This window comes from Schistocerca piceifrons, chromosome 1, assembly GCF_021461385.2.
Source record: "Schistocerca piceifrons isolate TAMUIC-IGC-003096 chromosome 1, iqSchPice1.1, whole genome shotgun sequence".
Lineage (NCBI taxonomy): Eukaryota > Metazoa > Arthropoda > Insecta > Orthoptera > Acrididae > Schistocerca > Schistocerca piceifrons.
The window spans coordinates 561,551,895-561,623,983 of record NC_060138.1 but is presented as its reverse complement, the minus strand read 5'-3'; positions in this window follow the sequence as shown (position 1 = coordinate 561,623,983).

Genomic DNA, 72,089 nt, shown 5'->3' with positions numbered 1-72,089 from the left:
TGAAAATTTTTAAATGTTTAACTTTTTAATTGAAAGTTGTCAGTTTTTATATTCTCTGTCTTTGTGCAAATAATTCAAAAGTAAATATAAACATAGAGGTAACACTTGCATAACTTTTTTGAAATTATTTAGTCATTTACATAATTAAAAACTTTCAAATATAAATTCTATGTAGGAAACATATGTTAAAATCTTTATATCACAAATAATATAATTCAGTTGTGTCATTTGGTAAATTTTCATTAAAACGCATATAATATAATTGTTGCCATTTTAGTACTTAAAACATTTATTTGTCTTGACAAATTTATTACATAAATAGGAAAATTATGAATAAAGTAGGACAGATTTACATTTACATCGTTATGTAATTGTGTTACGCTTTCAAAATCTCTATTAGCATTGTAATGCTTTGAAAACATATTCGGTGGATCAAAATTCTGTAATCCTTGTTGAGAAATTTCATTTCTTCCAATCTGTTAGTAGTCATTCTGTAATTTAACATGATAGAACAAACAAGACTCATTTAACAGGGTATTTTTTCGATTAATTTGGGAAACAACAAAAACAATATAAGGCACATCTAATTCAGCAGAAATATAGTATTAAACAATGTTTTTGTTATTGTTGTGGTCTTCATTCCTGAGACTGGTTTGATGCAGCTCTCCATGCTACTATATTCAGTGCAAGCTTCTTCATCTCCCAGTACCTACTGCAACCTACATCCTTCTGAATCTGCTTAGTGTATTCATCCCTTGGTCTCCCTCTACGATTTTTACCCTCCTCGCTACCCTCAAATACTTATTTGGTGATCCCCTGATGCCTAAGAACATGTCATACAAACCGATCCCTTCTTCTAGTCAAGATGTGCCCTAATTATATTCAATACCACCTCATTAATTATGTGATCTGCCCATCTAATCTTCAGCATTATTCTGTAGCACCACATTTCTCTTCTTGTTCAAACTATTTACCATCCATGTTTCACTTCCATACATGGCTGCACATCATACAAATACTTTCAGAAAAGAATTTCTGACACTTAAATCTATACATGATGATAACAAATTTCTTTTCTTAAGAAACGCTTTCCTTGCCATGGCGAGTCTACATTTTATATCCTGTCTACTTCGACCATCATCAGTTATTTTGCTCCCCAAATAGCAAAACTGCTTTCCTACTTTATATGTCTCATTTCCTAATCTAATACCCTCATCATCACCCAGTTTAATTCGACTACATTCAATTATCCTCGTTATGATTTTGTTGATGTTCATCTTATATCTTCCTTTCAAGACACTGTCCATTCCGTTCAGCTGCTCTTCCAGATCCTTTGCTGTCTTTGACTGAATTAGAATGTCATCGGCAAATGTCAATGTTTTTATTTATTCTCCATGGATTTTAAAACCTACTCCGAATTTTTATTTTGTTTCCCTTACTGCTTGGTCAATTTACAGATTCAATAACGTTGGGGAGAGGCTACAACCCTGTCTCACTCCCATCCCAACCACTGTGTCCCTTTCATGACTCTTGACTCTTATAACTGCCATCTGGTTTCTGTACAAATTGTAGATAACCGTTCGCTCCTTGTATTTGACCCCTGCCACGTTCAGAATTTGAAAGAGAGTATTCCAGTCAACATTGTCAAAAGGTTTCTCAATGTCTACATATGCTAGAAACGTAGGTTAGCCTTTCCTTAGTATATTTTCTAAGATAAGTCGTAGGGTCAGTATTGCCTCACGTTTTCCAATATTTCTATGGAATCCAAACTGATCCTCTCCAAGGTCGGCTTCTACCAGTTTTTCCATTCGCCTGTAGAGAATTTACGTAAGTATTTTGCAGCTGTGACTTATTGAACTGATAGTTCAGTTATTTTCGCATCTGCCAACACCTGCCTTTTTGGGATTGGTATTACTATATTCTTCTTGAAATCTGAGAGTATTTCGCTTGTCTCATACATCTAGCTCACCATATAGTAGAGTTTTGTCAGGACTGGCTGTCCCAAGGCTGTCAGTAGTTCAATTGGAACATTGTCTACTCCCGGGGCCTTGTTTCGACTTAGGTCTTTCAGTGCTCAGTCAAACTCTTCAAGCAGTATCATATCTCCCATTTCATCTTCATCTACATTCTCATCCATTTGCCCTCAAGTGCATCGCCCAAGTATAGACGCTCTGTATACTCCTTCTACCTTTCCACCTGCCCTTCCTTGCTTACTACTGGGTTTCCATCTGAGCTTTTGATATTCATGCAAGTGGTTCTCTTTTCTCGAAATATCTCTTTAATTTTCCTGTAGGCAGTATCTATCTTACCCCTAGTGATATATGCCTCTACATCCTTATGTTTGTCCTCCAGCCATCCCTGCTTAGTCATTTTGGACTTACTGTCGATCTAATTTTTGAGATATTTGTATTCCTTCTCGCCTGCTTCATTTACTGCTGTTTCACTTAAACTTAAAAAAGTTAAAACACAGTCAATTCTTTTAAAAAAATAAACAAGTAATGTAAATTAAGAAAAATTCACAAACCAATAATGGTGTAGAATTTTATAATAAAGAATTTCAAAAATTAATTAAAAAGATAATGTTAATCATTACTGAACTTTAGTGAATTAAAAGCCTCTGTTTTTGAAAGATTTAATAGAAAATGAAATGAAAGAATGTGGAAAAAATTTTATTTACTAGGATATTATAAATGTGATGATGCTATTGGATATTCTGAATCAACTTCTAAAATCTAACCACACTTATTATCACCTCATATTTTAAGTACTTTTTCAGATTTAAATTATTTTTGGTCTAACCAAATTGAAATTTTTAAATGGTAAAAATTGAGACATTACAAAACCATATAAATTATTCGCATTCATATATGTATCGAATTATTATAATTTTCAAATTTCATTTTCTCATCTACAGGCAAATCTATCTTCACTTCTATATGTTATTTCCAATCGTTTCTGTAGTTGTGTAATTTATCTTGAGAATAAAAATATCTCAGATATCTAGCTGAAAGATAAATTTTTCCATTGTATACACTTGTTTGTGAACTAATTAATCTAGAGAGACTATTTATCTAGCAACAATGAGAATTATTTGGGAAGGAGATATAACAGCAGTTTTAACTTGGAGTTCAAGAAAAGAGCAAGTAAATTTTATTTTTCGATGGACTATTAAGAATGACAGTAGAAATACAAAAGAACGTAAAAGTATATAAAATGTCAGGAAATTCATGTTCCCATTGTTAAATAGGAACTAGGATATTCACTTGAACTAGAACAAGAAAGACGGACAAAATCCTAAAATTTCCAATTTAGAGACATAAGGCCAACAAATACATTTTTAAACACACATAACCACACAACATTATTGAAGGACTCATTCACATTCTGGGTTTTATTACATAAACACATCTTTGGTAACCCAGGATTTGCCAGATCTCTGTAAATCGGTCTGATTGCCTCCATTACTGCCAAAGGAAGAGATTGTTTGTGTGTAAATTCATGCAGGGTGCCAGAAAATTCAGCTCGCCTGTATTTACACCAAGTGTTTGGTGTAGGTGGACACAAAACATGACTTGGCTTTTCATCGGTTAATATTTGATGAAAGAAAGTGCTCCACACACCTCTTTTCGCCTTCCCTAACTTTTACATTTATCTCTAATGGCATTCCCACATTATTCCTGTAATTTTATCAATTACTTTGTCCGTTAGTCTTCCAGCACATTTTGTTGTCTTGAGATCAAACAGTTTGCCGGCCGAATTGGCCGTGCGGTTAAAGGCGCTGCAGTCTGGAACCGCCAGACTGCTACGGTCGCAGGTTCGAATCCTGCCTCGGGCATGGATGTTTGTGATGTCCTTAGGTTAGTTAGGTTTAACTAGTTCTAAGTTCTAGGGGACTAATGACCTCAGCAGTTGAGTCCCATAGTGCTCAGAGCCATTTGAACCATTTTTTTTCAGACAGTTTTGTGTTACCCAGCTTGGCTTTTAGATTATGCAGGCGTGTTCCCATCCCTTTCTTGACGTATCCTACACACTCAAGTTTTAGAAAAGGGAACATCTTATGGCTTACTGTTTCATACTGCAATGAAAGCCTTGATGTCTCCATCACCTACATAATTCGCATATCTGGTACCTCTCTCCTTCTGCAAATTCTGGAAAATGTTAACTGCTCCTTTTACCACCATTCCTCCACTGCTGCCATTACAATTTTTATACACTGCTGGTTATGAAGTAATCTGTTCTTCTGGTTCACTGTACAACTTTGGGAGTACTTACTGAGAAGTTCACAATCCAAAACTTTTCCAGTGCCAATACTTATTGCAGAAGTAAAATCATTTCCAATAACTAAACCCATGCTTTTGCCAGGATCCATCCACAGCATTGCTGATGTCTGTGTCACCCTCACTTCGTTCAACAGCTTCTGATGTAGCAGCCACCACTGAATTTTCAGCCACAGCATTTACAGAGTCCCTAATTGCTTTTACATATTTCATATACCTAGAAGTTGGTTTTGGCAAATTCAACACAGCGCAGAGAACATTAGCAGCCCTTGCACTTTTACCAGTGGATCTAAGGCTACAGAACAGTCTCACATTAGTTTCATAAAATTCATTACCTCAACACTTTGATGAAGTATGAAATGCTTTTTCGTTTTTGCACTTCTGACTTTTCATGATTAATTTAGACACAACACCTATTCTAGCCTCAAGATCATAAAGTTTAACTTCACCACCACAAAGACGGCAAGAGGCAGTTTCAGAAAGAACGTATGCAAGGATTTGTAGATCCATAATGACATTATCCATAATATCATTATTTTAACCAGTGTCACCCATTTGTAAAGTTACTTTCCATTTCGATGAACTAGGGGTCGTGGTCACTTGAGAAACATTATCATGCTTTCCTACACTGCCAGTACACGTGTCTTCAAGTACTTCAGAAGAAAATGGTGGTCTCACATATCTGTTACCCGGAAATTGGCGTTTCTAGAAGTTACTTTTACGCTTAGTCATTTCATTTACGTATAAAAAGCAATAGAAGTTAACTTACTACAAAAATAGCAGTTAATTACACTACTTTCAACGAAAACCACTATCAGAAACAAAGGATTGATTTGTTCATTCGTAATGCCAACTTCTGAGACGTAGCAGTAGGCACAAAACAAAGCAATTCACAGCCTTCTAGACTGTGTAGTTCCCAAGATATGACTGCTCAACTGTGGCAGTATATGCGTAGTGCGACAGTCACACATCAACATTCATAATATTATTTGAAGGTCTCACAATTGTCTGATTTTAATGTATTATATGCCAAAATGTACAGGAAAGTCTGAAGTACATTAAGCAGTAGAAAAAAGAAAATGTCAAAGTTCAACGAATTTCACATACAATGTCCCCTTAAGGCTTGGGACACAGACTTGAATGTGCTCAAAGCACAACGACAGTATGAGGGGAGACCCACTCGGGTCACGCCACCAGAATAGCTGAGATCACACCAAGAAGACGCGCCTCCGTGGCATTAGCGGCGCTCCGACCCCCACAGTGCTGGCACACTAAGGAGTACCACTCATGTCCCTGCAGCGCAATTTCTCCTCCAACTCACCACCGAACCCGCCCTCAGTTACAACGTAAGTCAGGCGTAAATGATTGTCTTCAGCAGAAGGCAAATCAGTCATCAGAAAAGCCTGATGCCCAAACATGGAAACTTTTGGACGACACAACCTGGCTAAATACCTGAAATCTATTCAAACATGGTTCTTAGTCCAATATTTTTAAAGTACTATAAAAATTACGATCAAATGCGTTTGTAACGTATTCTTAGCACAGATAACAATAATTTATTGGCATGTCACCAGAATCTTGCTAGGATATATGCAGAATGGTCAGAAAGAAACTTCCTGGCAGATTAAAACTGTGTGCCCGACCGAGACTCGAACTCGGGACCTTTGCCTTTCGCGGACAAGCGTTCTACCATCTGAGCTACCGAAGCACGACTCACGACCGGTACCCACAACTTTACTTCTGCCAGCTCGTCTCCTACCTTCCAAACTTTCCAGAAGCTCTCCTGCTGGCAGAAGTAAAGTTGTGGGTACCGGTCGTGAGTCGTGCTTCGGTAGCTCAGATGGTAGAGCGCTTGCCCGCGAAAGGCAAAGGTCCCGAGTTCGAGTCTCGGTCGGGCACACAGTTTTAATCTGCCAGGAAGTTTCATATCAGCGCACACTCCGCTGCAGAGTGAAAATCTCATTCTGGTCAGAAAGAGTCAGAAAAGCATATGAGGGTATTGCAGGGAAGGTCGTATTGAGAGATAATTGTCAAAATAACTCGATACGTTGCTCCATTTCCGAGTTAATTACGATTGCACGTTAACTCATCTAATCATTGTGAAAGCAATGCCAAAATGAGATTGCGTTGGCAAACGCGTTCTTCATTTGGTTCCCTAAAACCGAACAAGAGAGCTATTCAATTCAAACTTAATTCAATTCAGTTTCTTGTTACGAATGTTAGAACTTATCAGGAAACTTTAAACAGGTCGTCCATATTCGTTAATCATGGTGACATACAGTACTTTATATAATGTATGTAGTGGTAAATCATTTTAACAGCAATCATTGTTAATATTGATGTAAAAATAAAACAGAAAATTTGAAAAACAAGAAACATAAGGAATTAACCGGTGATCTAGGTGACTAACTCCCATCTTACGTTACGAAATACGCTCCTGGAAATTGAAATAAGAACACCGTGAATTCATTGTCCCAGGAAGGGGAAACTTTATTGACACATTCCTGGGGTCAGATACATCACATGATCACACTGACAGAACCACAGGCACATAGACACAGGCAACAGAGCATGCACAATGTCGGCACTAGTACAGTGTATATCCACCTTTCGCAGCAATGCAGGCTGCTATTCTCCCATGGAGACGATCGTAGAGATGCTGGATGTAGTCCTGTGGAACGGCTTGCCATGCCATTTCCACCTGGCGCCTCAGTTGGACCAGCTTTCGTGCTGGACGTGCAGACCGCGTGAGACGACGCTTCATCCAGTCCCAAACATGCTCAATGGGGGACAGATCCGGAGATCTTGCTGGCCAGGGTAGTTGACTTACACCTTCTAGAGCACGTTGGGTGGCACGGGATACATGCGGACGTGCATTGTCCTGTTGGAACAGCAAGTTCCCTTGCCGGTCTAGGAATGGTAGAACGATGGGTTCGATGACGGTTTGGATGTACCGTGCACTATTCAGTGTCCCCTCGACGATCACCAGTGGTGTACGGCCAGTGTAGGAGATCGCTCCCCACACCATGATGCCAGGTGTTGGCCCTGTGTGCCTCGGTAGTATGCAGTCCTGATTGTGGCGCTCACCTGCACGGCGCCAAACACGCATACGACCATCATTGGCACCAAGGCAGAAGCGACTCTCATCGCTGAAGACGACACGTCTCCATTCGTCCCTCCATTCACGCCTGTCGCGACACCACTGGAGGCGGGCTGCACGATGTTGGGGCGTGAGCGGAAGACGGCCTAACGGTGTGCGGGACCGTAGCCCAGCTTCATGGAGACGGTTGCGAATGGTCCTCGCCGATACCCCAGGAGCAACAGTGTCCCTAATTTGCTGGGAAGTGGCGGTGCGGTCCCCTACGGCACTGCGTAGGATCCTACGGTCTTGGCGTGCATCCGTGCGTCGCTGCGGTCCGGTCCCAGGTCGACGGGCACGTGCACCTTCCGCCGAGCACTGGCGACAACATCGATGTACTGTGGAGACCTCACGCCCCACGTGTTGAGCAAGTCGGCGGTACGTCCACCCGGCCACCCGCATGCCCACTATATGCCCTCGCTCAAAGTCCGTCAACTGCACATACGGTTCACGTCCACGCTGTCGCGGCATGCTACCAGTGTTAAAGACTGCGATGGAGCTCCGTATGCCACGGCAAACTGGCTGACACTGACGGCGGCGGTGCACAAATGCTGCGCAGCTAGCACCATTCGACGGCCAACACCGCGGTTCCTGGTGTGTCCGCTGTGCCGTGCGTGTGATCATTGCTTGTACAGCCCTCTCGCAGTGTCCGGAGCAAGTATGGTGGGTCTGACACACCGGTGTCAATGTGTTCTATTTTCCATTTCCAGGAGTGTATATTACTGGCACCCTCAGAAGAACTCGAGGTTTGCCGGCTACCTACAACTACACCTACATCAACAGCTACTGTTGCTACACTATTGTACACCACCCACACTGGTTATGTGCGTGCTTCGGCGATCCTCGAGTCTACGCATATGAGGAAAGGCTCCTTGTGGCCTTTGACATTAATTTGCGATTCAGAATGTCCATTTGATATTATAAGCTGAAGGTTAAGCAGTTACACAATGTGATCAAAAGCATCCGGTCCATTGGCTGAAAATGACTAACAAGTTCGTGGCACCCTCCATTGGTAATGCTGGAATTCTATATGGTGTTCAAATGTTCAAATGTGTGTGAAATCTTATGGGACTTAACTGCTAAGGTCATCAGTCCCTAAGCTTACACACTACTTAACCTAAATTATCCTAAGGACAAACACACACACCCATGCCCGAGGGAGGACTCGAACCTCAGGCGGGACTCAATATGGTGTTGGCCCACCCTTAGCCTTGATGACATCTTCCACTCTCGCAGGCATATGTTCAAACCGGTGCAGGTAGGTTTCTTGGGGAATAGCAGCCCATTATTCAGGGAATACTCCATTGAGAAAGAGGTATCGATGTCGGTCGGTGAGGGCTGGCAGGAAAACGGCGTTCCAAAACACCCATTACAGCGATGTTATTGTCGAGCAACCACTCCGTCACAGGCCGTGCATTATGAACAGGTGCTCGAACGTGTTGAAAGACGCTGTCGCCATCCCCGAATTGCTCTTCAAGAGTGGGAAGCACGAAGGTGCTTAAAACACCAATGTAGGCCTGTGCTGTGGTAGTGTCACGCAAAACTACATGGGGTGCAAGCCCTCTCCATGCAAAACGCGAGCACACGATGACACCACCGCCTCCAAATTGCACTGCTGGCCCTACACGCGCTGCAAGATGACGTTCACCGGGCATTTGCCGTACCCACACCCTGCCATCGGATCGCCACATTGTGTACCGTGATTCGTCACTTCGCTCAACGTTTTTCCACCTTTCAGTCGTCCAGTGTTAACGCTCTTTACTCCAAGCGAGGCGTCGTTCGGCATTTACCGGCGTGATGTGTAGCTTGTGAGCAACTGCTTGACCATGAAATCCTAGTTTTCTCACTTCCTGCCTAACTGTCATAGTACTTACAGTGGATCCTGATGCAGTCTGGAATTCCTGTGTAATGGTCGGAATAGATGTCTGCCTATTACACAGTACGACCCTCTTTAACTGTCCGTGATGTCAGTCAACAGGCAAGGTCGACCTATACGCTTTTGTGCTGTACGTGTCCCTTCATGTTTCCACTTCACTACCACATCTGAAACAGCGGACATAGGTATTTTCAGGAATGTGGAAATCTCGCGTGCAGATGTATGACACAGGTGACACACAATCACCTGACGACGTTCGAAGCCCGTGAGTTCCACGGAACGATCCATTCTGCTCTCTTACGGTGTCTAATGACTGCTGAGGTCGCTCATATGGAGTACCTGACAGTAGGTGGCATCACAGTGCACGTAATATGGAAAACGTATGTTTTGGGGGGTGTCCAGATACTTTTGATCACATAGTATACCTATTACATATACGATGTGCTACCATACTGATTTTAGTCAACAAGTTTTGGCTACGTACGGTTGTTTGCAAATTGCAAGCTGTCATCAGTTTCTCTCTGCCTCCAAAAGGGGGCATCTGACAACGACATGGTCAGTGGAACCTTTCTCTCCACAATCACAGATCACTACATCCCACTCGATACAGATGTTTGGTCACCAGCGCCAGTACTGGAAGCGTTATGGATAATTTTGGCAGCTTTCTGAGTAATAAATTTTACGTATTACAGGAAGTTTCTTTTCTTGTCTAGATGGATGCTTAAATATCTACGAAGAGTGGTGCGTTTTACAGGTATCCCGACAAGCCTCAGGGAAAGATTTCTGGTAAGAGAAATTCTTGCCTTCAGAAGTAAGTATGGTTTTATGGGCAGCTAGAGTCAGGAGCTCGAATATTGTAGGGAAGCTAAAATATGTGAAAAGGGAAATGGAAACGCTCTATCTAGATATAGAGGGGGTCAGTGAAGTGAAATTAAAAGAAGGCATAGATATCTGATAAGTTAAGTATACGGTAATATCAACAGAGGTAGAAGATGGTATAACGACAATAGGATTCATTATGAACAGAAACGGAGGGAAAAAGAGTGTGTTACAGTGAACAGCTCAGTAACCGGTTAGTTCTTGTCAGAATCGACATCAAACAAACATCGGCGACGCTAGTTCAGGTGTACGTGACGACGTCGCAAGTAGAAGATGAAGAGACAGAGAAAGTGTATGAGGATGTTGAAAGGGTAATACAGCACATAAATCTAATAGTCATGGGGGACTAGAAGGCAGTTGTAGGGGAAGTAGTAGAAGAAAACGTTACAGGAGAATATGGGTTTGGGACAAGGAATGAGAGAGAAGGAAGACTAATTGAGTTCTGTAATAAATTTCAGCTAGTAATAGCGACTACTCTGTTCAAGAATCACAAGAGGAGGAGGTATACTTGGAAAAGACCGAGTGGTAGATGAATATTTCATCTACATTACTTTATTTTCGGACAGAGAGTCCGAAATCTGATTTGTAAGGCGTAACAAGGAGCAAACATAGACTCACATCATAATTTAGTAGAGATGAGAGTGAGCTGAAGTTGAAAAAATTAGACAGACTCAAAGAAGTGGGATGCGGAAGTACCAAGGAATGATGATGTACACTTGAATTTGTCTAAGGCACAAATATAGTGGAATGGACATCTATAAAACGGACAATCACAGAAGCAGGAAAGAAAAACCTAGGTACAGAGGAGGTAACTGATAAATAGTTCACTTGATAGATGAAAGAAGGAAGTACAAAAACGTTCAGGGAAATTCTGGAATGCAGAAATACTAACCGCAGAGCAATGAAATAAATATGAAGTGCAGGGAAGCTAAGACGAAATGACGTTATGAAAAATATGAGGAATTCGGAAATGAAATGATTGTTGGAAAAACTGATTCGCCATACAGGAAAGTCAAAACAGCCTTTGGTGACATTAAAAGCAAGTGTGGTAACATTAAGAGTGCAACTGGAATTAAATTTTTAAGTGCAGAGATTAAAGACGACAGGCGGAAAGAGTACGTATATTGTAGGCCTCTATGAGGGGGAAGATATGTCTGATGTGATAGAAGAAGAAACTAGAGTTGATTTAGAAGAGATAGTGGATCCAGTATTAGAAACAGATTTTAAGAGAGTTTCGGAAGGTTTTAGATCAAATCAGTCAGAAGGGATAGATAACATTCCATCAGAATTTCTAAAATCATTCCGGGAAGTCGCGAAAACACTACTATTCTCGTTGTCGTGTAGAACGTGTGAGTCTCGCAGCATTCCATCTCACTTTCGGAAGAATACCATCCACTCAAATCCAATTACTGCAACAGATGACAACTGAGAGAATAATCCCACTATCAGCTGAACAGCTCATGCATCCAGGTTGCTGAGAACAATAATATACAGAAGATTGCAAAAGGAAATTGAGGATGTGTTAGATGACAATCTTCAGGAAAGGTAAAGGCAGGAGAGAGTCAATGCTGAAGTTGCGGAAGCAAGACTAAACAAGAACGCATTCAAAAGATATGTCGACCTGGAGAAGGCGTTCGGCAATGTAAGATAGTCAAGATGTTCCAAATTCTGAGAAAAATTTGGCTAAGCCACAGGGAGAGACGGGTAATATACAACATGTGTCATAACCGAGAGGGAATAATGAGACTGGACGACCACGAATGAAATACTCGAATTAAAATGTGTGTAAGACAGGGATGTAGTATTTCGCCCCTAATGTTCAATCTGTACATAGAAGAAGCAGTGACGGAAATAAAAGAAACGTTCAGAGGTGGAATTAAAATTCAAGGTGAAAAGATATCAATTGTACGAATCTCTGATGACATTGCTATCCTGAAGAAGAATTACACGCTTTGCTGAGTGAAATAAACAGTATAATGAGTACAGAATATGCATTAACAGTAAATCGAAGAAAGGCTAAAGTAATGGGAAGTAGAAGAAATGAGAACAGTGAGAAACTTAACATCAGGATAGATGGTCACGAAGTAGATGAAGTTAAGGAATTCTGCTACCTAGGCAGTAAAATAACCCCAGGGACGGAGCAAGGAGGACATCAAAAGCAGACTAGCACTGTCAAAAAGGGCATTCCTGGCCAATAGAATTTACTAGTATCAAACATAGGCCTTAATTTGGGGAGCAAATTTCTGAGAATATACGTCTGGAGCAGAGAATTGTATGTTGGCGAAACACGGTGGGAAAACCGGAAGAGAATCGAAGCATTTGACATGTGATACTACAGGCGAATTGTTGAAAATTGACTGATAAAGTAAGGTATGAGGAGGTTTCTTGCAGATTCGGAGGGGTAAAGACTACGTGGAAGACACTAACAAGGAGATGGGACAGGATGGTAGGACATCTGTTACGACATCAGGGAATTTCTTCCACGGTACTAGAGGGAGCTGTAGAGGGCAAAAACAGTAGAGGAAGGCACAGATTAAAATACATGTTTCAAGTGTTATTCTAAGATTAAGAGATTGCCATAGGAGAGGAATTCGTGGCGGGTCGTATCAAACAAGTTAGAAGACTGATGACCCAAAACGTCAGCTTGTTGCTACAAGAGAGTAACAAGCTGTATCTTGCGGGCCGTTTGAATTTGCGCGTACAACAGCGTGGTGGCTAACTCCAATGCTAACTAATTCGGTAACTTTGCGTAGTTCCGAATCTTTTCTTGAGAATTATTGTGTTATATCCTAGCCAGTAATGCCACCCGAGCCCGCTGCCAAAAGGTTGGCAGCATCAAAGTCCGGACGCCGTCCGCATAAGCTGCGCCAGCGAGACAGGATATCGCCGCAAGTCTGCGCGCGCCACCGCTGGCTTCTGGGTTCTTAAGCACTGGAGTCGCGAGCGCTAGGGCAGTTCTGTATTCGCCGCTCAGTTGTATACTCGCCACCGAATTGTGTACTTGCTAGTCAGTTGTGTGTTCATCGCAGCAGAGTTGTTGTTTGTCGTCAGCCGACGCTGACCTAGCCGCTCCGACTCGAACTAGACAGATCTCTGTAGACACGGAGTTCACTATTGTGTTTCTGTATCTTCGACAATAAAGATAAGTACCGACTTTTATTTAACCAGAGTGTTTGGGTTTTCATCTTTCTGTTCACTGTTCCAGACGACCGGTCGGCCCGCTATTAAAAGTGTGGCGGTGACTTCGTAAGCCGTTTCTACCGCGAATTGTTTGTCGCTACGAACACCGCCACAAAATATTGCTCATTATTACGTGCCCTGCGACACCCTTGAAAGCTTTCCAGCAGATTGTTTATGATCACTCTGTGTGCAATGCTATATCTTTATTGAGCGTTGCCAAGAACAGGCAGCATGCTGGTGGGGGGGACAGATTACGCAGTCTCATCGATGTTCGAGTCTCATTCGTACCCGGAATTTCTTTTTTTCTTTTATCTGAAGCATCACATTTTATCCATTGTATACGTCCACAATGCCGTATCTTCTCTATTTCTTTCTCCTATTTTTACCTTTATTTAAACATTAAAACATGACAGACATAATCGACCTCTTTGTTACGTCCATGTCACAAATAAAGCCAACAAACAATAATGTAAGCAGTGACCTACTGGAATACTTTCTTTCTAATTCTGAAGGTGGCAGGGGTAAAATACAGGGAGCGAAAGGCTATTTACAATTTGTACAGAAAGCAGATGACAGTTATAAGAGTCGAGGGACATGAAAGGGAAGCAGTGGTTGCGAAGGGAGTGAGACAGGGTTGTAGCCTCTCCCCGATGCTATTCAATCTGTATATTGAGCAAGCAGTAAAGGAAACAAAAGAATAGTTCGGAGCAGGCATTAATATCCATGGAGAAGAAATAATAACTTTGAGGTTCGCTGATGACATTGTAATTCTGTCAGAGACAGGGAACGACTTGGAAGAGCAGTTGAACGGAAAGGACAGTGTCTTGAAAGGAGGATATGATGAACATCAACAAAATCAAAACGAGGATAATTGAATGTAGTCGAACTAAGTCGGGTGATGCTGAGGGAATTGGATTAGGAAATGAGACACTTAAAGCAGTAAAGGTGTTTTGCTATTTGGGGAGCAAAATAACTGATGATGGTCGAAGTAGAGAGGATGTAAAATGTAGACTGGTAATGGCAAGGAAAGCGTTTCTGGAGAAGAGAAATTTGTTAACATCGAGTATTGATTTAAGTGTCAGTAAGTCGTTTCTGAAAGTATTTGTATGGAGTGTAGCCTTGTATGGAAGTGAAACATGGACCATAAATAGTTTAGACAAGAGGAGAATACAAGTTTTCGAAATGTGGTGCTACAGAAGAATGCTGAAGATTAGATGGGTAGATCACATAACTAATGAGGAGGTATTGAATAGAATTGGGGAGGATTTTGTGGCACAACTTGACTAGAAGAAGGGATCGGCTGGTAGGACCTGTTCTGAGGCATCAAGGGATCACCAATTTAGTACTGGAGGGCAGCGTGGAGGGTGAAAATCGTATAGGGAGACCCAGGGATGAATACACTAAGCAGATTCAGAAGGATGTAGGTTGCAGTAGGTACTGGAAGATGAAGAAGCTTGCACAGGATAGAGTAGCATGAAGGGCTGCATCAAACCAGTCTCAGGATTGAAGACCACAACAACAACAACGCAGTGACCTTGTCTGTATCCATTGTGGTGCAATAATCAGAGTAGTTAGGCTAGATTGCACATTATGCTACACGCGGTAATTCTGTTCTACACGTTTGACATCCAGACTTATCTTCACAGAGCCGAGACGTACACGTACGAGCAACGATCACTTTAAAGAAGATGTTTAAAGCGACCACTTTGCATTTGAAAATAATTCGTCACGTGGTGGATCATATTTTTCTGTGTCCTTTGCGACCCACCTGCATCCAATACTGCCGAATCGGCGGGCATGCGAACTATCAGATCGTGTTCGTCCATCGGTGGTGACTATGAACCTGTTTGCTGAAGTAGATTAATGTCCGAGGAACATGGAGGCTAGAACATGGGCCTTCGGAACCAATCCATTTCCCTGGAAGTACTTTATTTAAGTAGTTACGCACATCCATTCCGAAGTGTGAAGGTGCACCATCGTACTGAATCCTTACCTATCGCGGAACACCAAATACAACGTTTTCTAATGTGCTAGGCAAATTATTGCAAAGAAATGTACAATACAGGGACGCATTCACTTTTTCGGCATTAGACAAGGGCTCAAATGCATTGATTACACGATGAAAGTCCAGACGTTTTTGCCAGAGCGTGCCTGGGGGCTACGCTCACAGTCGTCTTGTGGGTAGTGTAGCGACCAATAATGGCTCCTGTGGAGATTGAAAATAGCGTCACGAGTGAAGCTAAGTTGGTTTTCCCATAACACGTTATTAATAAAATGTTCATCATCGTCCATTTGCTGCTTAAGGCATTCATAAAACTGCATTCGTCGTATGTAGTCATCTGGCCTCTGGTGATGTGTTAACGTGTTCTTCATCGTTCAGTGATTCAACAAACCGCCTTTAAGATACCTGGAACTACCTTGCAGTATTACGTGTACCTCGTCTGATTGACTGGTTAATGGTTTCAAGAATCGCATTCTCTGTTGTTGACTACTTCTAGTCCTTCGACGAGCTCTGTCCATTCGTTACGGCGGAATATTACCAGTTTCCCGAAGGCGTTGCTCCAGGCGAGAGAAAACATTCTTGACAGGATGGCGTCTTTGAGGTTACCGTGCAACATACACACAAGCAGCAGCAGCAATGTGGTTATAAGATGCAACATGCAACCAGCATAAAAATCATATCGACGTATTGATTGATTGTGCACTCCATTGGGAAGCTGACCTAAATGGGTTTGACATGATCAGTTACGATTGTGCACAGGTTGCAATGGGTATATGTGAAGATACTTCTGTTGGTGACAGAAGAACATTACATGACTTTTTACTTCATTTACAGACTAATAATTATAGCCAGTAAGACTACTATGTCTTTAGGTTAGTACACGCTAGTACATGTGGTAAGAAAAAGGTATTAGTGCCTATATTCTCCAGGCAGTAGGTCAAGTGTTGAAATGCGGCAAGTGGAAGAAGAGTGGTTAGTCTATACTGACAGGCGCAGTCCACATAGTGACGCAGTTTCGACCGTGCAGAGAAAAATTAGGTCTCAAAGTCTGTGACGTTTCCGAAGAAAGAGTGTTCGATGCACAGCAAAGCGCAGTGACAGAGCTCGATTAAACTTGGTCCGTTTGTAGAAATAATTGATACAGTACAATATGGCACAAAAGGTAAGTGAAAGACGTACACAATGAGACGAACGGGATTGGCAGTTTCATTCAAAGACAATCATTAATGAATTCATGGTCTTCAGGGTCACGCCATGGACACTTTAAGCGGCAGTACGTGGTTCTTAGTAGGGTGTGTGATCAACACTGCCGACAAAGAATGCTTTGCAACATGCCAGCCACAAGTGATGGGACCAGTAGACTACTTGCCCATAGTAAATAGAGATTAAGCACATCATTGATTGTTATTAACTCGAATTGACACCCCACGAGATCACATACGTAATACAAGAATTACACACTGTGTATTTTACTGAGTGGCTTTGTTTGTGTGTATTTATCAGAGGAACAACAAATAGATTACGTATATGACCGTTTTATTTCAACTGACATTACCTAGATTGCTTCTATTTTGAGCGTTGCCGTGTACCTGATCGTACTTTTGACCATGTAAACTTACGGGAATTGATTATTTTAGACCCTGGTCATATCCTTCGATGAGACACCGACATAGAAATTATTTCAGCAACGTGTTAACTTTTACTTTTATTGGAATGAATAGTTTTTTGAATTGATTAGCATATATTTTACACTATTGACTACCTTGTATGAACCGGATTTCACACCATTTTTTCGGTCCCTTACCGTTTCTTTCGTGGTGTTAGGAACGAAGTTGTGTAAGTAAATTACGCCACTGTTACTTTAATACGATGACAGTACAGAATTTTGCAAACGTAATTCTAGTCTACCTTGCCCACCGTTTACTATTAGAAAACAATGAAGTTTACCTAACATATGTCTGATTTGCAATGCGTATGTTCTCCATTTTACAGTTCAGTATTTAATAAATAAATAATTACATTGTTCCACGCCTATATTATTACCCATTAGAATAAAGGCTTTTCGCTGAAGTTTAATATACTCCCATTTTTTAATACCTGATATTAACCTATCAAACGATTGTGCATATACAGCTTCATTGGTATTTAGTGATACTACATAAATGGTTAATGTCAGAGTGATGGAATTTTAACGGAAATGACCAAAAATATAATTAGTTCGTTAAAATTACCCACTATGTAGTATGGCAATAATAGAATTCTCTTGCATCATAAATCATAAATTACTGTTGTTGCATTGGTTGTTTATGTATGGTATGTTGTATTCAGGGACTGAAGATGGCGTTGAAACAACATCGAAACTAGTCGCCAATAAAACCAACACCTTAATACAGCTGGAGGAATTTCGTAATGTTTTAACATAGGTTACTAAGGAGTTGTGGGAGAAAGTTTCATGTAGCAGAAACTGCTGAATGGTTGTTGATGCCTGTTGCCATGCAGTAGTGGGTTCCCTCAATACGTCCCACACTCGTCCGACAGGATGTAAGCCTGGGACTGCGCACGACATTCCATTCGCCAAGAATCCTCTGACTCCAAAAGTTCCTCCACCTGCGCTGTTCGATACGGTCGGACACTGTCATCCATAAAAATGAAGTCAAGCCCGAATTCATCCATGAAAAGTTGCACATGAGGAAGGATCACAGTGTCACAATAACGTTGACCGGTGAGTGTACCAAGGTGCCTTCCTACACAATAAAACGTGGAAGACGAAAATGATAATTTTCGACAGTTCTGAACGTATTCACACGTGGCAAGAGTTGGGAACATCTAATGGAACCAAGAACGTTGTCGAACACAAGAGATTTGATGGATCATGTGTTATGCAGTGGGGAGGCATAATGTTGCAGGGGCATACTGTCCTCCAAATCTTTGGACACCGTACACTGTGGGATGCGTTGGGGAAACGTGCTGTAGCATGACCACATGGATCAACGTCCAGCCAGCAGCCGTCAGCCGAACGAATGGAGGAATGGAACACTCGACATCTCTTTACCAACCTTCTGGCTAGCATTGTAGCATGCATTGCCGTCTATTGTAGTCACACACTCTGCACCTCTTGCCTTTTGAAGTGATTAGGGGGCCGTTATAAAAAGCGGCAACTTTAGTGTAATTACTTGACTGGAGTAGTCTCTTTCAAATTCTAAAGGTGGCAGGGGTAAAATACAGGGAGCGAAAGGCTATTTACAATTTGTGGAGAAACCAGATGGTTGTTATAAGAGTCGAGAGACATGAAAGGGAAGCAGTGGTTGGGAAGGGAGTGAGACAGGGTAGTAGCCCCTCCCCGATGTTATTCAATCTGTATATTGAGCAAGCAGCAAAGGAAACAAAAGATAAATTCGGAGTAGGTATCAAAATCCATGGAGAAGAAATAAAAACTTTGAGGTTAACCTATGACATTGTAATTCTGTCAGAGACAGCAAACGACTTGGAAGAGCAGTTTAACGGAAAGGACAGTGTCTTGAAAGGAGGATATGATGAACATCAACAAAATCAAAACGAGGATAATCGAATATAGTCGAATTAAGTTGGGTGGTGCTGAGGGAATTAGATTAGTAAATGAGACACTTAATGTAGTATAGGAGTTTTGCCATTTGGGGAGCAAAATAACTGATGATGGCCGAAGTAGAGAGGATATAAAATGTAGACTGGTAATGGCAAGGCAAACGTTTCTGAAGAAGAGAAATTTGTTAACATCGAGTATAGATTTAAGTGTCAGGAAGTCGTTTCTGAAAGTATTTGTATCGAGTGTAGCCATGTATGGAAGTGAAAAGTGGACAATAAATAGGACAAGAAGAGAGTAGAAGTTTTCGAAATGTGGTGCTACAGAAGAATGCTGACGATTAGATGGGTAGATCACGTAACTAATGAGGAGGTATTGAATATAATTGGGAAGAAGTGAAGTTTGTGGCACAACTTGACAAGAAGAAGAGACTGGTTGATAGGACATGTTCTGAGGCATCAAGGGATCACAAATTTAGCATTGGAGGGCAGCGTGGAGGGTAAAAATTGTAGAGGGAGACCAAGAGATGAATACACTAAGCAGATTCAGAAGGATGTAGGTTGCAGTAAGTACTAAAAGATGAAGAAGCTTGCATAGGATAGAGTAGCTTGGAGAGCTGCATCAAACCAGTCTCAGGACTGAAGACCACAACAACGTTATGTTTGAGTACGTCATATCATTTAGTGTCATACCGTCTTTCTTTCAGTTCCCTTCTGCACTATATTGTCGCAGTTCTTTCAATTAATGTCCAAGTTTCATCGTGCTGTGTTACTTGAAAGTGACAGATCATGGGAAAGTTACTTTCATCTTTGTTTCGTACATCATTGTATGCATAATAAGTTTCGTATTTTTCTCTTAGGTAGTAGTGTCTTTTTGTACAGTGCAGACAAATGATCATAAGAGTCGTAAACAGATTTAAGCTCCCGAGTAGATATGTCTGCAGATGACTTCTCAATCCGTTTCGATTACCTACACCTGATAGTATATCCATACTGACTGCAATCATCTTATCGATGAAAGCTATTACAATAGATAACAACACGTATCGCTTAGACAAGTTTCCATGTTTCGTGAGATTTCCTCCTGACCTCCTGAGTTGCCTTACAGGGACGTTTGCTACTTGTAACTCGTAGATTTAACGAACACTGGCTAGGAGCAAGTTGCAAAGATAGGAGTAAACAACGTGGTTGGGTTAAGCCAGCTGGAGGTGTCCCATGAACGCACCCTGACAGTTTCCAGAACGACGAAACTCTGGCTATTAGCTACCCTCAAGTTTCTGCAGAGTTGTCTGAATCGCAAGTACGCTCGCCCTCATTTGCCACCGGCAGTTCAAACTCGACGTGGTCGCTCATTCAGCCGGTGCTCCGGATTTAATGGTGTCGTCCGTAGCGTCCTAACGACGTTTAAAGTAGCAAACTTCTTGTTAGAACCAGGCTACTTAGATCTGTGAAAAGAAGAATATCTCAACGGATATAATTATTACCGAAAGAAAGAGTATCTCAACAAGTATGATTATTATGAAAAGGAAAAGTATCTTAACAAGTATAATTACAATTGCCTTGAGCTACGCCATAAAGTGCTCCTTCTAATGAGCTGTACTATCCGACACTCCCTGATTCAAAGCTACGGATATAACAAACTGGCCAGCTATGAGTAGGGTTAGTCTGTGAATGTTTGTTCCATGTGCAACTTTGAAACGCACTATCTAGATGCAGTAATCACTTCTGAATACCAGTTGATGGACAACTTCCGAAAAGCATAATATAAGCATTGGTCATTCCTTGCCAGATGATAGACTTTTAGCATTGCAACCTAGTCACACTGAATGTAGAACTACTGATTGTTTTGATTTCAAATTTGCGATCGACTAACCAACGACAAAATAAATAGTTTATAGTGTACAAATTAACAATTTTAGAATATTTTCCTTTACTGTAAAGCCTTCCTTCATGCCAAATATCATGATTCTAGGACAACGGGAAGTACCCCACAGGTTCTGATGGGTGAATCAGCGCGTATCAAAATAAATGACTTAAGTGGCAGTATCTCTGGATTGCATTGATTTAGAAGGGCCTACAGACATTAGTATGGGACATAAATTCCAACTTAGTACGTCTATTCGTTTCTCAGGAAAAGAGTTTGCAGCAGTCGGACAGACAGCAGACACACGGACATGAAAGTGGCCTTGTAAGTGTTCCGTGTTTAGCGATTGAGGTGCGGAGTCCAAAAAAGGCGAAAAACCAACACTTTCGTTCCAGTATGAGATTTTCACTCTGCAGCGGAGTGTGCGCTGATATGAAACTTCCTGGCAGATTAAAACTGTGTGCCGGACCGAGACTCGAACTCGGCAGATGTAAAGCTGTGAGGACGGGGCGTGAGTCATGTTTGGGTAGCTCAATTGGTAGAGCACTTGCCCGCGAAAGGCAAAGGTCCCTAGTTCGAGTCTAGGTCCGGCACACAGTTTTAATCTGCCAGGAAGTTTCATACCAGCGCACACTCCACTGCAGAGTGAAAATCTCATTCTGGAAACATCCCCCAGGCTGTGGCTAAGCCATGTCTCCGCATTATCCTTTCCTTCGGGAGTGCTAGTTCTGCAAGTTTCGCAGGAGAGTTTCTGCAAAGTTTGGAAGGTAGGAGGCTAGGTACTGGCAGAAATAAAGCTGTGAGGACGGGGCGTGAGTCGTGCTTGGGTAGCTCAGTTGGTAGAGCACTTGCCCGCGAAAGGCAAAGGTCTCGAGTTCGAGTTCGGTCCGGCACACAGTTTTAATCTGCCAGGAAGTTTCAACACCTTCGTTCTTTACAGTACATTAGGTATGTGTTCCGTAAAATCTAACCGTTGAGAGTTCGTGAATATTTTTTTATGCAGACAAGTCAACACACAGGTGGTGGCTACACAAGTGATTTCTGCTACACATTTCTGATTGTTTACAAATTTAGGTGAGCAGCAGGCTTTGCGACACAAATGTAAACCTAAAAAGCACAGTAAAGTTTATGAATTACATTGTTGTTTCCTTTGAATGCATATGAAATACTAATAATGAGTAATGACGTAGAATACACACGATATCACTTTCTTTTTTTTTTTTACAAGGCAAACGACGTAATATCCTTTTGTACGTCCATCCTTTTGGCTGGAGGTCTTGGGCACCACGGTCGTTCATTATTGTAAGAAAATGAAACTCCTACTGCCGTTCTTTTGATCTTATTTATTGTGTAGCTACCAGTTTCGGCGCTTCAGTGAGCCATCTTCAGGCCGTAGGTAATGCTGAAGGAGTTAACACATTCATCCGCATCAGTGGCCAACATAAGTGATTTACGTAGACTATGTGTAAATTTGGTGCAGCACTCCAACCATCAACTGCCAATTGGCAGTTGATAGTTGGAGTGCTGACGCTGACGCAGAAGATGGCGCGATACCGCATGTGGATTGGAAAGTAAAGGGGAAACGACAGGATTATTGGAGTCGATACATTAAATGAATTCGCAATTGCGAATAACAAGAACAATCAGCTGTAGAATGGAATGACGACAGTGAAAATTTGTGCAGGAGCGGTACTCGAACTCGGATTTCTCGCTTATTGCGAGCGGTCGCCTTACCAATTGACTATCGGTAAACGACTCCCGTCCACACCCAAACTTCCATATGTGATCAACCAGGCGTCTACGCCCCTACTCGTACATCCATTGTGTATATTCACTTAAAGGTCAGACGTTGTACTTGAAAATCTCTTGCCCGACATCCGCAGATAAACTGCTCGCGATAAGCGGGAATTCCGGAACTGACTCCCGGTTTTGCACAAATTTTCATTGTAGTCATTCTATTCTACAGCTGATGGTTGTCCTTATTCGCAGTTGAGAATTCGTGTAGTGTATTTGATGACGGGCGTAGCCGCCGCAGTGCCAGTTCCTCTGGACATGTATGCGATGTAATCAGAATAGTAATGTAATCAGAATAACACAGGCACTCCAATAACCTATTTATCTGCAGATACCGAGCAAGCGACTTTTAAGGGCTACGTCTGATCAGTACGGGAATATACATAATGGATGTACGAGTACGGGTCGTAGAGACAAAGCTGACGACATATGGAAGTTTGGGTGTGGTTGTGAGTTACGCAGGGATAGCCAAATGGTAAGGAGACCGTTCGCGACAAACAAAAAACCCGGATTTGAGTCACGGTCCGGTACCAATTTTCCCTGCCGTCATTCCAGTCTACAGCTAATGGTTATCGTTATTCGTAATTGCTAATTAATTTTATGTATTTCATACCGGCTGTAGTCGCCGCAGTGCCTGTTGTTTTGGACACCCACGCAACGTAATCAGAATAGCACGGGCATTGCAATATCGTATTCGAGTCGAGTTTGTGGATGGTGTAAATTGTTCGGAGGTGTTCAGTGTAAGTAGGAGAGGCGGCAGTGTGATGAGCAGGTAAAGGATCCTTGTGAGGGAAAGTAAACGGATGCGGAAAGCAAGGTGGAGTGCATGGCGTTCGAGGATCTGGAGAGGCTTATAGAACTTTTAGGATCGACGGATATCCACGCAGCATCTGCATAGCAAAGGCTGGGGCAGATTATGGATTTGTACATGTGAAGGACAGTGGAGGGGTGTAGTCCCCATGTTCGACCAGTTTGTAGTTTTATTAGTTTTGGTTGTGGGCTTTTTGTTGGTTGGTTAGCAGGTGGGGTACCACCGTTAGCTGCCGGTCGAAGTTCAGTCCAAGGTATTTTAGTTGTTAGTTATCTGGATGGGACAGTCATATACGGTGAGGTAGAAGTCATGGAGACGGAAGCTGTGGGTAGTGCGTCCTGTAATTATTGTCCGGTTTTTGGAAGGGGTTAACCTTAAGGAATTGAATGAACATGGTGTTTCGTATGTAGAATTGTTCAAATGACTCTGAGCACTACGGGACTTAACTTCTGAGGTCATCAGTCCCCTTGAACTTAGAGCTACTTAAACCTAACGAACCTAAGGACATCACACAAATCCATGCTCGAGGCAGGATTCGCATCTGCGACCTTAGCGGTCGCGCGGTTCCACACTGTAGCGCCTAGAACCGTTCGGTCACCCCGGCCGGCTCGTATGTACAAACACGCTTATTAACTTTCGTTTATGTTGCACAACTCCAGCTTGATGTTGCTATTTTTTCCCTCCTCAGGGTATATCTGTTCAAGCTTCTGGTCCTGGGAGTGGCCCTAAGTAGTCCATGAATAACTGGTCCAAAACTTTCTTCCCGCGATTAGTACTTAAACTTCTTCAGGTATTTGAATAAGGCTTCGCAAACCTACATTATGGACTTTGAGCCATGAGCTTTCTCAAGTCAGAATTTAACGTAGGCCAAATTAGAAACTCTGTAATTTTTTGAATTGTTTTTGGAGTACTCTAAGATCTGTGTAGTTGTTTTTGGAGGCGCTAATGACACAGATTTCCTTATCTCCGGATATTTCTCTATCTCAGTCTACTGCGTGACTACTTCATCTACAAGTACTGGCTTCTTACACATCTCTCTCTTCCTGTTCTTATCTTATTCTGCCGCGGAGGTCAAAAATTGCGAGAGTCGTTATCTCTTAGTAATGTAAGATTACTTTCCTCTATTCGTGCATGAAACTGTTTAATTTCGTATCTTGGGTTACCACTCCTGCGGACCCTTATCTCACTGTGAAAGGTAAATGCGTTTTTCATAGCGTAACAATTCTAACATACGTTGTGAAACTTGGTTTTATGTAAACATTCTTACGAATGTTTTAAAGAGTTAAATGACGTAGGGGTACCATGAGACACGTATTCAAGAATTCTGTAGACATTACGGCTGACGTCAAAGTTCTTTAAATACACAGGTCGTCGCTACTCAGATTCAGACTGCTGCTTGCACAGAGTATGAAAATACGTTGTAGCACGAAGAACACACAGTTAAGAATTATCACTCTATTCATTTTTGGCTCTTAAATTTTGGGTACGGGGCAAAAGTAAATGAATCTTTTCTAAATGCCATTTTGTCATACATACAAATTCATACACTATAGACCACAGCAACCCATTTATACATTGTTATATTCATTTCATGTCATTTTACCATAACTGCAAAGTTTGCTCTCGTATCATTACATACGACTGCACCTCCGTTGATGTCGTCCTCATGGCCTATTCATTTCTACATTAACGACTGCCGCACTGTAATCTCGCTGTATACTCATTTTTGTGCGCAGAGCTGTTAAACTGCGCGTCGTCGCATCTCGTAGAGAACGCATTAGTTCTTCTATCAGTCGAGATTCAGCAACGGTGACCTCACAAGGCCAAAACAATAATTTTACTAAGTAAACAGAGTTAGAGCACATAGTTCGGGGATTGCGTTTGATGGATACATGGGAAATGAAAAATTACACGAGCCTTGATTTATAAACTACACATTCCCGCAGAAATCAGGGTAAACATAATTGACGTCTATAAATGGCGTTCTACGGATCGGAGCGTGGAATGTCAGATCCCTTAATCGGGCAGGTAGGTTAGAAAATTTAAAAAGGGAAATGGATAGGTTAAAGTTAGATATAGTGGGAATTAGTGAAGTTCGGTGGCAGGACGAACAAGACTTCTGGTCAGGTGACTACAGGGTTATAAACACAAAATCAAATAGGGGTAATGCAGGAGTAGGTTTAATAATGAATAGGAAAATAGGAATGCGGGTAAGCTACTACAAACAGCATAGTGAACGCATTATTGTGGCCAAGATAGATACGAAGCCCACACCTACTACAGTAGTACAAGTTTATATGCCAATTAGCTCTGCAGATGACGAAGAAATTGAAGAAATGTATGATGAAATAAAAGAAATTATTCAGATAGTGACTGGAATTCGAGAGTAGGAAAAGGGAGAGAAGGAAACGTAGTAGGTGAATATGGATTGGGGCTAAGAAATGAAAGAGGAAGCCGCCTCGTAGAATTCTGCACAGAGCACAACATAATCATAGATAACACTTGGTTCAAGAATCATGAAAGAAGGTTGTATACATGGAAGAACCATGGAGATACTAAAAGGTATCAGATAGATTATATAATGGTAAGACAGAGACTTAGGAACCAGGTTTTAAATTGTAAGACATTTCCAGGGGCAGATGTGGACTCTGACCACAATCTATTGGTTAAGACTGTGGATTAAAACTGAAGAAACTGCAAAGAGGTGGGAATATAAGGAGATGGGACCTGGATAAACTGAAAGAACCAACAGAGTTTCAGGGAGAGCATAAGGGAACAATTGACAGGAATGGGGGAGAGAAATACAGTAGAAGAAGAATGGGTAGCTTTGAGGGATGAACTAGTGAAGGCAGCAGAGGATCAAGTAGGTAAAAAGACGAGGGCTAGTAGAAACCCGTGGGTAACAGAAGAAATATTGAATTTAATTGATGAAAGGAGAAAATATAAAAATGCAGTATATGAAGCAGGCAAAAAGAAATACAAACGTCTCAAAAATGACGTCGACAAGAAGTGCAAAATGGCTAAGCAGGGATGGCTAGAGGACAAATGTAAGGATGTAGAGGCTTATCTCACTAGGGGTAAGATAGATACTGCGTACAGGAAAATTAAAGAGACCTTTGGAGGTAAGAGAATGACTTGTATGAATATCAAGAGCTCAGATGGAAACCCAGTTCTAAGCAAAGAAGGGAAAGCAGAAAGGTGGAAGGAGTATATAGAGGGTCTATACGAGGGTGATGTACTTGAGGACAATATTATGGAAATAGAAGAGGATGTAGATGAAGATGAAATGGGATACACGATACTGTGTGAAGAGTTTGACAGAGCACTGAAAGACCTGAGTCAAAACAAGGCCCCAGGAGTAGACAACATTCCATTAGAACTACTGACGGCCTTGGGAGAGCCAGTCCTGACAAAACTCTACCATCCGGTGATAAAGATGTATGAGACAGGCGAAATACCCTCAGACTTCAAGAAGAATATAATAATTCCAATCCCAAAGAAAGCAGGTGTTGACAGATGTGAAAATTACCGAATAATCAGTTTAATAAGCCACAGCTGCAAAATACTAACACGAATTCTTTACAGACGGATGGAAAAACTAGTGGAAGCCGACCTCGGGGAAGATCAGTTTGGATTCCGTAGAAACACTGGAGCATGTGAGGCAATACTGGCCTTACGACTTATCTTAGAAGAAAGGTTAAGGAAAGGCAAACCTACGTTTCTAGCATTTGTAGACTTAGAGAAAGCTTTCGACAATGTTGACTGGATTACTCTCTTTCAAATTCTAAAGGTGGCAGGGGTAAAATATAGGGAGCGAAAGGCTATTTACAATTTGTACAGAAACCAGAAGGCAGTTATAAGAGTCGAGGGACATGAAAGGGAAGCAGTGGTTGGGAAGGGAGTAAGACAGGGTTGTAGCCTCTCCCCGATGTTATTAAATCTGTATATTGAGCAAGCAGTAAAGGAAACAAATGAAAAATTCGGAGTAGGTATTAAAATCCATGGAGAAGAAATAAAAACCTTAAGGTTCGCCGATGACATTGTAATTCTGTCAGAGACACCAACGGACTTTGAAGATCAGTTGAATGGAATGGACAGTGTCTTGAAAGAAGGATATAAGATGAACATCAACAAAAGCAAAACGAAAGATAATGGAATGTAGTCGAATTAAATCTGGTGATGCAGAGGGAATTACATTAGGAAATGAGACAAAGTAGTAAAGGAGTTTTGCTATTTGTTGAGCAAAATAACTGATGATGGTCGAAGTAGAGAGGATATAAAATGTAGACTAGCAATGGCAAGGAAAGCGTTTCTGAAGAAGAGAAATTTGTTAACATCGAGTATAGACTTAAGTGTCAGGAAGTCATTTCTGAAAGTATTTGTATGGACTGTAGCCATGTATGGAAGTGAAACATGGACGATAAATAGTTTGGACAAGAAGAGAATAGAAGCTTTCGAAATGTGGTGCTACAGAAGAATGCTGAGGATTAGATGGGTAGATCACATAACTAATGAGGAAGTATTGCATAGGATTGGGGAGAAGAGAAGTTTGTGGCACTACTTGACCAGAAGAAGGGATCGGTTTGTAGGACATGTTCTGAGGCATCAAGGGATCACCAATTTAGTATTGGAGGGCAGCGTGGAGGGTAAAAATCGTAGAGGGAGACCAATAGATGAATACACTAAGCAGATTCAGAAGGATGTAGGTTGCAGTAGGTACTGGGAGATGAAGAGGCTTGCACAGGATAGAGTAGCATGGATAGCTGCATCAAACGAGTCTCATGACTGAAGACCACAACAACAACAACAAATGAAGTAATTGAAAGCCAAAGTCCAGTGACATAATTGCCATAAATCGTAGTACAAAGACTGGAAACGGTAATGTATGCATTAAAAGGGCTGTACCAAAGCAGCTATAGTGAAGGTCAGGAAATACTGCAAGACATAAGCCAACATCGAAATCTGATAGAAACTGCAAAAACTTGTTGAGTAATAGATTAACGAAAATAATACTTACTTAGCGTAAAGCTAACTAAAGAAATGAATTAGTAAACTCCATTAGAGATACATATGTTCTTAGGAGAGGGACAAGCACACTAACGTCCCTCGATGGAACGAGGTATCCAGAAAGGGTATAGGTGAGCCCAGGGATTTGCCTGCTGGGGAACAGCGATGGTTACAAATTAAAACTGTAGTGCAGCTGCATGTAACTTTTTCTTTGTGTTTGCATCTTTCGTCGGCCGGTGTGGCCGAGCGGTTCTAGGCGCTTCAGTCTGGAGCCGCGCGACAGCTACGGTCGCCGGCTCGAATCCTGCCTCGGGCATGGATGTGTGATGTCCTTAGGTTAGTTAGGTTTAAGCAGTTCTAAGTTCTAGGGGACTGATGACCTCAGATGTTAAGTCCCATAGTGCTCAGAGCCATTTGAACCATTTTTTTTATTATTATTGGATCTTTCACTCGAATAAAGCGAGCAACTCCGGAAATTATGTAGCGAGGGCCCCTCGTTACAAATATTAGGTTGGGTACAGCGCCGCCGTCACAACATACAAACGTATATAACAAGATGTAATTGTGTAACATTAAGAGTAGAAGCTGAAGTAGTGAATTAGATTTGTTATAAAGTCCGGAGTTGAACCGAAGTCACCTGCGTACTAGTCAGATGTGCTAACCACTACACCAGTGTAGCACAGTGGCTCTGAGGTCTGCATGTACTACCCAAGTTGAATGCCTTCCATTACACAAACTTTAATCTATGCCTTCAGCCCATTTTCACTTTCTTAAATCGTCAATATTGCCGAGGCTCTCCGGTACTGGAACAGCACCTCAGCTTTGTGCGTAAATGGGAAATCCTGCCTTTAGCTCAAGCGTAGGTGATGTTTGATCTGATGGAAAATGTAATTGATAGGAGTCATGTGTCTCCAGGAAAATGTAATACTATCTGATCAATATATAAAAATGTAAGACAGTGACGCTATACGTAGTCTGATATTTGTAGTGTGTGGCTCCTGACTGCATAATTTCTGAAGACGCTCGTGTTAGTCGAGTGTAACATGTAAAAATAAGGAAAAAGCTACGTGCGACTTCTGGCTACTGTGCAATTTTAAAAAGAATTCCCCTTGTCGGACAAATTTAACGTTGTGTGGTTATACAGACCAGCATTGTTTAGCCACGTCACGTACATAAGATCATCTGCTGCGAAGCCCAGTGCCCGTAATGTGTGCTGTTTTTGTTGTTGTTGTGGTCTTCAGTCCTGAGACTGGTTTGATGCAGCTCTCCATGCTACTCTAACCTGTGCAAGCTGCTTCATCTTCCAGTACGTACTGCAGGCTACATCCCTCTGAAGTTGTTTAGTGTATCCATCTCTTGGTCTCCCTCTACGATTTTTACTCTCCACGCTGACCTCCAATACTAAATTTGTGATCCATTGATGCCTCAGAACATGTCCTACCAACCGATCCCTTCTTCTATTCAAGTTGTGCCACAAACTCCTCTTCTCTGCAATTCTATTCAGTACCTCCTCATTAGTTACGTGATCTACCCATCTAATCTTCAGCATTATTCTGTAGCACCACATTTCCAAAGCTTCTATACTCTTCTTGTCCAAACTATTTATCGTCCTTGTTCCACTTCCATACATGGGTACACTCCATACAAATACTTTCAGAAACGACTACCTCACACTTAAATCTATATTCTATGTTAACTAATTTCTCTTCTTCAGAAACGCTTTCCTTGCCATTGCCAGTCTACATTTTATATCCTCTCTACTTCGACCACCATCAGTTATTTTGCTCCCCAAATAGCAAAACTCCTTTACTACTTTAAGTGTCTCATTTCCTAATCCAATTACCTCAGCGTCACCCGACTTAGTTCGACTACATTCAATTATCCTCGTTTTGCTTTTGTTGGTGTTCATCTTATATCCACCTTTCAAGACACTGTCCATTCCGTTCAACAGCTCTTCCAAGTCGTTTGCTGTCTCTGACAGAATTACAATGTCATCGGCGGCCCGTCGAGTTGACCGTTCGCCGGATGCAAGTCTTTCGATTTGACACCACTTCGGCGACTTGCGTGTCGATGTAGATGAAATGATGATGAGTAGGACAACGCAACACCCAGTCCCCGAGAGGAGAAAATCTCCAAACTAATCGGAAATTGAACCCGGGCCCTTAGGATCGACATTCTGTCGCGTTGACCACTCAGCTACCATGGGCGGAGAATTTGAGCAGAGCAGTGTGGTCTGAAGGGTTTGCACCTGCCGCAGGTGCTGCACTCAGGTCAGATTTGCCACGGGTCCCCGCCTGTCCTGATTTACAGCCCGAGTAAGCCGCCGACCTCCATATGCTGTAACGAGGCGTGGACGTGCTACACCTTGAGGCCTAGACGTTGTTTCACTAACCATTAACCACTTTTCAAACATGCTTAAAGAGTAGCTCGCGAATGGCAGAGCAGCTTTGCCTTATACGATATACACGTTCCCAAGCTTCAGATAATAACAGTCCCTCCTTTCCCTATGTCGCTTATGTTTGTTTATGAGTATTAGTTGCAATGGAGAGCTGTTCAATTAACTTTCTGAGTTACAGTGTAGAGCTGCTAGACATGCTTACGATTTGGGTAAATGATCTCCCTCATGTAGTTCAATTACAGCCCTCAGGAAAGATGGTGAGGAAAGACGTATACTACCACGACTAAATGTGACGTAATCCACTTGCGGATTCGTTCCTCGTGTTACAGCAGACTGCATACAACTGTCCTCTGTTGTACTGGAGTAGCAGGAGCCTAGCTGTGTCTTACCGCTTCAATGAAAAACACTGACATTGTAAAAATGTCTTCCAACCTCGCGTCTTGAAGCAGGGCTGTGGTTAAATAGCAGAGGTAGCACATAGATCGTATGTCCGCTGCTCTTGCTATGAGTTAGTAATGGGACTCTTCATTAACTGGCTGAAGTACTAAAACGAAAATCAAGAAGTTTCTTGGGATGTCATCGGCTTTTAATTTCATATTCATCACGTTAACCAGAGAAGTATTGATAGGATTGACGCAGAAAGAAACGTCCATCGATAAAGGTGACATGCAAAGTAACTAATCACACACATAATTCAGAAATGTTGTTGTTGTTGTGGTCTTCAGTCCTGAGACTGGTTTGATGCAGCTCTCCATGCTACTCTATCCTGTGCAAGCTTTTTCATCTCCCAGTACCCACTGCAACCTACATCCTTCTGAATCTGCTTAGTGTATTCATCTCTTGGTCTCCCTCTACGATTTTTACCCTCCACGCTGCCCTCCAATACTAAATTGGTGATCCCAATTCAGAAATGTAGTCCGTATATTAATAAACATTGTGAAAGTTGTTCAATGTGTTTCACAAAGCAAACTGCATAACCTAAGCTCAGTTTTGTGCTAGCAGAGGCCCTATTTTGTGTCTGCACTGGAATCCATTCAACTGTACTCTTCTGTCCATCTACTAAGGACTCTTTGTCCCCCGTTAACGGATTGCACGAGTCGCTTCGCTGGGCGGCGTTTCGGCACTAAGCTGATGGCACACGAAGTGCGTCGATTGAACCTCATTGTTCGACTATTCTTCAAAATTGGTATTAAAATGAAACGTGCACTGTTTTGGGATAGCTTATTATTGAGAGGTTTCCTCCTAGGATTGTAAACGAAACGTAAATTATAAGCCAATGATAACAAACAAATTAAAATTGGAGACTGTGTTCGCTGGTGCAAAGGTAATCCAGAAAAAGTACTGTGTGTGTGTGTGTGTGTGTGTGTGTGTGTGTGTGTGTGTGTGTGTGTGCGTGTGTGTACGTGTGTGTGGGAGGGGGGGGGGGCGGCATGGGAGGAGATACGTGTGTGTGTATGTGTACCTGGAGGGGGTATAGGACGATGCAGTTTTGTAGTGCTTTAAAGACTAGAAAATAAAATCTTTTATGAAAATAGTTCCTGTGTATTTTAATTCTACTATATGTCCATTTTGTAGTATGGTGGGTCCTACGACAGTTTTTCTGGTGGCTCAGCTAATGTCACTAGCAGCTGCAATAGAAAGAGCACCGTATCGTAATTACACATGGTTCTATCGCGACCCAGAAGCAGTGAAAGCAACAGGTATGTTATAATCATTGTCATTAAATGTTTCTTCACACATGTCAGAATTTGCATTTTTTTCGGTGGCAGTAAGTCATCTGTTGAGCTCAGATCACTGTTTCTTATTTGCCGACAGCGAAACATCATTCATGAAATAAAGAATCTTAAGGAGGGTAAAAGCTCAAAAGTTGCCATTTTACACAATATGTGATTTCTCAAAGATTAATTACCTGCGACGGTAATCCCAATAGTAAGGTCTCCTATATTTTATAAGTACAGAACTCTGTTTGTGTGGCAGTTGGTCACACTGTTATAAAGAGTGCTTCACGCGCTGTGTGAAAACATGCGCATGCCGCGCTGAGGCTTGACAGCCGCTGAGAATGAAGCTCCCGTTGGATGTTGCCGCCAAGTGCGAATTGCGCCCAGTTATTCGGTTTTTGAATGAAAAGGGCACTGCGCCGATTGAAATGCATCGCCAATTGACGGAAGTGTATGGTGAGTCGTGCATGGATGTCAAAAATGGTCATAAGTGGTGTAGAGAGTTTGTAGCTGGTCGAACCGAAATTCACGACGAACAAAAGAGCAGGAGACCGTCAGTTTCTGAGGAGACAGTGTTGAAGGTTGAGTAAAGCACGCATGAAGATCGGCGGACCACCTTCGATGATTCCTGCACGTTGGTTGCTGAGGTATCACGAAGCAACGCTCACAGAATTTTATCGGAAATATTGAATTACCGGAAGGTGTGCGCAAGATGGGTGCCACTCTTGCTGACTGAGGACCACATGCAGCAACGAGTTGATGCTTCCCGCGCATTCTTCACCGCCTTGCAGCCGAGCAGGACAACTTTCTGGACTCAATTGTCACGGGTCACCTGAGACCAAGCAACAGTCATGCCAGTGGCGGCATCCTTGTTCACCAAAGCCGCAGAAATTCAAACAAACACAGTCTGAAGGTAAAGTCATGACAACCGTGTTTTGCGATCGGAAAGGGGTATTGTTGGTCGACTTTATGCCCACTAGGACCACAATTAACGCTGATAGGTACTGTGAGACTCTGAAAAAACTCAAACGGGTAATTCAGAACCGGACAAGAGGAACGCTGAGCAAGGGCGTACACATTCTCCATGGCAACGCTGCTCGCCTGCAACAGTTTCAGTGGAACACAATCACTCACCCACCCTCTAGTCCTGACTTGGGGCCCAGTGACTATCACCTGTTCCCTAGGTTAAAAGAACATTTGGCCGGAAAGCGATCCAGCTCCGACGACGACGTGAAAGAAGATGTTCATAACATTCTGAACAGCATGGCAGTAAGCTGATATGACATGGGCATACAAAAACTGCCACAGCGTCTACAAAAATGCATCGACAGAAATCGTGATTATGTCGAAAAATAACTAAATGTTCAAGCTGTAAACAGGTGTAAACCATTGTAGAAATGAACAGGTCTAGGTGCTTATAAAAAATACGAGACCTTACTTTTGGGATTACCCCTGTATTTCAGGTGGTGTAACCATGTGGTGTGCTGTAGATATTGCCTAACGGAAGTCCTAAATAAACTGCCCAAAAAAGATTTAAGCTCCCCGTGCGAGGACTTTGCATCAAGAGGAACAGGAAATATATGGATAAGCCTCATAAAACTAAAATTAAAGGAAAAATTACTGGGAAAAAATAAGAAAAACAAGCTACAATTAGGACAATGTGTTTCAAAGGGAACATTTTTGGGCATAATCTGCTGCCGGGTAGTAATCGATCCCACCTTGAATTGCAATGCCGTGCATTGTAACAAACTTGCATACTTCTTGGCACACTGGTACAAAGCGCGAGATTTTGCTCGTCGATCTTGACTCGCTGCTTGATTGCCTCCCTCTTGACGTCATTCAGTGGGTAGGGAAAGCTGCGCCGAAGGAGCTACTGGTCCAAAGCCAGCTCAATTGCGTTCATGTCAAAAGGTACACAGGCCTGTCTAAATTCTGAGCGTCGAGGAGGAGACGGTGCGTAACAAAATAATGCTCCTCAGACTGAACCCATCACCCATAATTTACAAGTAGGGCTATACAATAAATCTGAACATATCGCTCCGATACAGTACAACCGTGAAATTGCGTTAGATACCTGTGAGTGGCCGCTGTCAAGGTACTCGCCCAAAAAAAGACTGACCCAAGTCCTCGATGAAGCAGAGGTATTGCGCGCCAGAGACGTGCATCGACGCCTTGCTAAATAACACTGTGCAATTATCCATTATTTTATCATAAGATCAACTGCAAGCTCTCGCTCTACCCATAATTGCTCACTTCTGACCGAAAACTCTTTCTTCATGACAAGCTAAATATTCATTTAATAAAAGATAGTGCCGAAACGTAACTTGAACTGTCGACTTCGACGTAAGAGTGATTGAAATTATTCGCCTCTTTTCGTGAGAGTCATTTTACTACTGTAAATCTTATTACCGCTGAGCCGTACGATTCAGGCTTGCGTTATTGGCTTCCTGTCGACAGATTGTAGTTATCAATGCTAACATTTACAGGTAGTCAGGACCATCTGTTACTGATTGTCACATAGTATGTTTCCTGTGGGTAGATTCGCTGCGTTAATCCTACCAAACGTTAGGCGAGAGCACTGCTTACTTTATTTTTAGACCATTTTTTCAAGAAGGCCTTTTGAAGGAGCTGTAGTGCCTCGGTGGTAGCACACTGTCAAAACATATAGACTCAGATAACTTTTCCCCATAAGAGACGATATTAGTGTACTTAATTAAAACATTGATCAAAATTCGTCGGAAAGTTTCAAATACTTTCTCTTGACAAAATACGATTTGATATTGGTACTCTCCTAATAAAAATCATCACTTCAGAGGCATATCTACAACCCACTTTTCAAGGCGACGGTTAACAGCATCCAATATTTGAAAAAAAATATATGGACGGAGACAGCATTGTGTCACGCATTTTTCCAAGCACATATCAAAAACATTTTGTTTGACACCTTACATTTATTTTCTTGTTTTGGTATATTCCAGGCCTTCTACCCCTACGTCAGTGCCGACTCAATCAGTGTGCCGTTAAGATTGTTTCCAAGCAAATGGAACTGGTCACCTGTGAGGGACCCGAAATTTACTTTTGATGTTTTGAATCTAACATAAATTTGACTTGTACGTAATATGTGAATTAACATTTAGAAATTCTGATTTAAATTTGGGTGATGGTAACAATAAAGTCACACGCAACCATTGCAAAGGAAGCTGTCTCTGCCGAACAGAGTAGAATGAGTTCAACCGTAAGGAGATTGCCAAGTGGTGATTATCCTGATACAGCCATTTTTTCACTTCAGATGCCAACGTTGTTTCTTTTGAAGTAGGATACTTTGGCAACAATGATGACAGCTACAAATTTAGGTTACAGAGGTCATGGGAAAGCGGTATGCACATATTAAGATGGTGGACGTATCGCGAACGCAAGTTATCAAAGGGCAGTGCACTGGTGGAACCGTCATTTGTATTCATGTGGAAAGGGTTCCAGCGTGATTATGGCCGCTCGGTGTGAATTTACAATGAACGCCGACTAGTGGTTGGAACTAGACGCATATTTAACGCCCCGTCGACTACGAGGTCATTAGAGACGTAGCACAAGCTCGGTTTAGGGAATGATGGGGAAGGAAATCGGCCGTCCTCTTTCACAGGAACCATCCCGGCATTTGCCTTAAGCGATTCAGGGAAACCACGGAAAACCTTAATCAAGATGGCCGGAAGCGGGTTTGAAACGTCGTCCTAGCGAATGCGACTCCAGTGTGCTAACCACTGTGCCACCTCGCTTGGTGAGACACGTGGGAAACTTCATTTTGGAAATCGTTATGTAGTTCAGTGGGTTGAGATCCACAAGGCAGGTCTGTGCTGAGAATACCGTATTCCAAGCATTACCTCTCGCCACAGAAAACTCAGTGGCCGACGACCTTAACGACCGAGAGCAGCGGCGTTTGAATAGAGTTGTCAGTGCTAAGGGACAAGAAACACTGCATGAAATAACCGCAGAAATCGATGTGGGACGTACGAAGAACATATAATTTAGGGCAGCGCGGCGGAATTCGGCGGTAATGTGCTTTCCACCGACGCGAGTCCGTTTGCTAACAACTCATCATCGCCTGCAGCACCTCTCCTGGGGTTGTGACCATAACGATTGGACTCAAGACGATCCTGGTTACCTGAGACGCGATTTCAGTTGGTAAGAGCTGATGGTAAGGTTCGAGCGTGGCGCAGCCCCCACGAAACTTTGGACCCAGGTTGTCAACAGAGGACTGAAAGCTGGTGGTGGCTCCATAATGGTGTGTGCTGTGTTTACATGGAATGGACTAGGCCCTGTGGTCAGAGTGAACCGATCATTGAACGGAAATGCTTGTGTTCATCTGTTTGGAGGCTATAGGCAGCCATCCATGAATTTCATGTTCGCAAACAACGATGGACGTTTTATGGATGAGAGCGCGGCATGTAACCATACCACCATTCCTCACGATTGCTTTGAAGAACATTGCGGACAGGCATCCAGATAATCCGACATGAAACCTATCCAACATTTTGGACATAACCGAAAGGTGACTTCGTGTACAAAATCCTGCATCGGCAACACTTTTGCAATGGCGGCCGGTTGTGGAGGCAGCTTGGATCAATATTTCTGCAGCTGAGTCCCAACGACTTGTTGAGATAATGGTACGTCGATTTGCTGCAATATGCCGTCCAAAAGGAGGTCCGACACGATATTAGAACGTATCTCATTACTATCGTCACCTCTGCGTATTTGAATAATGCAGGTATAACTTTTTGTTTGCATTCGGGATTAAAAATAACTCTCTGGAAAGTTTTTGTTTGATATTCAAATCTCAGTATTATCTTAAACATAATACGGAGTAGTAGACTTGTAACTATGGACGAGATGCCGTCAAATACGATACGCAAGTAACATATGCAATCCATGGGACTTACGGATTTGGCTGTCTTCTGATTGGGGCTCGATTATGTGCTGGAAAGTAAATCTAATTAGATATCAACCTAACCATCTCGCAATCTTGTACGATAATCAGCAAGCGTCTCAGAAGTCATGCACTTCCAGCTGCAGAGAACAATACTACACTAATTCAGGTTCCCTTCCCATTGTTACTTTACTTTTCTTCTTCGTGCACCACTATGATGGAGTTATGTACTGTTGTTTATAACCGCCGCCTAGAGGCCAAAAAATTGTATAGAAAGTTTCGTATTGTCTGACGCGATGCAGCCATCCTAATTGCATCCAGAATGATGCTGCAATTTCTTTGGGGTACCTAGGAGCTGTAATTGGCAGGTAGCTGTCTTCACCTGATGTCATTATCTATCGGGGACCAATATGAGTCGGATCAATATTTTACGCCTCTCGCTGGGAGTTGAACGTTCGAATGTAAACCAATTTAACAATAAATCTTGCCGCAAAGGGGCTGTAAACACTCAGTCCTTAATTTAAATGGTCCTTCATGCCATGCTGACAGACTGCACAACAAACATGAGGTGTGTTGCCTGTTCATCATTGAAAACCCATCGTGGTCTATTGAGCTGCAATGTGTATATGGCTTAACTTTCACCTCCATTACACAAGTGATGCATGTTACTGATTTCATATGTCAAAAGCGTATTGGGAAATACGTTCCTTAAAAGAAAAAAAAATGTAAGGACACTTTAAAACATTCCATAAGCTGTTGATACATGGAACGTATTGAAACCAGTCTATGAATATATGAACCCTCTACATCCTGTTCCTGCATAGATGTACTTCCTCCTGCTCCTATAGTCTGCAAAAATTATGAATACTGTAAGTAGCTACTGCAGCAATAACGCCACGTTTTCAACCACCATTAGTAACATGAACACGCTGGATACATTGCAGTACCAACGGGCTGCACTTTGTGTTACTAGAGCTCGTGAGGGAATGGTCCAATAAGAGACGTATTAACCTACCCTAACATTTTTTACGCAGGAAGAAGACTACGAAACTAATGCACTGTCAAAATGTTAGCTGCTAAAAGGCACTGCAAGTATTTAAAAAAATAGTAGAAAATTGCAGCGGCGGTATAAATATACACGACTACTGGCATCGTACCGAGCGAGGTGGCGCAGTGGTTAGCACACTGAACTCGCATTCGGGAGGACGACGGTTCAATCCCGTCTCCGGCCATCCTGATTTAGGTTTTGCGTGATTTCCCTAAATCGCTTCAGGAAAATGCCGGGATGGTTCCTTCGAAAGGGCACGGCCGATTTCCTTCCCCATCCTTCCCTCATCCGAGCTTGCGCTCCGTCTCTAATGACCTCGTTGTCGACGGGACGTTAAACACTAACATCCTCCTCCTCCTACTGGCACCGTGGCAACTGCGCATGCGCAATGAGGCACGCACACGCACGCACGACACACACACGCACACACACGCAAATGCACACAGCCAGCCAAGATCGTCGGTAAATTTGTAAACAGGAAACACGACACAAGACGATCGTAATTTGTAAAGGACGTTGCAGGTTACCGTTCGTTGATAGATTCTCTGACACTGCAGTACACTGTTACTATTCTCTCGATTTAGCCATTCAAGTAACATGTATTACAAATTATCAGTTGCTTTTTGCAGTATTTGTAAGTATTGTCAAGACAGATGAAGCTGAATTAATGCTTATTGTGTGTTGGTAAGGCATACCTGCAATTGTACCTTTTTTTTCCCTGCCAGTTTCACAGTAATATGGAATCCAATTAACGTTCTCAATTTAGCAACGATGAAATATGAAACGTGGTTTCCAGCTGAAATCACCTACTTCTCTTGAGGACGTACAAGTGTGTCTTTTGTTAATTGATTTGCTTGACATTCATTCGAATGATATCGACATTTCATTTGAAATTGTGGGTACGTTAGAAGAAATAGTAAATAACAGTGACAATTCCATGAATTGTGGTTCGGACGACGTCAGTTGTGCTAGTAACAGTTCTGAAGAAGAATATCTTCAAAGCCTGAAAGAAACAGGTACTCCAACAGCTTTCAGAGACAAAGAAAAGGAAGTGAAATATTTGGTAAACGAAGGACGAAAAAAGTGCTTGAAGTTATTCAGTGTGCAAAGGCGTTTTAGTTTCGTAAAATCGGAGCGGGAACTGCACAAATGGAAGCAAGAATTACATGAAGTATGAAATATGCGCCAAACGGAAACACGAAACCAACTGAATGAAAAACTTTTCGAAATATTTAGAACTGCTCTTGAGAGACTATGCACCGTTATCCATGGATATCTACGGTACTGGGCCCTCCGAATTGCATCTGACATGAACATTGCTAATTTCCAGGCTTCGTCGACCTGTTCAAGAAATCATACAGAGTAAGAAGTCGCAAAATTAGCAAGTTTATGTCACGTGAACGTGTAAGGCAGCTGCCACGGATAGACAATGCTAAGAGAAATTGGTAGGTGACGTAAAGACAAAAGTTGCAGTTACCCCCACAACTGCTGTTTATAACGCTGATCAGTCAGGTTTCGTGTAAGAACTGCGTGCACACCGCACTGTATCATTTCTGGGTGAAAAACGGACGGAATCGGTTGCCCAATCAATGAATGCAATGACCCATTCATATACGATAATTCCAGTGATAAGTGTTAGGTGTTTCCGCGCGACCGCTACGGTCGCAGGTTCGAATCCTGCCTCGGGCATGAATGTGTGTGATGTCCATAGGTTAGTTAGGTTTAAGTAATTCTAAGTTCTAGGGGACTGATGACCTCAGAAGTTAAGTCCCATAGTGCTCAGAGCCATTTGAACCATTTTTGAACCTGGTATGCAGAACAATGGCCGGGTCTGTTTACGACTCGAAAGTTTTAAACATGGCTGCTTGGTTCAGTGACCGTTTCTAGTTTAGAATTGAAACAAATGAGCCCTTGGTCACATTTATTTAAGTCTTATTGACTTCTAAGAGTACCTTCATCAGAATTAAACAATTAAATGGCCTATAACATAGTTACAAATTTACAGGAAAAGTCATTTTTTATATAAAAAGTGTAAGTACTCACAGGTCGCAACTTGTGGCTGTACAGGTAAGAGCAGCCCATAGTGTCTCGCTTTCACGCTTTCGTTTTTCCATATTTTGTGACTAAAGCCCTTCTGGCCTCTTAATTATTCTATATGTGACATGTAGGTCCAGCCTCTGTCTCACTGTTAGTCAGCACTTACACTTTTTATATAAAAAAATGTTTTTCCTATAAACTTGTAACTATGTCACAGACCGTTTAGTTGTTTAACTCTGATGAAGGCACTCTTAGAAGTGTTGAAACCTGGTCACTAAGAATTAAATAATTGTGACCAAGGGCTCATTTGTTTCAATTCTATTTCTGACTCCATCCCAGTGCTGTCTAAATAAAACCAGTGATTACTGCGAAGTGCCAGACTGCACCAATTTTTCCTTTGTCCGGTGTGCCTGGTCCAAGGAAAATGTCTGTTTTGGTCATTCCATAGACACTTCGCATTTGTGTGACGACTACAGGGGGAATGTACAACATTCAGACATTATTATAAGGAATGGCCTACAGGAATTGTTATAAAACGAAGTACTGCAAAGACATATTTCATTTCAACAAATTACAAGTCATCATTGATGGAAGTAATCTGTGACATCAAACACTGCCATCATTTTATTTTCTCTGCTAGCCAGTTTTGTCAGAATTTAACTGTCGATATGACGTTAATCAAAAAACTGTTTGTATAAACCAGGTTTTCACAGGAGCAAACAAGCTAACAAGCACGAGCAATAGAGACTTCTGTCTGATGTACCCGGTAGGCCTCTTGCAGATCTTTCAACTGGACGCCACTGCATCTACTTACGTGTCCCTAACCATAACCAGTTGCGTAATCGGAAAACGGAGACCTGTAGTTTAACGTGGAATCCGAACCACATCTCTTTTTAGAAAAAAACAAACAAAAAAGAATATGACCATTAGACCTTACACGCATAGTGGGAACCTTAGTTGTGTCACCTCTTGAGACGATGCTCGACGTTCGTTAATTAGTGTTCTGTTTATTAATTTCCCCCAGTGGTGATGAGAATGATGAGAAGCCAGGGAAAAATGGCAGCCAACATAGAAGGGCGATTTTGGACCATTGCTAAACAGAGGTGGAGATGCAATTCCGAGTAAAGTGCACGATATCCAAGCATGTCATGCTTCAATAAAAATGAGACACTTAAATTCTTCCTTCCCTGCGCCATTTTGCGTACTCTGTCAAGACCAGTGCGCTTGCCATGCAAAATAATCCTCACTCAGTAGCGAAGTTTCGCATCGTGGCTCTAACAGGATAGAGTTGTATCCTGTGTGCCGAATGTTAGCTCCAAAAACTAAAAACATACGCAGTGTTCATAGGCCATGTTCGTTACCTCATGTTCCCTTACGTTTCCTCTAGTATAGACGATTCTACTCATATACAAGCGAATGGTAATGAATGTTCTGCAAATGCTCATTCGCACGTGTTCGCTTCTGTTCGCTCCATTGTAAACCAGGCTTTAGGTGCTTAAAATTGGAGTCTGTGAACTCCGTATAATTCCGCTAGGCGACGCTGCGTGAATGATTCGCTGGGTCGCTTGCTAGGCGGGCAGGGTTGTACAAACCGCTGTTATAAGCTATTATTGGCACTGCAAAATGTGTAAAATTAACATTTTTTACAAACTACTTGCAGTACCTGTTAGCAGCTAAAATTTTGGCAGTGCATTTCTTTTGTTATCTTCTTCCTGTGTAAAAAATTTCAGGGTAGGTTTCGATACGTCTTACCGGACCATTCCCTTGTTAGTGGAATAATGCGTGCATTGTTGTGCAGACGCGCGCCGTCCTGCTACCTGCTTGGCGCGTCCAATGCTTTGTTCCGAAGAGGCGGCCGCCTCACGTGACATGCCCAGTTTGAACGTTCTCTTTGCTATCTCTTTACCACACAAACTTGCCACAGCAGTTTTTATGCATCGTAAGTGAGAGAGTAGTCTTCATAATCAGGCATATGTGATTATGTAATTTATCATTTAACTTAGTTCAGGGAAGGAGAAAGAGGAAGCAAAACTCTCACAAGAAAGTCTGCTTGAGAAGATCATAGGAATTGCTAGCTATTACAGTCGTATAAGAAAGACACCCTGAACGAGTTATCTTTGCAGCATAGTATCCTGCCGTGGTCCACACAATCATTACTCCACCAGAGGTAAGAGTTGCCCAAAGATTGTCTAATGAAATTTAATAGAATCCAGCACCTTTCTTAAGCCACCAAATAAGGTGATTTCCCACATCGGCAGAGAGGTATTTATTGTTCACAAAATTTTGTATGTAGATGGCGCCATCCTTCCCCCATAAAAGAAGAGGAAAGCTTTAACAATAACTGTCACATAATTTTCCCACTAGAAAACAGCGAGATCGCTATCTTTTGGTCCGGAAAACTTCCTCCAGCATTCTCGGAAAACATTTCATCAAAAATATACTACCGAGAGATATTTAAACAGGGATTGAGGCTCGCAAAATTATTTATTTGTCGTTGGCAGACACACAACATTATATGCAATGTGAACCTTTTACGAAGTCGCCCTGCCATGCTGGGCGAAGTTCGCAATTCTAAGCACCTGGAGCCGTACGCGAACTCCTGGCGTCACTGTGAAAATACAGCATAGCCAACAGATCCTACCTACTGCTCTTATCTCGTGTGGACATTATTTTAGAATTGGTGTCTTACTTAAGAACACAGCTGTTTCCCACGAACGACTTTCCAGATCACCTGTTCCACGGCTCTTCTATTTCTTCTGTAGAGACATGCAACTTGTTACAAAGATGATGATGATGTTTTTGCATTGTGGGGCCCTCAAACACGCGGTTATCAGTTTCCGTACATATTCCCAACCTTTTCTCAGTCCAGTCTCGCCACATTTGGAATGATGAAGAAATGATGAGGACACCACAAACACCTCGTCATCTCGAGGGAGGTGAAAATCGCTGACTCCGCCGGGAATCGAACCCGGGACCCCTTGCTCGGGAAGCGAGAACGCGACCGCGAGACCACGAGCTGCGGACTGTAATAAAGAAACATACAACTGCGAAGTTAGATGGGAAATGGAATGAGATGGGTTTCAGTGGTTTGATCTTCTTCCTTATTGCTCATGACACTAACAAACCTATTTCTATCGGCACAGTCATCACACAGATTTCCAACTGCTAGTGCAACAAAGATGGAACATGATCCCAACTGTAGACTGACGCATTTTTTCACCTCCGAAACTGGGATAAAGCATTTTGCAGAGGCTGTCACAGTTAGGTAGATTATTGTGGCATATCAGCAACAAATTTTTTTAAGCCATCCTTACCACAAGACACTGGGATAGCTAGGATAACGGAAAAGAGACCGTTGCCACAATATCATTTTCTTAACGAACATCTCACACAGACAATCCTATAGCCATCGACACCCATTCATATTTAATCCTCGTGTGTATACTGAACGGCTTCATTCCTGTTTACGATAAAGAATCCAGCTTGCATATCTCATTCACTCTTTTGAAGAAACTTAACAGAATTCGTTATTTAAATTCACAGCCAATCTTCAGTACATTACGATCCCAAATATTTGTATTCATAATGACAGTGGGCATTCTAGCGAGATACTCTCTTGGGAATGCAGAACCTGTAGTAGAAATAAGTTGGTAGAGGAGCATGTGCGTAAGATCTGTGCCCTTCAGGTGCAGTTACAACGCGCAAAAGAGGAACTATATAGGTTAAGGAGGGTGAAGGGTGGTGGGGAATGGGAACTGACAGCTGGCAAGAAGGAAGCTAGGAGGAGGAGGTACTCAGATAGCTATACTTTGCGTATATGCAATAAATTTGACCAACTGAGAGTTGAGTGGAGACGAGCCTGGTGTAGCTGTAGATGTAGGGAACATGCAGCAGTTCTCAGCAGACAGGAGGCCCAGGTCAGTTGCAAAGACCAACAGAAAGAATAAGGTTCTGCTGCTAGGTAGTTCCCGCAAGACCGCTACGGTCGCAGGTTCGAATCCTGCCTCGGGCATGGATATTTGTGATCCTTAGGTTAGTTAGGTTTAAGTAGTTCTAAGTTCTAGGGGACTAATGACCTCAGCAGTTGAGTCCCATAGTGCTCAGAGCCATTTGAACCATTTTTGCTAGGTAGTTCGCACGGTAGAGGTGTGGGCCAGCACTTGCAGGAAGTGTTGGGGAGTGAATACTAGGTCACGTGCATTGTGAAGCCCTGTGCAGGGTTGGCTCAGGTGAATGGCAGCATAGGGGAGATATGCTTGAGTTTTACGAAGGAGGACCAGGTAGTGATAGGGGGTGGAGTAGGGAACAGTCTTGATAGGGACGGGGACTACGATGGAGGTGGTGATCTGGTAAAGATAGCCACTCGAACTGGTTTCACTAATGTGCATTTCGTGCAACTGTTTCAGCGTAATGATCGGCCTCGTCTTAATGCGGCTGTTAGGCGCGGTAACATGCGGCTGGAGAAGGTGCTGATGGAAGAGGGCATGGCTCACATTTCAGTTGCGCCAATTGGGTCTATCAGTAGATCGGGTTTCCCAAGGCATGGCCTGAACCTCTATAGGTATGGGAAGGGGAGGCTGACAAAGTCTGTAGGTGACAGTGTAGTGGGTGGTGGTGGTATCACTCAGGGAGAAATTAATGTAGTAGTTAGTGTTAGAGCTACACCTTTTTTGGATCGAAGCCAGCTGAAAAGTATACCTGCTTAAAGGAAGTCCCTCTAACTAAGGGCCCACCTTCAGAGGACGTCATGTTTCATCGCTGCTGATTCTTCCACCTTCAGTGGCAGTTTCCCTCCCCTGGGGCAAGAGAGTGCCCCGAAGCTCTGTCAGTACTTCCTCCCTCTTTGACAAGGCCGTTGGCAGGACGAGGGTGACCTCTCATACCGGAGTTCTTCAGCCACCAATGCTGATTATTAATCAAAATTTACGCAGTGACATGATTCGTACCCGCGACCGAGGACATTTTGATAACTAATCAAAGACGCTACCCCCAAACAACAGTTAATCTCATTTATACAACAAACGAACATTATAACACTTTGTTGATACTTACATGCGTTATCCTGCAATAGTGATCCACTTGGAGCACTAAACAACGAAGTCGCACTAGATCCCAGCCAATGCTCATTTGATTTTTAAGTATCACGTAGACAACTGCCTCAGTGTGGGAGTGTGCTGCTAGCTAAGAATTCTGGTGAAATTTTTTTTGCACAGATTGTAAGTTTATTTCTCACCTAGTTTGTTGATCTAAGCAGACGAAATGAATTAAAGTTTGGGCTGCCTAGCAGGCAAAAAGACCAGGTTCGAGTCCTGACCGCAGCAAAAATTTTAATTCATTTCGTCTGCTTGGATCATTATCGTAGATAATAAAGAGACTTAAATGTCTCAGGGAAACATTTAATTATGAGACCTAGCTTATTGTCTATCGTATGCTCATTGGGATGTACGACAACACAAATTATCAATGTTTTAGCAAGAGCAATAATGAAGGAATAGGTATGAGCTCACATATAAGAAACAATAGAGCATTACAATATAACGTTATTTGTAATGACAGCACTTTATACACAGACGGGCCAGCTCGAGGGTAAACGGCCCTTATGTAAGCAAACTGTTCACTTGGGCTCATATCTTATTTATAATTAATAGGAAATAACTGTCATGTTAATTATCACAATTTATTCGTGAGATAGCGGTATGGTTACCCCGATGTTCAACGCTTTTAGCTTAAACTGATAACTGCAGAGAGAGAACAAGTTACTCTCTCACCTATTTTTCGTATGCAGAAAATTATTAAAGATATTATTACAATCAGATGCACCTTGAGCGAGAATCGAGAGAGTTGATGGACTGAGCGGCTGTTGATGGAGCCTGGTAGGGCGCTAAAAGCCTGAGGGAATTTTATGATTCTTGGCTCATAGAAACGGCTTGTTGGGAGTTGAAAGCAATTCGCAGTGAGCCCATCCCTTAGTAAATCTTGCTGGACAGGTCCTCAGCTGTACAGGGCACACTGGGCAGCCCCTCATCAGAACAGGGCTCCAGCAGAACAATGCCATGATACCTGCTGTGGCGCAAGCAGAACCCAGGGCAGGGGTGACAGGCTGAAGGATTGTATCTACACAGTGGACTCCGGGCATTGTGTGCAAAGCCATGTATAATAAAAATTTGCATGTTTTCGTACTCACCGGTATTTCAAGAAGGCCAGTGAGCCACTTCAATCAGCCGTCCTTGTTCTATATGAAAACCCTGGCATCTGAGTAATGTTTAGAGGTGGAATATTTATTACACCTCGTAGCTAGGACGAACAAGCTCCAAGGCACAGGTGATTTAGATAAAGGTCTTTTAGATTGTATCTGTTGGCTTGTTGCCTTGGAAAGAGATATGACTTAGGAGAAAATCATCTTTCTCCTCAGCGAAAACAAAAAAAAAGCCATGAATTGGCGGTTTCCTTTTTTTTTCAGAGGCAGGTTTCTTGACTCTTGCCATGGTTCGACATGAGTTTGTGCTGTCATGTCAGAGGGGAGATTTAGTGCCTCCAGAGATTTGTGATTGGCTCAAGACGGTCTGAAAGAGATGACGTTCGTGCACCTTGCGGGAAAATGGAATTATTTTCTGGATAGGTGAGAAGCTCTTGGGCGCGAGACTTTGGTCTGGTAAGCACTTCTGGTCGAAGCTCAGGCATGTGTGGTTTGTACTTGGGACCTGTTCTGAGACTGACTTCATTTGCAAGTAGTTTGGACTGGGGAGCCTGTGGTGAGGTTCAACTGTACCGACAGTGGTATTTCAAACGTCTCAGACTACTAGTTTGCCGAGGGCACACTTACTCGTCTTCGGTTTACCAGTCTTGATGTTTGGTATCCTTGTGCGCTCTGTCGTATCAGTGAGCCAAATTGGTCCTTGGCACGACCAGCGAGCGGGTGTGTCACACACTGAAATCTACGTTAATTTCAGCGCTCTGGTAGAGAGTATATTGGGATCCGTCTGCCTGATTGCTAGACCGTGAGATTTTTGCATTTCTTACGTGGCCGCGATCAATTCACAGATGCTATCTCTACATCTCACCTCCTCCGCCGCACACATCTTCAAATGGTTCAAACGGCTCTGAGCACTATGACTCAACATCTGAGGTTGTCAGTCCCCTAGAACTTAGAACTACTTAAACCTAACTAACCTAAGGACATCACGCACATCCATGCCCGAGGCAGGATTCAAACCTGCGACCGTAGCAGTCGCGCGGTTCCGGACTGAAGCGCCTAGAACCACTCGGCCACCGCGGCCGGCCGCACACATCTCGCCAGCTGCAAGTCACGTCACCGCACGAAGTACATAGGGCAACATACTGCCTCTCCGGCATTGTCAGGGCGTACAGATCTCAAGCGCCACTTGCGCTCAGCTGTACCTACGTATAGAAACTTCAGTAGATTTAATCAATCAAAGTCTGTTCAGCCTCAGATCAGTCGAGCTTGCGCTATCCACATTTTTAGGGCTAGAGTACTTGACTCACTGACCACCTAGTTAAACTGTTGTAGAAAATCAAGAGCGACCTAGTGGAGTGTTTAATCATCTGTCAGTTGTTCAGGGAATTCAATCGATAACTTGTTTAGTGTAATTTATGTCTTGCTTGGTAAAATAAATGTTGTTAGTACACTAAATTTTGCCAACATTCCCAATCTGTTAAATACTCCAAACAAGTTACCTGGTTAATGGCAGCTTCTGTGACCGTCAGATTGAGTTGTTTAGCGTATTTATTCAGTTTAACACCCCTTAGGCAGAACTTTGAATTGTTGCACCTTCTGTCACGGTAAGATAGTAGATGGTGTTACCTAGTGAAGTTTCTGTTTTCCATGTTTAATGTGGTGCACTGGGTAGAGTAGACCAGCGGTCCTGGCACCTAGATATAGTACAAATATTTAGTCGTTGTATATGTGTATTTTCATGTTGTGGTTGTGAATTCTGTATCACTTGATTGTTTGTCTCTGACGGCGAACGGCGTTGTGCTGGTTTGTTAGTATAATTGAAAACTTCGTTTGTTAACGTAGACAAGCACGCTGTTGAAACTTCCTGGCAGATTAAAACTGTGTGCCCGACCGAGACTCGAACTCGGGACCTTTGCCTTTCGCGGGCAAGTGCTCTACCAACTGAGCTACCGAAGCACGACTCACGCCCGGTACTCACAGCTCTACTTCTGCCAGTACCTCGTCTCCTACCTTCCAAACTTTACAGAAGCTCTCCTGCTCTGTCCACTAGAGCGCCATCGAGAACATCACAGAAGTGAGGAAAACGTTTTGCGACCCTCCGAACCGCTATATTTGAGGACACACCCTCTGCACGTGGGCGAATGATTCAGGAATATGCTCTTGCCACGGCGAAACGCATAATAGCACACGCTCCGTTGGTAAGACGCAGCGTGTCAGAAACCGAGTCTAAAAACAATTGTACACGTCTACGGATGCCAGAAACGTTATTACGGGAATCTGAAAACACGAGGGGATACCATAACAGTGCACGAGAATCGTTTGGGCACGGATACATGGAATCACGTTCTGCAGACGAGAGGGAAACTTCGTACGGCGAATACTTCGAACCTTTCGACCACAAACTTTTCTTGACCATCCAGAATTTCCAAGTCTACAAGGAGGCAAAAACGCATTACATCCAAAGACCTGGATAGCCCAGTACCATCAAGTGCTACCAGAATCTTGGCCCGTGAAGTACAAGCTCAACTGTGGTTTCTTAGAAGGGTCGACTGTGGAATATACGTGCGGAGTTGCGGAGAATTTCCGCTCCTACCAATAATTTAAGGACGCATTCCTTAGCACGTACTGGTCGCAAGAAAGGAGGATAAAACAGGAGATCATGTTAGGAAAGGAGTTAGAAACGTCAGGATTCCGCAGTCCTGTCAAATTTTTCGAATCCCTGGTGAAGACCAACCGTTTGTAGGATCAACCGTACAGTCCCAAGGAAATTACATGGCACTGCTACATTAAATTACCTTTACGTTAACATTAACTGTTCGTCGGTAGATGCAACGATTCAATCGTAGCTTTCAATAGTGCGCTGTGCGAACTCGATTACTGAATGAAATTTACATCTCGCGGGAAGAAGTAGAAATAATGATCGTAAACTGCCAGATATGCCAGAGAGGAATAGGAGAGGAATGAAGAAGGACGAAATGGGGGAAACATCGTTCTAATTGAAACCAAAGTTCAAACTTCAATGGGAATAACCATCCGTTAGGGGAAAATAGAAGAAGACGAAATTATAACCATAACAACAACAACAACCGATGAAACTGAATCTAGAGAGAGCAACAGAACTCTAATTAGGGACAACAGTATTCTAGGGGCCAACTGCAAAGCAATTGCAAGACATACAACGGTCAAGGTCAATGGAATGACTAACATAACGAGTATGTGGAATTGAGGCCACCTAACCCAACGCAGGGGTCACGCAGAAAAAATTCAAACAGGAATTACCGCAGAAACTTTCGGAACTAACGATATTAACCTGTTAGTGTACGAAGATACAAGAGAACTTCCACGGGAAGAGAAGGAGATCATCACACAATCGGATTTACACCCCATCATTCACATCACAGTCGGCGAGGTCAGTCCAACAGGGATTGGGGACAGTGGCACCCAAGTGAGGGCGATATCGGATTCGGCATACAAGAAATGCACTCGAATCATTCTTGGCCGGCGCTCAGGCTGAGGAAAATCAAAATCACCGCCGCCCTGAGAGAGAAGCATACAGAAATGCAGTTACAAACAAGGTTGACGTTCAGCTGCCCAGGGCACACCTTGAAAGTGAACTTTCTGGTCGCCTCTTTTTGGCAATCGAGATAATTTTTGGTATGGATTTCCTAAATCTACAACAGGCCGTATTAGACGTAGAGCGGGGAGAACTGACTTTACATAAAGACGGCACCATGAAGATTTCCTTTGAAAAATGGTTTAAATGGCTCTAAGCACTCCGGCCAGCCAGGGAATAAATTGCTTGAAATTTTTGTTTCAGTAGTATTAGCAAAGTCAAAGGGTAGTACAATAATTTAGTATTTATTATTGGGAGAAGTCTGCACTTTTAGTGAAGCTAAAGACGTAGAACCAGCGTAAAATTAGGAGCGTGACAGGAGTACAACTAACCGAAAACTAACAAAAACACATGTACACACAAACAAAGACACCTCACACCACATAATTTACTTCCATACAACACTAACAAGGTCCTGCAGGCATTAAATTTATTTTTAGGATATTTTATCCTTAGTAATATTACAAATGTAATATTACCCATCATTATTTTTTCTGTAAATTGGTTATATCGATGTAGTGACATTTCTGAGGGAATGTGGCATTTGACCACACTTCAGGATTGTGCAGATCCGCCATTGGACTATGGAGACAATATGGCAGACAGGATATCAGAGCCTGCGCCAGCCATTGAGGGGTGAGTGGAGTTGGCAACCATAATGAGTCAGCTGTAGAAGCCCAGGTGAGGGGGACTGGTGCCAGTTGACGTGACAACGTCATGCAGCCTGGTCATGTAACAGTGGAAGTGGGACATCTCAAGCCAGTGCCAGCACACGCTGGCATCAACACCCTAGTGGCCGACGACCCGCCATGCCGCTAATCGAAGTACAAGGAAGTTGCGTGGTGCCACAGTTGAAGCATCCACTGAGCCTAACCGACTCAACAGGGTGCTGAGAGTGATGCGTCAAATTGATAAAAGGCGAACTAAGCCGATGTCCCACGCCGGCAGGTGTGCATTCCGATGTGGAGGCGAAAGGGAAGGGAAGGGCTGTTCTATGTCCTGCTAACGCTGAGAGGATTTCTACGCCAGACGGTGGGTTGCACGTAAAACGCAGTACTGTCATGCCAGCCTCTGATGGCTGACTGAGGCCTGACGAGGATGAGACCGAGTATCCAGCTGCCGTCCGGAAGCTGCCAAAGACGCCGGATGCTGCCAAGATACCAGATGCTGCCAGAGATGAGAGGGAACACCACATATGTCTGCAGCCACTTCCGCCATGTCATGCGCTGGCACAAATTGCTGTTCTTCAGTCCTACCAGTCATGATTTGTGCTTGTGCATAAGTGCCATGTTCTCAATTCGTGTGCCATATTCAACTGTAAAACTTGTCTCTCCAGGGACCCTTGTGGAGGGAGCGATAGGATACCTTTCTGTAACATAATTATGTAATATCTTTTTGCGTTTTTTGTATGTATCAATAGAACTGTTTTGATTGTGAGATCTATGTTTTCTGCACATTTATTAATGCTCTCGACATTGATTATGCGCCTGTATTTGTCTTCATGTCGTAGAAAATAATACACAAATTGAAACAACTTAGGTAAGGAGACAAACAGATTACACATGTTATTTGCTTGTTCATTGAGAATTTGAGAATGTATGTGTTTAATGCTTGAGACCAATTGAGCGATAGGGCAGGGAATAGAGCAGGGGATAGAAAGGATATAGAACAGTTCATACTCCAAGACACTGTAGATGATTACGGACATTAGACATCTCTGACCTCCGGATATGGTGTGAATGGGTACATTTCTTTGCTGCAAGGCCTTCTGAATGCATTGCAAACGTTTAACGGAAGTCTGGGATGTAGCAATGACCCCTGGGTCTAACTTAATTTATACTACTCACACCAACGTTTACATGTACTCTTGCTGGCTTGCAGCTTCATGTGAATGAATGAACCCTAGAATGAATGAGGTCAAGCTAGGATGTGTTTTAGACATGGGCAATCCTGATTGGCAAAGTTACCTTTTTCACTTAGATATCGATTATCGGTATGAGACTGTGCTACTATTTTCAATTATTTCATCTGGCTCGTGTCACACTAAACAACACTGAAGTCAGACACTGATCATGTAGAAATCATCGGAAGCTAAGGGGCAGTGAGAGAGGACGAGTTACTCTCTGACTTATTTTTCACATACGGAAAATTATTAAAGATTTTATTACAGCCTGATGCTCCTTGAGCGAGATTTCAGAAAGTTAATAGCCTAAGCAGACGTTGATGGAGCTTGGTAAGACACTAAAAGCATGAGGTATTTTTATGATTCTTTGCTCACAGAACGGCGCGTTGGGAGCTGTAAGCAATTGGTGGCGAGCCCATCAGTTAGTAAATCTTGCCAGACATGTCCGAAGCTGTACAGGGCGGACAGGGCATCCCGTAGTCGGGACAGGGTTCCAGCAGAACAACGCCGCGATGCCTTCTGCGGTGCCAGCAGAAGCCTGGGCTGGCGTGACGCACTAAAAGAACGTGTCTACACAGTGTAGTTGTAAAGTGGGCATTGTAAGGCAAGCAATGCGTAATAAAATTAACATGTTTTCGTGTTCACCGATATTGCAAGAAGGCCAGTGAGCCACTTCCCTTGGCCTACCTGTGGTATAAGGAAACTGCAGCATCTTCGAAACGTTTAGAGATGGAATCCTTATTACACCTCAAAGCTAGGAGTAACAAACTCCACGGCACAGGCGATCTCCTGTTAGCTTGTTGCCATTAGAGAGACACGTCTTAGGAGTGAATCATATTTCTCCCTCTGCAAAAACGTAGGAAAAACCAGTAATTGGCGTTTTCCTTTATTTTCAGAAACGTAGGTTTCTTGACTCTTGCCCCGGTTCGATATGATTTTGTGCTGTTGTGTGGGAGGGGAGATTTAGCGGCTCTAGCACCTTGTGATTGGCTCAAGACGGCGTGGAGGTGGTGTCGTTCGTGCACTTTGTGGGAAAAGGGAATTTTTTTCTGGGTATGTGTGATGCTCTTGGGTCGGAGACTTTGGTCTGGTAAGCAATTATGGTCGAAGCTCTGGCATGCGTGGTTGGTACTCGAGACCTGTCCTGAGAATGAGTTCATTTGCGAGTTGTTTAGATCGAGGAGCCTGTGGTGAAGTTCATACTGTACCGCGAGTGTGACTTCAAACGTCTCGGACTACTCGTTTGCCGAGGCCACTTTTATTCGTTTTGGTTTACCAGTTTGATGTTTAGTGTCCTAATGTGCTCTGTAGTATATGTGAGCCAAATTGGTCCGTGGTACGGCTGGTGATTGGGTGTGTCACACACTGAAATCTGTCGAGATTTCACTGCTCTGGGAGAGAGTAAATTGCGATCCGTCTGCCTAATTGCTAGGTAGTGAGATTTTTACATTTGTTTAGGGGCCACGATTGATTCAAAGCGCCGTCTACACGTTTCATCTCTTCCGCCGCACACATCTCGCCAGTTGCAAGTGACGTCGCCGTACGCAGTAAACAGGGTAACGTACTGCCGCTCCGGCATTGTTAGGGCGTACAGATCTCAATCGCCACTTGCTCTCAGCTGCACCTATGTAGAAAAATTTCAGATTTGGTGAATCAAAGTCTGCTCAGCGTCCGATCAATTCAGCTTGCGCTATCCACATGTTTAGGGCCAGAGTACTTGGCTCACTGATGACGTAGCTAAACTGTCTTTGCCAACCAGGCGCGACCCAGTGGAGTGTTTAAACATCTGTTGGTATAATTTATGTCTTTTTTGGTAAAATAAATGTTGCTAGTACACTAAACTCTGCAAACATTCCCAATCAATTAAATAGTTGAAACATGATACCTTTCACTGTCATTTTGTAATGATGGTAATTTTTTACCAAAAACAATGGCACCCCACCACCCCCACTTTTCTGTTATTTCTCATTCCATAACCAGCACCAGCTCCCCCACTGCTCCTTAGTGTTATCCCGAAATTGTCATTTTCAGTGTAGATCTCAGTGCAACGGCAGCAGCAGTTATTTCAGGTGATGATGCAAATTTCCAGCATAGCACTGCAGCCTGCGTTTATGGCATCCTTGTCGCAAATGTTCGCTATATTCTGCAGCAGACGACGCCGTTTACGGTTTTATCGCTTATTATTACTGATTTTTTTAAGACGATACACATTTCATTGTTATTTTCTGATTCCATTCATTATTTTTAAGAAGATAAATATAAAGAAGTGTTTCATTTGCTATCTCCGGCATCTGTTTAGGAATATTCACGTAACTACTAATTTCGCAACAAATTTCACCGATTTTTAAGACAGGACCCATAAATATGGGATAGATTGATATTATTCAGGAATGAAGTAAAATTCGTTACTTTAATCTTTGAGAACTATCGCCGTCAACATACGACTCTATTTACAGTTTTTAGGCAGATGATTAAAACTTCATGAGTTACCACCCAGTATTCCTATTATTTTCAGGAAGACACACATAAAAATATCGGCAAACAACCACAACATAGTGGTAACTTAACAAATTACAGAGATACTCAGCAATAAACAATTTTATTTAGCAGCAAAATACGCACCATGCCTAAATTTCACTTAACCTCCTTCATCTTCTAAATACACATCTCGTCAGTTTATCTCAAATAAAAAAGTTGTACTCGCAATTATTCTCCTGGTAAAGTACATAGCTGATGGCCAACACTCATACTCAACGGTCACAACCACAGTTTATCAATTACTTTATAGCAACAAAATTATGATAATTACCGTCTTCTATTTCTTCTCTGACTAAATTGACTCTAAACAAAAAATTAGATCGTAATCCACGATCACCTGTGTGCTTTTCGCATGCGCCTAGCATATAGCCATATTCCTGTCCAGTTGCTAGTAATTCATAGAGACGCGAAGCCCGGACTAGAGTCTTAGGTTTCTTCTGCCACCTGCCGTATCTAAAAATTACTGATAGTTTGAATTTTAGTACAGCCACGAGGTAACTGCTGAGATATTATTTCCATAATTACTTCTGTGTTTAATCAAGTACTGCTCAGTGCAGCATCTCCCTAGATGAAATTAAGAAACTAAAAAGTGTAAAAAACGTTCTTTATGCTATGTAGCAACTCCTTTCGTGTTGCAGAAAACACTGTGTCTTCACTGCACTACACTACGCGTTCCAGAGCGTAAGAGTGTAACGAGACGACATGCTGCCTCACAGAGCATAGCCGTCCTCCACCGTTAGCACACAGCGGTCGTAAAGACAGAGGAGCTTTCTATTTCCTGTTGAGGAATATCGCGAACCAATGCCACCTCACATCCGCATTCCTGTGCAAAGTGACACACTTGTGTCCAAGTCTTTGAAAGCCCCCTCCACTTATGACGATTATTGAATTTGCTTTCACCCTACGTATTCGAACAGATCGTACGTGCGAATTAGTGATATGCAGTCTGTATTCGACAGACTATCTATCAGATAGTACTCGGAATCTTAGAAATGGGCATCAATACGAGATTCGTCTACAGGTAAAATCGCCCGACATATTCAAAAAGGGGGGGAAAATTATTAATGTCAAATGTGAGACATATGAGCGGAATTTGCGAAGCGCTGTAAGTGCTTCGTTTTCTTCAATGCATTGTGGCCTAATACAACAGTAACATTCCGACACACTTTAACGCGTTTCGACTTCTAAATACACAGAAGCGGAGATGAAATAATGTATTTACAACAAACGGAAGGATAGGACGAGACTGTTTTATTCCCACAACACTTGGAACAAACAGCAAACACATACATAAAAAGATTTCCATACACCACGATAATTCACCCCTTCACTGCACTGTACGGAATAATTACCAATTACGATTGATGGATGATTTCTATTAAAATGTTTCACGGAAGGGTGAGTCATTTACCTACTTTTGTAAAATGGATGAGAGAATCCCAGGCATGGTGATCTTTCCCCAAGGAGGCCTGCTCACCATGCAGCGAACGAATTGCTTCACGCCACTGATTTGTTTTCGTGAAAAAAGAATGTGATCCTAGTTGTGATTGAGTTTGCACCCGTGGTCTAGTGGCAGTTCCGCTTCGAGCGCCCTGAACGGGAAGGTTGTTGTTTACTTCAATTACCGCAGCGTCGATTGTGTGAAGTTTTACTCGTTAGTGTAGTTCTGTCTGCCGAGAGAGTCCGCCTTTGCTGTCTGTGTTTGTCTACTTGCAGCGGCGTCTGCCGCTCCGCTACGGCTACCATGGTTGCCACGTGTACTCCATCGAAAGGTGCTGTGAGTTTTACTCTCGATAAAACAACGCGACACATGCAGACCAGCTCTCTAGATATCCACTATTGGCTTGTCGATACAGTTCATGTGAACTCTGATCAGGTCCGCACCGCCTATTTTGATGCAGACGGGTAGGTGTTTTAAGTGAAATTTATGGATCCCCTTCACGTTGAAAGATTATTGTCGCGACATGGTTCTCAAGTCCCGTTCAAGCATCACGATAATTCCGTTAGTGTAGTGTCACTAGCAGATGCTGAAATAGAATATAGCAATGTTCGAGTATTCAGTCTCTCGCCCTAAGTTGATAACAACTTTCTATCGACATTTTGACTCCTTACGGTAACGTGAGAAACGTCCTTTCAGAACGCTGGTCTACTCAATACAGATGACGGTGTTATAGCGGAATTCGTTCCGTGGAAATGTATGTCAGATACAATATTCCATCACATTTACAAATGTATGGTACCGAATCCGTGTCATGTATAGTGGTGAAGAGGGAACCTGCTTCCTATGTAATGAAAGTGGACACGAGCTGTCTAATTGTCCCAGGTAGGATTTTGTATTAAAGCCGTCGGTCACGCAGCGTCGCAAATTGACTGTTGTTGGTCTTGTTCCTTGCACTCCGGCCGGCGGGCCTCCTTCTGATTCGGATCATAATGAACAAATAGTTCCGATAATCGTGTCAATGAATTTCCGCCTTTACCTCAGCTACAGGTTCAGAATCCTATTACCCTCAGCATAGAACCTGTAACGGTGACAACCAAGCGACGTCGCATTCAGGATGGTGATGGTGAGGTCTTGGCTGTGCCTTCTGCTGTGCCTCCTCCGCATCGCTTGTTTTCCGTCCTCCTCTCGATGCTACGATACCTCCCGTCCGTGGTACGGTGAGTGGCGAAGAAGTTACCTCCAGTATCCCTCCTGCTCGCGAAGTCGCTCCTTCTGAGCTGCCTGTGCGTGGAGAGGGAGCGGAGTCCCCCCTTCGTCTTTGGTCCTCCGTTATATCCTGAGACGATGCAGTGCCCTCCTGCTCCTTCGTCTTCAGCCGCAGACTGTTTTCTTCAACTGCTGCCTACAGCAACTCCTGAGGAGAATGAAGTAAGCGACCCAGTATCACCTGTTGCAATGGTAGTTCCTCAGAATGCTTCCTTCTTAATGACTGGACCTGCAGTACGTGACTTGTTCTGAGGGTCAGGGGGCTGTGCCTATAACATTCCCCACACCTCCCTCTGCAAAGGCAGCCATAAAAGGTAGCCGACAGAAACAGCGTACACAACATAAACGTGGGGTCGCAGGTAAGAAATCTAAGAAAACAGGTGGCGATGGCAGGGGTTCTGGTCCCCGATGTCTGATTCCTCTGTGGATTGCGCAATGGACCTTGAGTCTCAGCTGTCTGCCGAATCCTGCTCTAATGTTCCGTACATCCCTGTATAGCTGTCATCAGTGACCAAAGCATACACTTTACTCTCCTTAAACGTTAATCGTGTGGTATCAGAATTTCGATTGGCTTCGCTGAGACAGTTTATTTGCGATTCATGTATGGACATAGTCTTCTCATACGAGGCGTTATTTAGGCATTTCTCCTTACCTGGTTTTCGTGTGATCTTTAATGTAGCACCCGAATACTCTACGGGGCCTTCTTATTCCTTCGCCTAGGCATTCCTATTGCTGAGGTGGATATTTTGGATGCTGGCATTGGAATAGGTTGTCAACTTTTTAATCTTACCTTGGTTCTCTTATATGCCCCTTCTGGCACTGGTCACGCAGTGGATCGTTCGCGTTTTTATACGGAGGATATTGTTTATCTCTTGCGTGAAAGTCCTCCGGGTATTCTGTTGGGTGGTGATTTTAACTGTTTACTGCAATCTGCAGATCAGTCCACTAATTTTGATTTCTCTCGTGAATTGAATAAATCGGCCCGCTCCTAATGCCTAAAAGAAGCCTGGGCATGTAAATACCCACCGTTAGTTACATTTTTCCATTTCACTGCGACTTCTAGTAGCAGGTGTGATAGGTTTTACTTATCAGACTGCCTGAGCGATAGCGTTCTTAATGTTGAAGTCATCCCAGCTTCCTTAACGGATCACTGTGCTGTGGCTATAACTCTCAATCTTGAACGGCAACCAGATAAATGTTTTCGCCCTCAGTGGATGTTAGACCTCACCTCTCTCTCGATGACGTGATGTGAGTAGTGCGGGAGCTTACTCTATGGTCCACTGGGAAATACTCTTCCACCCTTGACTGGTGGACACAGCTAACAAAACCGAGGCTCAGGCAAGCGCGAGACTTTCGAAGAACCTATGAATATTTCTATTCCATCTTGCGTGAATTTCATACTGCTTCGGATCACTTCCCTCTGCTAGTTGCGACTATTGGGCGTGTAAAAGCAAAATTGTTAACTTTGAAGAGAATACAAATGGAAGATTTGAAAATCCGATTGAAGGCGCGTTCATTGGTGATCGAAGAACTGACTTCCTAATATTATTCACTTCGGGATCAGATCCGTCGTCGACGCGCTTGTATTCGTTCTCTCACGACAAATAATAGACGTATCGTATAGGTGCAAGCTGATATAGTGCTTGTCTTACACCAGTTCTATGTAGACATCTGTGACATCGATGAGTCCAATGAAACCTTTCACGACCCACTTGTCAGAATCCTGGATACGACAATCACACCTGAACATAATGAAACGCTCTTAGCAGAATTCCAGCCTGAGGAAGATTACAAACTTATTGTGGGATCGCCCTCTCAAATGTCCCCGGGTCTAGAAGGACTTCCCAAGGAATTTTACGTGCACTTTTGGCCTCTGTTGGGTGCTATCTTTACCTCTCTTTTGAATGAAGTGTTACATGGTAGACCAGTGCCGACCTCGTTCAAACTGGGAAAAACTGTTTGAATCCAGAAACGCACTGAATCGGCTGCCCCTCGTAGCTTTCGCCGACTTACTTTGCTAAACTTTGATTATAAGACTGTGGCGAGGGCAGTTAAGAGTATTGAGAACTTGTTTCTCAGGATAGGGCAGGATAAGGTTAGGATTATGGACGGGGTCGTAATCAGCTACTCTCGGTGGCACAACAAATACGTAAACTTTATTTACAGAAATTGAAATTTAAAACAATCTCTTAAAAAAACACAGTTGACTGTATGACGGCTGAAGGCCTTTTTACAGAAAAAAAATCCAGAATTTTAGGACCGACAACAACAAACGGCTGAAGACCTGAATAAGAAGTCAGAAGAACAATTCCAAATATCACATATTATGATAAATACTTTGTATTAAAACAAACTGTAACACGCCTGAAAGCCTTATTATATAAGAAGTGAAATTATAACTCGGATGAAGGCCACAAACAATTATTAGAAAATTACAAATATCCTTAAAACAAACAGTACATCTAAGGAATCAGGACAAGCGGTTCTCAGCAAGTGTCCCAAGGGTTGGCCTGAGAAGGTAACTCAAACATAAGGTAGGGTGAGACAGACAGCCAAGAGTTGTACTCACGTATCAGGATGGCAACTCCAAGAAGGGGCAGCTTAAGCGTCGACCGACCGACTAACCAATCCGCCTAACGTCCGATCACCGGTACAACGACGGAATATTTTTAGGCAAGGGTTAAGAGACAGACAGCACAACGTCTTCAGCAAACACTGAAGGCCGAAGGAAACACTAGAACTAGACCTCAAAAAGAAAAAACAAAAATGCGCGCTACAGTACAAGAGGCTGTCGATCTACACGCCGTGTCGGACAGCATCAATACGACGAGGAAAGGTACACTGCCGGAAAAGTACGCTATCCTCCAGCGCAGGTAACTGGGGCGTTAGCGACCACAAGGCAGAAAATACCGCTGGTTGCACGTCAATAGTAAGAATAATACTAAATTCAATGATGAATAACCATAAAGAAAGATAGCTGCAATATTTCACTGCCTCAAAACACTTCACTCGTTGCCGCCAGGGTCTGCGGCCATGGGAGCAACAACCCGCCGACCAAAGGCGAGATCTCAGAATAGTAGAGATTGCATTAGCAGTTAGCTCTTCACTTACGTTAAACGTCCAGAGTACGGTGTGCAACGAAGTCGTCGCTCTCGCAGCTACCCGTCCTCGATCTGGCAGTGGCAGCAGGCTGTCAGCGCCTGGCTTGCCCCCCTACTGAACGGACATCCTCGCTGCTGCGCCCCTAACCGACCTGATGTACGTTCGCAACTCCTCACCAAATGGAGTACGCAGATAACATTAAAATAACTGCTCATTCAAAACCACAAGACACACACACGGATCCAGGAAAACCATTCCACCAAGAACTCATAATACTAAAACTAGTCGCTGTGAAACAACACGGACAAATTATAAGTCGGCACAAACACAGAAAAGCCAGAAGCGGTCGGAAGACCAACTGCACGTCGTCCGCTGCGACGACCGACCGAGCGACCAGCCAACGGTCATCCCCACTCTAGTCAGGCACGGGAAAGATCCCAGTATAAATCGTCGACTGACAACTTATTGCCATGTGGACACTTCGACGGACTGACACACACACACACACGCACACACACACACACACACACACACACACGCACACAGGTCAAAGTTGCAGTACTCGAATATCACAGTCCATTCAACTAAAACTAGCTGAATCCGGTCCTTGACGTGGTCGTGCACTCTCGCGACCACATCTTCCGTCAGAAAGTGCATGTGTGTCGCCAGCGGTCGGGCGAGTTCTGGCTGTTCGGACCTCACTGTTGCTCCGTCCCAACTCCACTCGCGCGACACACGACGACGTGGAAAAACTAGAGGCCGCTCCAAAAATGGTACCACAGTACGCACTATCGATAAGCGATGCTCCTGTCACTCATGGACAGACAAGGTGAGCAAACGTAGTGGCGCCAGTGAGCACACTAAGAAAACGAGTCGCCACTATCGCTATTACAAGATGCCAAGCTATGAACGGCATCAACGCGAGCCGCATACGGCTCAAGTAGGATGTCGGATGTGATGGAGACGATTGTTGCTAAACATCAAAGCTGTGTTCTGTAACGTCCCTCCCTTGTGCCCTTGCTTTTTTGGACTTCGATAAGCCATTTGATTGTGTTAATCACGAGTTTCTGCTTCGGATTCTAGAGACAGTTGGTTTCACTGTGGACCCACGGTGAGTGCTCTCAAAACTGTTTACTGGTATTTCGTCTTTGGTGGTTGTTAATAGCCAACTGACGCCTTCAACAAATATCTGTTATGGAGTACCTAAAGGAAGCCCGCTGTCCATGACTTTGTTTCTGTTGTCTCTGGAGCCCCTGCTTCCTAGAATCCCAGCTAATAGGTTGTACGTTTTCCGGTGGGACTATAGCTGTTCTTGGATACAAGGATGACGGGATGGTTGTACTTCGTAATCCTGCTGCGATACCTCGACTGAAGGCTGGAATTGATGATTTTTATCGGAGTTCAGGTGCAAAACTTAATGAAGGTAAATGCAAGCTTCTTCAATTACGAGGTTTTGACGAGGCGGTTTTCCCATGGGCTACTGCGATGCATCGGCATACGTCTCTCGGTGTCACCATTGATCGTTGTCCACTCAAAATGGCGACGCTCAATTAGAAATCCGTTACGGAATAAATTCAGGTAGCTACACTAGCGCATGAAAGGCGTTCCCTCACTATTCTCCAGAAACTACGAATTCAAACTACGAATTCTGGATACATATGTCTTATGCAAAGCTTATTACGTGGCCGAAGTTTATCCGCTTTCCTCGGAGAAGAAACTACAACAATTGGCTGGTCGATTCTCATGGAAGAGACATATATTTCGCTTACCGTATGCGGTGATCACGAAGCCTCGTTCCTTTGGGGTATTGGACCTGACGTATGGAGGTAGATGCAGATGCTATATGTGCCGTGTGCTATTTTGACGATGACTCAAGTAACTCACACATTCAGGTCTCATCCTTTCTCTGTGTCTGTTCTGCTAGTATTGAACCCCCTATTGATGTCGGTCGCATAAATTATAAGTTAAAACAAATTCGTGACTTCTATCTTGCAGTGAGCTGTTTAGGAGCTGACATGGAGACCTGTCCTCACCTTGAAATTCCTAAGAGACTCGACGGGAAGCAGTCCCTTGCCCGAACCTCGTTGAAAGAGGATCGCCGCATACAACCTGGACGACAGTTTGGTTCAATATCAGTCTTCAGATTTAGCCGATGCGCGTTGCATCCTCGTGGCATTAGGTAGTAAATAAATTGATTCCAACGAACGAGTGGACTGTCCCGTATTGGGCTTGGTGAGACAGATTTATGTAGTCGTTTTAAGTGTCCGGAGACGATACGACATCGCTTTACTTGTGGACGTCATTGGCAAATTGGTCTTGGATCAGGACACAATTGGCCTTCCTTACTCGATCTTCTGAGACTGCATACACTACGGACATCATATTGCGCTCGTATTCTTCTTTCTTGCCATGTTGGAAAACCCATAGCGTTACGTGGTTGCTGGGACACTTCGTCCATTAAGTTGTAGAAGGTGAGAGGGAAGATGCCTCGATAGCGAGACCTCTTCGCCAACATGTTGAATCTTGTTTTCCGTCGGCAAGTAGTTGGTTAATTTAAATTTTCTCGATCAATGTTTTCCTTTGCTATGTATGTTCCCATCATATTTGCTTCGACTTCTACTATCCTGGTTTCCCCGTTCATTTCGTTTTGTGTATTGGCTCAGCACTGCTCCAGTTCTACTGTAAAATATGTATAGATGAAGTATAGATACACATAAGCGTCGACAATCTTTGCAAACAAATTGGGGTTTTTCTTAGTTTGCTATTTCGAATGTGATCTGGTTAAAAAAAATGACTCTGAGCACTATGGGACTTAACATCTGTGGCCACCAGTTCCCTAGAACTTAGAACTACTTAAACGTAACTAACCTAAGGACATCACACACATCCATGCCCGAGGCAGGATTCGAACCTGCTACCGTAGCGGTCACGCGGTTCCAGACTGAAGCGCCTAGATCCGCACGGCTACACCGGCCGGCTGAATGTCATCTGGTTTCGTTTTCCTTCTACTTGTAGTGTTTTAAGTGTCCGGAGACGATACGACATCGCTTTACTTGTGGACGTCATTGGCAAATTGGTCTTGGATCAGGACACAATTGGCCTTCCTTACTCGATCTTCTGAGACTGCATACACTACGGACATCATATTGCGCTCGTATTCTTCTTTCTTGCCATGTTGGAAAACCCATAGCGTTACGTGGTTGCTGGGACACTTCGTCCATTAAGTTGTAGAAGGTGAGAGGGAAGATGCCTCGATAGCGAGACCTCTTCGCCAACATGTTGAATCTTGTTTTCCGTCGGCAAGTAGTTGGTTAATTTAAATTTTCTCGATCAATGTTTTCCTTTGCTATGTATGTTCCCATCATATTTGCTTCGACTTCTACTATCCTGGTTTCCCCGTTCATTTCGTTTTGTGTATTGGCTCAGCACTGCTCCAGTTCTACTGTAAAATATGTATAGATGAAGTATAGATACACATAAGCGTCGACAATCTTTGCAAACAAATTGGGGTTTTTCTTAGTTTGCTATTTCGAATGTGATCTGGTTAAAAAAAATGACTCTGAGCACTATGGGACTTAACATCTGTGGCCACCAGTTCCCTAGAACTTAGAACTACTTAAACGTAACTAACCTAAGGACATCACACACATCCATGCCCGAGGCAGGATTCGAACCTGCTACCGTAGCGGTCACGCGGTTCCAGACTGAAGCGCCTAGATCCGCACGGCTACACCGGCCGGCTGAATGTCATCTGGTTTCGTTTTCCTTCTACTTGTAGATTCTATTACAAATTATAAAAATAAATAAAAACAGAAATAAATAATTAAAGAATTAATAAATAACCCATATAAAAGTAATTGTTGATACATATATTGTGAGCTTGGTGGTCGTCGTGTGACTAGGGCCTCCCGTCGGGTAGGACGTTCGCCGGCTGCAAGACTTTCGATTTGACGCCACTACGGCGACTTGCGCCCCGAAGGGGAGGAAATGATGATGATTGTGACAACACCACACCCAGTCCCTGAGCGGAGAAAATCTCCGACCCAGCTGGAAATCGAACCCGGGCTCTGAGGATTGACATTCTGTCGCGCTGACCATTCAGGTACCGGGGGCGGACAGGTTGGTGGCGGTTTGTCGGCTATGTTCTCTGATTTTTTTCTTTCTTCTTATTATTATTCTCTTATCATAATTAATTTTTTCCCCATTTGCAGCTTACATTATATAATGATGTGCCTGAAGTGTCATGGTAATACCAAGTCATTCTGATAATAAAAAAAGTGTAGCGTCTTTGATTAATAATCAAAATGTCTTCGGTCCCCATTTCGAATCCCGACACGGCTTATATTATGCTTAATAATCTTCATTGGCGGCCGAAACCTTCCGGCATAAGCAGTCACCCTTGTTTTGCCAACGGCCATGTCAAAGAGGGTGGTGGAGCAGACAGAGGTTCAGGCCACTCTCTAGTCCTAGGGATGGGAAACTGCCCCTAAAGGCGCAAAAATCATCAGTGATCAACGGCATGAGGATGCAGAAGGCAATGGAAACCACTGAATTAAAGGCACGTAACGTGTATCCACAGGACATGTGGCCTGTAATGGAAAAGTATCATATTGATCTTTGCATTGGCAAAAGATTCCGGAATAGTCCCTCATTCGGATCTCCGGGTGGGCATTGCCAAGGGGAAGATGAATTTGAGAAAAAGATTGAATAATCAAAGAAAAGATAACGTTCTACGAATCGGGACGTGGAATGTCAGACGCTTGAACGTGATAGGAAAACTAGAAAATCTGAAAAGCTAAATGCAAAGGCTCAATCTAGATAAAGCAGGGGTCAATGAAGTGAAACGGAAAGAAGACATGGATTTCTGGTCAGGTGAGTATAAGGTATTATCAACAGCAACAGAAAATGATATAACATGGATAGCATTTGTTATGTATAGGAGGGTAGGGCGGAGAGGGTGTTACCGTGAACAGTTCAGTGATAGGTTTGTTCTGATCAGAATCGACAGCGAACTAAAACCGACAATGATACACTCCTGGAAATTGAAATAAGAACACCGTGAATTCATTGTCCCAGGAAGGGGAAACTTTATTGACACATTCCTGGGGTCAGATACATCACATGATCACACTGACAGAACCACTGGCACATAGACACAGGCAACAGAGCATGCACAATGTCGGCACTAGTACAGCGTATATCCACCTTTCGCAGCAATGCAGGCTGCTATTCTCCCATGGAGACGATCGTAGAGATGCTGGATGTAGTCCTGTGGAACGGCTTGCCATGCCATTTCCACCTGGCGCCTCAGTTGGACCAGCGTTCATGCTGGACGTGCAGACCGCGTGAGACGACGCTTCATCCAGTCCCAAACATGCTCAATGGGGGACAGATCCGGAGATCTTGCTGGCCAGGGTAGTTGACTTACACCTTCTAGAGCACGTTGGGTGGCACGGGATACATGCGGACGTGCATTGTCCTGTTGGAACAGCAAGTTCCCTTGCCGGTCTAGGAATGGTAGAACGATGGGTTCGGTGACGGTTTGGATGTACCGTGCACTATTCAGTGTCCCCTCGACGATCACCAGTGGTGTACGGCCAGTGTAGGAGATCGCTCCCCACACCATGATGCCGGGTGTTGGCCCTGTGTGCCTCGGTCGTATGCAGTCCTGATTGTGGCGCTCACCTGCACGGCGCCAAACACGCATACGACCATCATTGGCACCAAGGCAGAAGCGACTCTCATCGCTGAAGACGACACGTCTCCATTCGTCCCTCCATTCACGCCTGTCGCGACACCAATGGAGGCGGGCTGCACGATGTTGGGGCGTGAGCGGAAGACGGCCTAACGGTGTGCGGGACCGTAGCCCAGCTTCATGGAGACGGTTGCGAATGGTCCTCGCCGATACCCCAGGAGCAACAGTGTCCCTAATTTGCTGGGAAGTGGCGGTGCGGTCCCCTACGGCACTGCGTAGGATCCTACGGTCTTGGCGTGCATCCGTGCGTCGCTGCGGTCCGGTCCCAGGTCGACGGGCACGTGCACCTTCCGCCGACCACTGGCGACAACATCGATGTACTGTGGAGACCTCACGCCCCACGTGTTGAGCAATTCGGCGGTACGTCCACCCGGCCTCCCGCATGCCCACTATACGCCCTCGCTCAAAGTCCGTCAACTGCACATACGGTTCACGTCCACGCTGTCGCGGCATGCTACCAGTGTTAAAGACTGCGATGGAGCTCCGTATGCCACGGCAAACTGGCTGACACTGACGGCGGCGGTGCACAAATGCTGCGCAGCTAGCGCCATTCGACGGCCAACACCGCGGTTCCTGGTGTGTCCGCTGTGCCGTGCGTGTGATCATTGCTTGTACAGCCCTCTCGCAGTGTCCGTAGCAAGTATGGTGGGTCTGACATACCGGTGTCAATGTGTTCTTTTTTCCATTTCCAGGAGTGTAGTTCCGGTATATATGTTGACATCGCAAGATGAAGATGAAGATATAGAGAAAGTATATGAGGATATTGAGAGCGGAATACAGTACGTAAAGGGAGACGAAAATCGAATATTCATGGGAGAGTGGTATGCAGAGAAAAATAGGGATAAACTACATGGAGATACGGGTAATACACAATATGTGCAAGAGCCCAGAGGGAATAATATGAACGAAGTGCTCGGATTGAAAAGGTATAAGACAGGGATGTAGTCTTTCCCCACTACTGTTCAATATGTACATCGAAGAAGCATTGATAAAAATAAAAGCAAGGTTCAGGAGTGGAATTAAAATTCAAGACGAAAGAATATCAATTATACGATTCGCTGATGACATTGCTATTCTGAGTGAAAGTGATGAAAAATTACATGATCTGCTGAAAAAAGTGAATAATCTAAAGAGTACAGAATATGGATTGACAGTAAATCAAAGAAAGACCAATGTAATGAGTAGTAACAGAAATGAGAACAACGAGAAACTTAACAACAGGAGTGATAGTCACGAAGTACTGATAATATTGATGTTACGTAAAATTTCCATAAGTCACTAATTTCTGTTGTCATCTCGGGTTCGTCACACAGTTCATGTTATGTCAGGAATAGCAACCAAAGGATGATGACCTAATGTTATGATCTGTGATGTAACAGGTATGTGGGGTAACGTCTCATTTGTGGAACATGGCTCTTGTAAATGTAGTATCTGTAGGTCCAACTCCACCAACACTCTCCCGAGCTCTTGAGCCAAAATGGTACTGCGCATTGAATTTCTCTGGCGGATTTTAATAATCTGTCTTTGTTCCATTGCCGTTGGACTGCAGGCTGATTGTATGCGAATGCTACGGGAACCTAGTGAGTACATACTTATGAGCCCATTCTAATCTGCGTCACTATAAAATACAGCCATCTGTTATCACTAATTGCTTGCACAGATGTTCAGTGTCTACTGCCTCCTCTTAAAGACAATGTAGGGTCTGCAAGTCTTTTGTATTTCTAGGCAAGCTGTTTACAGTGAGCTGAATATAGTTAAATTAGTCTTTGACAGGAAAAATTACTGTACACCCTTTTGGATGAATGAGCCTAATCAGGTGTCTTATTGCCATCGTCAACACATGAATATCCACTATTTTAGCTAGTCTTGGCGTTTTCACACATTTCATAAACAGGCCGCGGATCCGGCCAAAACCTTCTTCCATTTCGTATGTCATGCTCATCTTTGTTTGTATTATTTTCGTAATTCCTACGATCTGTGTATTTTCGTAATCTTCCTGTATTAGTTGTTGTACTATCACACTCCGCTATGAAAACGCGGTGCTTGCTGTCACTACACTTCCAACTTTTTCTGAGTCCGAGAGTACGTCCTTCTTTAAGACTTTCTTGTCTAGATTTACACATGGTGTGCGTTCGTTGTTCTTCTTTCTTCTTAGTCACTTGCAGAAACCACATTCCTTCCCTCTCTCGTTCTTATTATTGGCCTTACGATATAAAGAAGTACTAAACGAAACAAGAGCAGAAAAGTGATAGACGAACGTTTAGAAACAAATGGTAACAGATCTTTGGGGTTTTGTGCACAAAATTGCAGCAAACAATGTGCGATAACTCACTATATTGTCAACCATGAGACGATCGGATGACACGATAAAGGCAAATTGGGAAACATCAGTGTAGTACCTACTCGGAACTTTGTTGTCGGGCGATATGACGATGGAAGACACCGAGCACCATCAGCTTCTTTGCTGTTAATTACTAAAGCAGCATGCGAATATTTGTGTTTGATTCCATTTGTTCTGGATGCAGTAAGGCTGCCAACAATAAAATTAAAGAAGTACAAAGCACCAATGGCTGATAGAACTATGACAGAGATGTTGCATCTGTTTGTGGACTAAAATGTACAATATGTAAGTATTATTAACGAATGTCTTCTGCAAGGACGGTTGACCAGAATAGAAAATATCTCGAATATATTACACTAAAAAAGTGGAACGACAAATACACAAGAGAATCGAAACGTTATAGGGCGATTTGTTCGTTAAATTTTTCTACAGAAAAAATTTCTATGCCTCCACCTGAGGAGTAGCAGAAAGATAATATGCATGAGTTCCCTGCAGTACATTTTCAGCAAAGGAAAACCAGCAAGGATGACGCAGATCACGCAATCATTATTGCAAACACCTCATACAACAAGTATGTTACAGGAATGATGATGATATAGCTAGGGCGTTTGATAATTTATGTTGGTCTGCCATGTTCGACGGACTGAAACAGAAAGACTGCCTCAGGAGTCTCGATAACAACCTACGAGATTTTTGCGCAGACAGGCAGCTGCAATTGCGATGTTCCGAAAAGAAAATTATGACACATATCACCTTCAGTGATGTTTGTAGGTGTAGACACAATACTGCATCAGCTTCAGAGTATAGCAAAGGATAGGGGTCGCATTGTCTATGCAGATAATCCGCTAATAATAGAGTCTGGCAACACACAGGCTAACTTTAGGAAAATAGTAGGAGAGTAAGAAACTGGAGTGCAGAAAACGAACTAACGATAGCAGCACACAAAACAATTTTATTAAAGACAGCCTAATCAAGATCGAGGACTAACAAAATTAGCATAAATGACCAAACTGTGAAAACATCAAGGAAAAGCAAAACTCTCGTACACATATAGGAACCATGTGCAAGATAGTAAAAGAAAATCATTTCCGACTACTATTATCATATTCAGCCGGGCACCGACAGAACAGCCATTTAATGTCATAAAACAGCAATAAGTTGCCAAAGAAGTTTGCAACTGTCCCTAAGTACTACAAGAACGTACCACAATGCAATCTTAATCGCTACTGTGGGCTACGGGGCGCTCGTGTGGGTTCATGGAGCCAGAAAGTTGACGACAGTGCAGATTCCTGCGCCTGGCAGTCGCTTGAGGAGCAACACAGACTAAGGCGCTGCTGCTGATAGCAGGTCAGATGGTTGATTTGCGGAGGGGACCAGAATGCGAGGTCATCGGTCCCATCGGATTACAAAAGGACGGGGAAGGAAGTCGGCCGTGCTCTTTCAAAGGAACCATTCCGGTATTTGCCTGTAGCGATTTAGGGAAATCACTGGAAACCTAAATCAGGACGGCTGAACGGGGTTTCGAACCGTCGTCCTCCCGAATGCGAGTCCACTGTGCTAACCACTGCGCCATATCACTCGGCATGATAGCAGGCTTGCTACCTCTAGATCTAGTCGTAAGAAAGAGATATGCCGAATACTGACTCTAAAAGGGCGAATAAGATGAGGTAAAGGAAATACTGGGCACAAAAACCACACCGAATAAGGAAATACAGACATGCATTGACAGAGATCGGTAATAAATTTGGGACAGGGTAGAGGAAACACTTCCATCCAAATACAAAAGAAAGAAGCAGAATACATTTCCTTCGACGAAGGGAGCTATACATCGTCTGGAGTTGTGTCATTAGACATGATGTTACAGACCAAAACAGTCTACAACGTAATAAGCAATGTGGCGCTTTGACATAAGCTGAGCTTACAGGCACCTACAGTATTAGCTTATGAGCTGTAAGTCTACATCGTTGAGAGGTAACCGAGAAGAGGCGATGCAATGAGACGCACTACGACAGAAGATACAATTACAACACGGAAGCAGTGGGAAGATAACTCTCGGAGAATCCCAGAAACTATTTTTAAAGATTCTGACAGCAGTCTCCTAATCTCTACTGCAGCACAGCTCATGTGATCCTGGTTTACCTCAGCACGCTGCGGCTGATTCTCCAGACTAGTGACAAGTGTGGCTTGGTTTGATATCAAGAACAGTAGCGTACTGAACTGTTATGCCGTGTAATGTAGTGTTGTGTAGTACTGTAGACCATATTTATAATTACAAAATTTGTGTTCCAGCAATACAGCATAGTGTAGTGGATTAAACAGCACGTGCCTCCTGGGTTTCGCGTGAACGTAAACTAAAGTGACAAAAATCATCGGAAAGCTGTGTGCTCATATACTGGTGGCTATAGTATCTTATAAACAAGGTATACGAGGGCATTAATTGGCTGAACTATCATTTGTACTCAGGTAATTTATGCGAAAAGATTTCCGACATAATTAGGGCGGCACGACTGGAAAAATTAACGCGGAGCTACACGCATCAGACATTGCATTTCGGATATCGTTAGGAACTTCAGTGCTTCCGGGTCCACAGTGTCAAGACTGTGGCAAGAGTACCAAATTTCAGGCATTACCTCTCATCATGAACAACGCAGTGGCCGACGAACAAGAGCTGCGACGTCTACGTAGAGTTGTCAGTGCTAATAGACAACCAACATTAAGTGAAATAACCGTAGAAATGAATATGTGACGTTCGATGAAAGTATTCGTTAGGAAAGTACTGTGAAATTTGACGTTAATGGTCTATGACAGCAGACCACCACGGAGAGGGCGTTTGCTAACGGCACAGCATCGCCTACATTCACTTCTTGTGGGTCGTGATCACTTCGGTTGGACCCTACAAGTCTAGAAAACCGTGGTCTGATCAAATGAGTCCCGATTTTCCAGGTGGTAAGAGCTGATGGTTTTGTTCGATTGTGGCGCAGACCACACGAAGCCAGGACCCAAGTTCTCAATAACGCACTGTACAAGCTCATGGTGGCTCCATAGTAGTGTGAGCTGTGTTTACTTGGAATGGACTGGGTCCTCTGGTCCAAATATACCGACCGTTACCCGAGCTCACTGCATCCATTGACTGCTTTCACGTTCCTAAGCAGCGTTAGATTTTTTATGGATGAAAATGCGTCACGTCACCGGGCCACACTTGTTCACGATTGGTTTGAAGAACATTCTGGACAATTCCAACGAAACACTTATCCACCGAGATTTGCCCGATATGAATCCTGTCCGACGTTTATGAGACATATGCGAGAGGACAGTTCGTGCACAAAATCCTGCACTGGGAAAACTTTCGCAATTATGGACGGCTGTAACGGCAGCATGGCTCAATATTTCTGCAGGAGACATCCAACGGTTAGTTGAGTCCCTACCAC